The following is a 72,089-nucleotide window of genomic DNA, read 5'->3' as shown; positions in this document are numbered from 1 at the left end:
TCAATGTCTGAGGTCGAACCGAGACCTTTCGCCATATTCACCTTAACCATATATATATTATATATCTATATATATATATATCAGGGTCCTTGTATGATCTTGTTGACTTCAGAAGGTAGTAGAATAAAAATTGTATCAGACCATGGCTTAGGATATAAACTAGCAACCAGATTTATTGACATGAGTAAATAGCAAAGGTAAACAGCAGATTTGCAGTAATGCACAGAGCTTGGCTATTTTCTCCTCCAAAAATAGAACATAAATAAATAAAACAGTCATGAAGTTTGTTGTGTAACCTTTCACAGAGTCTTGTATTGCTTTTCTCCCTCATATTTTCTTTTCTTTGTGGAAGCATTGTTTTCACTCGGTGCCTCCTCACAGTGACGTACCTTAAATAAGGAACTCTCCAACTCGTATTATAGCAATTTGTGGTGCATCCCCTTGATCTGCAACTGTCATGGAAGTTTGTTAAAAATGAATGCACTGGACTTGCTGTGTGCGAGTTGGACATGAAAGACCTGATGTAGAATCTGGAATGATTTCCCATCCTTCGACTGATGAAAGCAACGTCAGAAGCAATTGCAGCAGCTAATTGATCAGATTACTCTTTGCTTTGATGAACGTAATTGTTAATTATCATCAACTTGTGCTGTTTACACTATCAATTTTTAATTTGTGTTTTCTGAGGATTTCTATATACCTGCACTGCTTTTACTGAAATACAGTATTAATCTGGGGTGAGGGGAAAGAGGCTGAAGAAATTGACTTGGTCAGGTTGCCCATTTGCATATGTTCTGAGAACCAGTCATGGCGTCTGGTCCTCTCCTTCCCTGGATGAAAGACATGGAAATCATTAGAAACAAAGAATGGATCAGAATGATTAAAACATAGCCCATTGCTTCAGGACCTGGCTGATTGAAGGGCCTGGACAGGGAGAAAGACGTTTTCTCACCTCTCTGACCTGCACCCATTTTAGTCAGCCGTTGCGAGATACCTGAGAGAAGCCTAGGGTCATTTTGTGAGGTAGCCATCAACTCCGTGGGTGAAGTGAGACAAATGATGGGAATTGCTGTTTCTCTTCCAACATATTTGGCGAGCAATTTTTGTTTTAGTTGGGTGCATATGAAGCATGCCAGAAGTGAACGTTTTAATTTAGATTTTCTTTCCCATACATTTTCATGTGAAACTGAACAAAGCTTGCTGAAAGTAAAACTACATTATAAGGATGTCCAAGGCTAACTGTATTAGTAATGCCCTAAAAAGTGTCAGATTTATCAGGCAGGATCTTCCATTTCCAAATCTTTGCTGGCTATTGACTTACGGCTGTTTTGGTATTCCTTTAGTTTAATTCTTCAAATACTTTCTGTTACCTATTGTTATGCAAAAAGACCAGTCCGATGTGTCCTTTTTACAGATAAGCATTACTTCCAGTTATTGCTTCCAATCCTGCAGAACTTTTCCAGTGCTCTTTGATTCTTCTGTGGCAATTGCTAGTACGCCTTAGATGAATTTCCAAGTCTCCTTTGATATCGTTGAATATGTACCATCTAGCCCAGCCATTAAGTATCTCTGACAAATCAATTTTAAAAATCCTCTAGAATGTTTGGTGAAGTGAAAATATTGGGTAGGAAGTTAACATAATTCTCAAAGAAAAACTTATTAAAAATACTCAAGTATTTCTCCTCATCTCAATCTTCGATTTCACCACCACCTGTATCCTACAACATATAATTTCCTCTCTAACTAGCCTTTTACAGTGTTATTAAATTAAAAATCGATATATATTGCTTAATAGTCATCTCTAGGGTCTTTTTTGCACATCTAACAACTTTTTAACCTGTAAGCATTTTTCTAAACTCATCCCAATCTTCTCCAATTTTATTTCTCTGTAGATATTGAATGGACTGTTTTTATTTATCTTGTAATTGCCCTAGTCATTCATTTAGAGCTGGAGTATCCAATCTTTTCTCTTGGTGGGTGTACAGTTTCATATATCGAAAGTTTAAATCCCTGTTCCCATTAATTTACTTGCATTGAAAGTGCCTATACTCAAAGTTCTTGGTATTGTGATTGAAGATTGATCCATCGATGATGCAACAGCACTAAGGATAGCCCTTTCCTAACTAGGTTCACAGACGACAAACCAGCAAAACAAATCTCAGTCAAAATGTCACTGAACTGCCTGAACTTCAAGGGCCTTGGGTATATACAGGGGATCTGGGACCTGTGTGAACAGGGCAAGCAACGGTGTGTCTCCTTAACCAATCAAATTGAAGATACATTACTGAGACACGCAGAGTCTAAACCAGGAAGTGTAAGTTGTTATAATGAATTCAATGTAAAATCAGGTACAGAAAGGGAAATAAGGAGAGGGAAAGAAAGATGGGATTAAGAGAGCGTGATAAAAGAGACAAATTTTCTTTAAAAAGTTACATTTTTAATTTTTTTAAATCTCCAACCGTAATTAAAATCTGAAGGAATGAGATTTCACACTTGTAAAAGTTAATTTTCAGTGCCATAGAGGTTGTTTGGTAGTAATTAAGACTTAGCACGCTGTTAAAAATTCACTTGTACTCAAATGGACAAGCCCTAATTTTTCTGGCATGTTTAGTGGGTAAGTACCGCAACTTCTGGCTCTTTATGTGTTCGAATGCCGAATCTCTCAGCGAGGGACCGGTGTAGCGAAGCTTGTGGGGGAGCAGGGCAACTTGGACAGCAACTTCCTGATTTCCACCTTTTAACTGTGAATGTGCGGTCACCGAAAGTTGCTGTCCGATTTACTCCATAGTAATGGTGAGCGCTGACCATCTCACCATTATTCTTACCGCAAAATCTGAGCCAATATCGGCGTGATTGTGAAGAAAAGTGTTTCAAAATGAATATCTGCTTCAGGCATTGCCGCTGACGTGAGTGTGCAGAATGACTTAGGATCATTTCGTAACAGTCAGAGAAAAGGAGAGGAAAATCTCAGCAGGTCAGGCAGCATCTGTGGAGAGAGAAACATGCCATAGATGCTGCCTGACCTGCTGAGTATTTCCAACATTTTCTGTTTTTATTTCAGATTTCCAGTGTCTGCGGTATTTTGCTTTTGAGCGAAGAAGAGAACCGGCAATGACAGTGTCACAGAAAATGGTGCCAGTGAGAAGTCTATGATCTGTTCATAGCTCAACCCCAGAGCTGCAGCAACGCTTCAGACCACCGTGTCATTTATAAGTTTCATGTAATCCTTCGGGGTTTCGATAAGGAAAGGAAGGGAGGTAGGGGCAGATAGTGAATGACTCAGTAAAGGTCTGTTATGAACACATTTTTCTGACTGTTGGCCCCATATCCTTCCATGCTAACTATAGTTTTCATTATTTAATCCTGGTGTCATTTGCATCAATTACCCTGAAAGCATATCAATGAACTTAAATCACCTGTAGGATAATCAGGATGAAGTTTTTCAGCAAATAGTCCTGGGTTATGGTGACTCATGTAGAGTTATGACATCCTGTGTGTTTTGTGGGAATTGTAGCGGGAGCACCTTGGAGAAACAAAAGTGTAAAGCTGACATTGTCAACATCCTCGCACTGTGATCCTTACTGTGAAGGTACGAATATTGGGGGGGGGGGGTTTCTCTCCCACTTCATTTGCCAGAGTTGGGCAGGAAAGCTAATTTGTCATTTATAGTTTATTAGCAGTCAGTAATTTTTTTTTAAGTATTGCTGTTTATTAACCACTTGATTTTTGAAAGAACTTTTCAGCATTAACCATCTGAATGTCTTTTTAATTACTTCTGAATAAAGTTTCTGTAGATAAAGTACAGTGGAATGTTGAATCCCAGAAACACACAACTTAAGAAATCTGGATTTGTAATCTCGGAATAAGAAAAGTCATGTGTTGCATTTATGATGTGCTTTTTTGGTAGTGGAAAGAGAAGCTAATTGGGTTAAAAAATTATGGTTTACTGTCACCAGTATAAACGAGGCCAAGTATAAGGTGTTAAATAATGTTCAAGGCTTCAATAAATATCTTGTCAAGAGCAGACTATGTGTGCAAGAGGGTTTTGGATGAAGGATGGGTTTAATCGAGAACGAAGGCTGCCTTGAGAGTTGAAACCAAGACCGCAATTCAGTCAGGTATTTCAAACGATGTCACAAACATTGAGCAATGCTCGAGATTTATGAACACAGAGAGAGCCTGAGTCTAGATTAAATGATAACCTTAAACTCACTGTGGGCTCTTGCTGAGCACAGTGAAGGCAGTAACGTGGCGATGGTGAGAAGGCACTGATACTCATTAGCTGACATTGGCCCTGAAGTTATATGGCGTCTTACAGCAGGTACTGTCGTACCAGTGAGTGTCTGCTTATTTTTTTCCTGGAATGTATTGACATTTTAAAAATTCTGTTCATGTCCAGATCAGCTGGGAGGATTTTTTTTTTGCTTTAAGTTTTATATTTGCAGACGTTGTTTCTACTGTCTTACCGGTTATGTGAGTATTATAAATATAGAATTAGAGAAATACATGGAAAGAAAATCAGTATGCATAAGTTTAAATGCAAACAGTTAATTCATGTGATTTTTGACATGCTTTAAAATCCTGACAAGGTGTTCCAGCAGAATCTTCTGATTGTCATTGTGGGAATATTTTCTGTGCTTTGTGTTCATCCTCCTGTCTGCACCACAGCAAGTCAAATAAAAGCCGTGAGCTCAGCCATTGAGCAGCTAACTTTAGCTCGGCCTGTAATCTAATTAGCCACTTCATGCTGCTAAGTACAGCCCTAAAGGATATTTTCTGAGCCATACCATAAACCAGTTTGTGCAGAACCAATTTATTGGAACAAGGAGAAGAGTTTTCATTTGCCTTCCGTTGCTTGTTGACTGCAAGCTGTGAACGTGCTCAGCTGAGAACTCTAGGCTGTTGGACCGCACTCTCATATCAAATGCATTAAAAGCTTCTCTTTCACTGTTGCATAGTAATGCAGTCTATAATGAGCCTTTCTGTTCTGCCTCCAGATATGGAAGCCCCTCACTTTAATCTTCCTTGTCAAGTACATCATAACAATCACTGCTTGCTGACTCCCCATTCACAGTTTGTCCCTAATGGAGAAAGGATACAAATTCCCTTGTCTGCATTACAGCTCTTGCTATTTTACTTTTTGTATGAAGTGGGGAAGATAAAGGAGGTCTATTTGTGTTACTGTAGTGCTTCAGTGAGAATGCTTTTACAGTGAATTCATACTCAAGTAAAGGGCCATCCATAATTTTCATACTAAGTCCCTGATAAATATGTATTCGATGTCCACTGAACATTAACCCTCATTGAGCCCCATTGCTCTGAAAGGTGTTGGACTCATGTGAGAATTATAATTAAACTCCAAATTCATGTTTACCCCAAATGATAGAACATTTTAAAACAAATTGAGCACCATGATCCCAGACTTTATTTCATTTTTTTAATTTGTTCTCAGGGTGTGGGTGATTCTGGCAAGGCCAGCGTTTATTGCTCACCAGTTGTTCCGAGAAGGTGGTGGTGAGCTGCCTTGTTGAACCTTGTGGTGATGCTGCTTCCATAATGCTGTTAGGTGTGGAATTCCAGGATATTAAGGCAGCCACAATGAAAGAATGGTGATCTATGTCCAAGTCAGGATGGTGTGTGACTTGGAGACGATGGAGTTCCCGTGATATTGCTGCTCTTGTAATTCTTGGTGATAGTTGTCTTAGGTGGTGGGAGGTGCTGTCAAGACAACTTTGGTGAGTTGTTGCAGAGCATACTGTAGCTATCGTGTACAGGTGCTGGAGGGGTTGGTACTGAATCCAGTTCAAGGGGCACTGATCAAGCAAATTGCGTTGTCCTGGATGGTGTTGACCTTCTTGAATGATATTTCAGCTGCAGCCATGAGTGGTGAGTATTTCATTACACACCTGACTTGAGCCTTGTCGATGGTGGGCAGGCATTGAGAGGTCAAGAAGTGAGCCACTCATCAGAGCACCCAGACTGAAGAGCAGGGCAAAGGCTGGGTACTCTTGGACAAGTGGCTCACCTCCTGATCCCTCAATGATATTTCTGGCCCCAGTTAAGCTTCTGGCCAATGGTGATCCCCCAGGATGTTGAAGATGGGGGACTCGGCAATTGTGGTGCTCTTGAAGCTCATGGGGAGATGGCTGGATTTTCACTTGTTAGAAATGGTTATGTGGCACAAATTTTACTTGCTGCTTGTCGGCCCATACTTGGATGTTATCCAGGTCCTGCTATAGGCTGGCATGGGCCCTTTTATTGTTGGAAGAGTTGTGAATGGAACTCAGCACTGTGGAATTGTCCGTGAACATCCCCACTCCTGATAGTTTGATAAAGGATGGCCACTGATGAAACAGGTGAAGATAGTTGGCCTGATGATGCATCCCTGAGGAATTCCTGCAGTGATGCCCTCGGGCTGCAATGACTAGCCTTCAACAAACACAAATATCTGGCTTTGTGTTGGATATGACTGCAGCCACCAAATGGCTTTACTTTTGACCTTTGCTGGGGCTGCTTTGTGCTCTACGTGGTCAAATACTGGCTTGATGTTGAAGGCAGCTATTTTTACCTCAGGTGATGGAAAGGCTTTGGGGAGTCAGAGGATGAGTCATTTGCCACAGAATTCCCAGTCTCTGACCTGCTCTTGTAGCCACAGTATTTATGTGGCTCGTCCAGTTAAGTTTCTGGTCAATGGTGACCCCCAGGGTGTTGATGTTGGGGGATTCGATGATGGTAATGCCATTGAACGTCAAGGGGTAGTGGTTAGACTGTCTCTTTTGTTGGCGATGGCCACTGCCTGGTACTTGAGTGGTGTGAATTTTACTTGCCACTTATCAACCGAAGCCTGAATGTTGTCCAGGTCTTGCTGCATGTGGGCACAGACTGCTTCATTATCTGAGAAATTACAAATAGAACAGAACACTGTGCAATCATAAGAAAACTTCCCCACTTCTGAGCTTATGATAGAGGGAAGGCCATTGCTGAAGCAGTTGAAGCAGGTTGGGCCTAGGATACTGTGTGGGAGTACCTTCAACACATGGACTGCAGCATTTCAAGAAGGTGGTTCATCACCACCTTCTCGAGCAATTAGGGATGGACAATAAATGCTGGCCTTCCCATCGACGCCCACATCCCATGAATGAATTAAAGAAAAAACTTAATTTCTAATGATTAGATAAGTCCTGTAATTTGGTGTAGAGAGTATCACTCGATTGAATACGTATATTAATGATGACTTTGAACAGTGGACTATGAGCTAGCAAGAAAAATAAAATCTAATGCAGATAAAACAGTTATCCAATAGAAGCATTAATAGTGATGACTCGTTTAATACTGTAATGACATTTCTACATCATAAATACAAGGTTGTCAATATCTAGATACTGAAAATGTAAGTGAATATTTTTCTCCTGGTTGTTTCTGGCAATGAAGCTGACGTGCTTTAATAACGCGAGTGAAGTGCACGTGTAAATGGCAAATTAATTTCAATGTAGGCAATTGTGAGGTGTTGTATTTTGGTAAGTGTTATAAGGAGGCCACATATTCCTCGAGAATAAGGGCACGATCTTGCCAGTCCTATGGGGGTGGGACTGCCGGGAAAATGGCAGAATTTGGGGGAAGGCGCACCGGGTCCCGTCTCCTTGGAGGCGGGAAGGGGATTACAGCCATTTAACTGCCTGTTAACAGGAACAGGCAGATAAGAGGATTATCCCCATTTTACCCTCACAAGTGCGGGCTTCCCGAAGGCTGTGAACCCCGCACCGAGGTGAGTAGTGGGTCTACGGGGGTCGGAGGGGTACAAAAGTGCGCTGTGAAGTTAAGTGAGGGGTGCAAGTGTGGAGAGGTGAGTATGTGAGGTAAGTGGAAAGTGTTAGAAAATGCTTACTTACCTTTGTTTCTTCCTGCAGGCTTCAAGAGTTGGGGATGCGGAGAGTCTCACACCTCCGCAGCAGAGATGACAGATGGCTGCTGCATTCTCCAATGCAACAACCATCTAATTTCTGCAAAAGAAAGAGGTTTGATGAGGTCTTGAATTCAAGAACTCATCAAACTACAGAGAACGTCAGTGTTTGACAGCTTCACAGAGCTGTCAAACGATGACAATTTTGACAGATGAAACGTCATAAGCTGACGTTCTCTGTCACCGGCTTTCCCTTAATTGGCCTGCTAAGCCCACTGGGGGGGCTTAACAAGGTCAATCAAGGGAAAATAGCGTGGGTTGGCCACAAATCGATGGAGGTGGGACATCGACCCGACAAGCAGCAGTCCCGCCTCCAAAGCGCCCCCATTGGCAAAATTGCCCCCCAAGAGTCTAACTGGGGTAGAGGAGCAAAGGGATCCAGGGGTACAGATTCACAGATCAGTAAAGGTAGCAACATAGGTTAACAAGGCCATAAAAAGTGCCAACAATGCACTGGGGGGTTTTCTGGAGGGATAGAATTGAAAAGCAGAGAGGTGATGTCAAACTTGTATCGAACCTTGTTTCAACCACACTTGGAGCAGTGTGCACAGTTCTGGTCTCCATGTTACAAAAATGGTATAGGGGGAGAAATTTGGTTGTTAGCGCCACCGATTAATGCCCAAAGAGGCCGAGAAGTGGGGCGCTAGCCAATTTCCGGGCGGGCGCAAGGCGCTTAGCGCCTCGCCCCATATTGAGCATGCATTTAGCGCCGGCGCTAAATCTTAGCGCCTGCTCATGGGCGCAGGCTGATTATGACGTCATTTGAGTGTGCAACGCCTTTTGGGCGCCCCGGACCGGAAATTCAGTGGCGCCCCCCTCCGTAGCGCCTGGCGCTAATAGTGACAGCTTACCTGGACCTTACCAACTCGCTCTCGGGCTGGAGGAGCATTATTTAAAGGGGACTGGTGTGGTTTAAAAGCGGCAGCCATTTTTGGAGCACAACTTCCTCGAGAGCTACAACGAGTTGCTGAGCTGCACACTGAGAGCCATTTGACCACTGAGCCAGCGCAGGCAGACGATCTTCAGCCTTCTGACCATCACCTTGCTGTTGGTGAGCCTTGACAACGGGGAACCTTCCTGTGGGCACCTATTATGGGGGCTGCATTGGAGGGGAACATCCTGCTGCTGAATCATCTGGAAAGGGCACTGAGATGCTGGGAGAGGGGGGCGGGCATGGCCAGACGGAGGAGGGCCAAAAGACGTTGCCACAGCAGACCTTACGCTGGCAGGGTTTTCCGACAGCAGTTTTCCTACATGAACATGCCGGAGGAGCAGTGTGTCAGAAGACTGCAATTTAGAAAGGAGGTGGTGACTGAGCTGTGCCAGCTGCTTCAGCCAGATCTGCAGCCTCAGATAAGATGCAGGACATCTCTGTCGGTGGCTGAGACGATGGCTGCTGGCCTGAACGTCTACGCGAGCGACTCTTCTCAGGCTGCGCGTCAGAGGCTGATCAGAAGTAGCTTCTAGGCCCCTCTCACGGAATGCTTGCTGCCATTCCAAGAACAGGAATGGAACCGGTCTGATACCCCCAAGCCTGTGAATGGCAAGATGCATGTAAATAGAAGGCATAGCCATTGTAAATGAAGCAAGTGTTTCATTACACAAAATGTGGTTCCTTCAAACATGAGAAAGCTATGGCAACAGAAAGCAAAACGAATACAGTGACACATAACTGACTCACACCCGGGAGACTGTCCAAAACATAAATCACATTCTGACCATCTTCCTTGGCCTTGATTCCACTGCACCAACCAAAGCATCCAATGCCCCATCAGTGAGGCGTTCCGCCCTCTGCCTCACCCTTTCCATGTCTTGCTAGGCTGGTGCACCAGAGGTAGGCTCCCACTGCTTTGAAGGCCTACAAGGCAGTGAGTGTGTCTGGTGATGCCAATTGACCTGCCCCTTTAAGAGCTGGCCGGCGCCAGTGTGTCTCAGGGAAAGTGATTATTGACAGCACCCTCGCTGCGCCCCGCCGCCACAAAATTGGTTTGCGCTGCCGGGTTAGCGCCTTAAGAGTAGCGTGCAGCGCCTGATTTTGCGCCGCAATCACCTTTAGGGGCGCTGCAACCCAATATCGCGCTAAATTGTGCCTGGCGCTAAACTTTGCGCATCGCCAGGACTAGCGCCACAAACGCGGCTATACCGAATTTCTAGGCCATAGAGTCACTGGAGAAGGTGCAACAAAGATGATACCAGAACTGAGAGGCTATAATTATCAGGACTGACTGAACCAGCTTGGGGCTCTTTTCTCTAGAAAAGAGAAGGCTTAGGGGAGACCTAATGGAGGTTTGTTTTAATTAGAAAGGGGTTTGAGAGGGTAGATGTACAGAAGATGTTACCGCTTGTGCAAGACTCCAAAACTAGAAGACTGAAATATAAGATAGTCACTAATAAATCCAGTCAGAAATTCTGGAGAAACTTCTTCATCTAGCGAGTAGTTAGAACTTGCAACCATATGGAGCAGTTGAGGCGAATAGCTTAGATGCATTTAAGGGGCAGCAAGATAAGTACAGGAGGGAGAAAGGAATAGTAGGATATGCGGATAGGGTGAGATGAAGTAAGGTGGGAGGAGGCTCGTGTGGAGCATAAACACTGGCATAGGCCAGTTGGGCCGAATGGCCTGTTTCTGTGCTGTAAATTCTTTGTAACTTTATGAATTATAGTCAGTCACAAACATAAACAAGATCAAAACACAGATTTCCATTCGGTATTACATTGCTGAAACTGATGTTCAGTGTTTTAGTGTTTGGTTGGTTGTGTTCTATGCTGGCAAGTAGAAGTAAACTTGCTAATGTCACTACTTCGTTATCATTCACAAGTGCTACTATGATTTATTTTTACAGTATTAAACCACACAAGTGTTTAGAATGTGTGTTGGAAATGATGTAAGGGTATCTGGATGGTCAGGTGCAGCTTATTCACAGTTGTAGACCTTAATCATATTCATCTTCAGAAAAGTAGCTCCACTCCACCAGTTTGACATTATCCCACTCTTTGCATACCACCTCATGCCCTGAGTAAGATCACAGAATCACAGAATCCCCACAGTGCAGATAGAGACCATTTCGGCCCATCGAGCCTGCACCGACACATATCCCACCCGATCCCCGTAACCCCACGTATTTAATCCCCCTAACACTAAGGGTCAATTTATCATAGCCAATCGTCCTAACCCGCACATCTTTGGACTGTGGGAGGAAACCGGAGCACCCGGAGGAAACCCACGCAAACACGGGGAGAATGTGCAAAAGATGGCCAGTTTAGTGTTGAGCTTGTGACAGATTCATACTTTGGGTGGATGCCTAATAGAAACTGGATTGAGACTCTCCAAACCCCTCTTAAAATAGGAGCCCAACAGACCAAGCAGATCTTATTCCATCAGTCTAACTGGATTTGAACCCAAATACTAGAGATGCATGGTCAGTGTGTAACACCCTGGACCATCCAGTTCCCCGCTGTGCTTATTTTTAAGGGCAATGTATGTCAAAACAGATTTTATTTCAACCAAAATTGATCACTGCTAATGAGCAAGTGGTGAGTACTTCATTAGACTCTTACAGCCGGAGCGGGGGTAATGTGCGTCATAAGCAGAGGCACTTCGTAAGGAAGGAATGAAATAAGTATTTTCTGACTTTATACATTGGTCTCTTGCTTTCATCCTAAATGTTCTCAAAATTAATTTTACGGATATTGCACAATAAAGTTCAGAAAGTCATAAAGAAGATTCATAACTCAAATAGTTAATCAGCACAGCAGTAATTAAGCTTTAAAACCTTTAAGTATCTCATTCACCTTAATTTAAATTGCATTTTATGGATAAAGCTACTGGAGTACTTGTAGGCGACTGCATTTTATAGAACTTGAGATAGATTTATCATAGAAATTACTTGGTTTCTCACTTGCCCTTCACACTCACTTGTTGAGCAGCAAGTGCAGGTCACTACTGAAGTACTTTGGCACTGTAATTGGAAAGTAGATGAGCCTCGCTAAAAGCCATCTTAAAAATTACATTTCAATTTTAAAATTGCCTTTCCTCCCATTTGATTAATGAACTTGCTCAACTTGATGAGTGTAGATTCGATTCCTCTTTAATATCACTTTAAGTTTGTCAATCCCAAAAAAGAATTTCAGTGACAGAGATCCACTCCCAAGATGTGGCAGTTTTCACTGCGGAAACGCTGAACATGCATTGTGTTGAAACCAAAGCGCTCTGATGCAAGTCTTGATTGGAGTAACTGGTGGTACATTTGGCTACAATTTTGATTGCAGCTCCCTCTAAATGGGCAATGCAAACACGACACTGGGCTGACCAATGCTAAGTTAATGAGCCACATGAGCAACCATGGGTTGTGTCCACTGCAAAACTGATTTGCCATTTCCTTTAGAATGTGTTGGTAATCCCAACATGTAATTTTAACACATTGGAGTTAGAGTTTCCGCTAGGCTGCATTGGGTTTTTCAGCACAATTTCCCCCAAAATCGTCCAAACCAGCGCAAAATCCTGGACGATATTCAGGCTTGGGCTGATAAGTGGCAGGTAACATTCGTGCCACACAAGTGCCAGGCAATGACTATCTCCAACAAGCGAGAATCTAACCACCGCCCCTTGACATTCAACGGCATTACCATCGCTGAATCCCCCAACATCAACATCCTGGGGGTCACCATTGACCAGAAACTTAACTGGACCAGCCACATAATTACTGTGGCAACAAGAGCAGGTCAGAGGCTGGGTATGCTGTGGCGAGTGTCTCACCTCCTGACTCCCCAAAGCCTTTCCACCATCTACAAGGCACAAGTCAGGAGTGTGATGGAATACTCTCCACTTGCCTAGCTGAGTGCAGCTCCAACAACACAAAAGAAGCTCAACACCATCCAGGACAAAGCAGCCTGCTTAATTGACATCCCAACAACCCCCTTAAACATTCACTCCCTCCACCACCGGCGTACCGTGGCTGCAGTGTGTACCATCTACAAGGTGCACGGGAGCAACTCGCCAAGGCTTCTTCGGCAGCACCTCCCAAACCTGCGACCTCTTCCACCTAGAAGGACAAGGGCAGCAGGCACATGGGAACACCATCACTTGCAGGTTCCCTTCCAAGTCACACACCATCCTGACTTAGAAGTATGTCGCTGATCCTTCATCGTCGCTGGGTCAAATTCCTGGAACTTCATTGTTCAAGAAGGCAGCTCACCACCACCTTCTCGAGGGCAATTAGGGATGGGCAATAAATGCTGGCCTTGCCAGCGACGCCCAAATCTCAAACAATTTTTTAAAAACAAGATTGCGGAATTTTAAGTGCACATTAAGTCCAGCGCAAATCGCGCTTCTGTGATCTTTTGTGCCAGTTTTAAAAAAATCACCCTGGAAGATGGCCCAGCCCACAAAATTGGCCGTGCCCCAGATGGAATGAATCACTATGGAGAGGTTCCGCTAATCATGCTAGTTTGCGGGCCTTTGAGGAGGCTCTTAAGATTAAGTTGTTTTTTTTAGGCGCAAGGACAGTAATTGTGTGGAGGATGCAAAGAATCTCCAAAGCGATATAGATAGGCTAAGCAAGTGGGCAAAAATCTAGCAGATGGAGTATAATGTGGGAAAATGTGAGGCTATCCACTTTGGTAGGAAAAATAAAAAAGCAAATTATTATTTAAATGGGGAGAGACTGCAAAATGCATAGGTACAGAGGGATCTGGGGGTCCTTGTACATGAATCACAAAAAGTTGGCATGCAGGTACAACAAGTAATTAGGAAGTCAAATGAAATGTTGGCCTTTATTGCAAAAGGAATGGAGTATAAAAGTAGGGAAGTCCTGTTCTAACTGTACAGGGCATTGGTGAGACCATACCTGGAGTACTGTGTACAGTTTTGGTCTCTGTATTTAAGTAAGGATATACTTGCCTTGGAGGCAGTTCAGAGAAGGTTCACGAGGTTGATTCCAGAGATGAAGGGGTTGTCTTATGAAGAAAGGTTGAGCAGGTTGGGCTTATACTCATTGGAGTTTAGAAGAATGAGAGGGGATCTTATTGAAACATATAAGATTCTGAAGGGGCTTGACAGGGTAGATGCAAAGAAAATGTTTCCGCTCGTGGTGGAATCTAGAACTAGGGGGCATAATTTCAGAATAAGGGGGCACCCATTTAAAAGGGAAATGAAGAGGAATTTCTTCTCTCAGAGGGTCGTGAATCTTAGGAATTCTCTTCCCCAGAGAGCTGTGAAGGCTGGGTCATTGAATATATTTAAGGTGGAGATAGACAGATTTTTGAATGGTAAGGGAGTCCAGGGTTATGGGGAGTGGGCAGGGAAATGGAGTTGAGGCCAAGATCAGATCCGCCATGATCTTATTGAATGGCGGAGCAGGCTCGAGGGGCCAAATGACCTACTCCTGTTCCTATGTCTTATGTTCTTATAGGCATCCTTTAAAAGGTTTTAAATATATTTTTATAATTTACTACAAAACTGAATACTGTACACCAATGTAACTAGTAAATGGTTCTGTCGAGGTTCTAAAATGTTATTTTCAGTGATTTAAAATCAGCTTGCTCACAGGTGCCAGACTAGACACTCTGATTAAAAATGCTTAATTTTTGTGTTAAACCCATTTTCAGCTGTATGAATCAAACTGCACCAGGTTACCACTCCTAAATATATCAAGGAATATTTTTAATGCAAAATTTTAAAATATATATATTTCTGAAGCGCTGCCCAATTACGTTGGTTCACAGAAGATTTTATGTTCGGTGATATGTAAATAAGTTTGAGCAGAAACTTGAGCAAAGAAAAAATTCTTAAAACTAGCGCAATTTGCACCCGGATCGCCAATTGCGACCAAAGTGGAAAATCTTGCCACTGTGTATTTTATACTTTTAAAGTTGATCTATATAGAGGTGACATTCTCTCTTTTTCTCTCATTTTCTCTGTCTCTAGCTCAGACTTTCTGTCTCTCCAGCTCCATCTATATCAGGCAGATGACTAATGATCTGTGGAGTTTATAGTTTAACAATTTTGGAGATGGAAGAGAATAGTGTAATGATCAATAACATGTCATTCTATAGTGGACAATAGGTGGAGCTGTAGAGCTGTGTAGAGCTGTATATAGCTGTATGTATAAGACTACACTACCCAGCTGTAGGTATATTAAGACTACATTACCCAGGAGGCACTAGGCTACCCACAAGGCAGCAGTCAAGATGGAAGCCTCTACAGATACTGTACCTATTCCACATGTGCTCAATAAAGGTGTCTAGCAAAAGCTAGCTGTGTTCATAATAAGAATGCCTATTTATTAATGAACATAAGAAATAGTTTATTTTCTGTAGTTTAAAAAAACCCACTTAAAACTGCTTAAAAAGACCTACTCATTGAACATTAGACTTAAAATCTAGTATTGAGTAAATGACCATTCCACAGATTTGTTACATACCTGAAGTGTTCCCGCAATTTGTTTTTCTCGAGAGTGGTTTTGGAATATAACAAATGGATGTTGTCACACATTGAGGATCTGCAGACATATTTGGTTTCTGGGAAAGGGAACACTGCCATGGTACTACTACATCGGATACTGCAACAAGTTAGCAACCTTTCTTGATCTGTTTGATATCATCATTTATCAAAGGGAAGATGATTGAAGCACATGCAGTGATCTTGCCACATTATTGATCTTGCTTTCATACCTTTCTTTTGGTCCAACGGATGAATTGAGGGCGTGTTAACTTGCATTGACATAGTGCTGTCAACATAGAAAAAACAGACGACAGTGAGCTACAGAGGTCAAGGTGGAGACCGAGCAAAAGTGGAGCAGTGAGCAAAGGTGTGGTGAATAGGTTGGCTTTGAGAGATGTTTAAAGGCAAGGGGAGGGGAAATGTAGAGTTTAAGGAGGAAGTTTAAAGAATGCGGATGAGACAACTAAGAGTCTTGCCACTGACTGTGGAACAGAGGGAAGGAGGTCAACAGGAGTTGAGAGTCGGAGCAATGAAGAATTCAAGTTCAGTCACAAATCGGGTGAGAATGAGAATTTTGAAATGAATGCACTGGGGGATAGGAAGCGAGTGTAGGCCTGTGGGGATCCGGTTGATGTGCAAGCAGGACTTTGTGCAGGACAAGATCTGGGTGGAATAAATGTTTGGACAAGTTGGAGGTTGAATCTTGGAACTTCAGTGAGGAACACATTCAAGAAATCAGAATGGTGACAAAAGCATGAACAAAGGTTTTAGTTGCTGTGGGAGTGAGTTGGACAATGATGCAGTGGTGAAAATAAATGGTTTTGATGGTGGCTGCAATATAGGGTTTGAAGCTGAATTCTGAGTCAGGCAGTACACAAAGGCTGTAAGCCATCTATACAGTCTGAGTGCACATTTTGGGAGCGAGATGGAAGCCGTGGCAACAGGAGAGTGATTTTGGTGGAGTTCAACTATAATGGCTTCTGTCTTCCCAACGATGGTTGCTAAGACATTCTAAGACATACATGATAGCTGTGGAATCATAGTAAGTGATGGAGTATTGCGATTGTCCATATGGAACAGATCACATTCCTATGGATCATGTCACTAGGCAGTAAAATAAATGAGGAAAAGGCAAGAACTAAGGATGGAACTTGACTATGTAGGACGGTCCATTGCTGGACTTGTAGGGCCATTTCCTACACTACAAAAGTGACGACATTTAACAAAAAGGTGTACTTAATTGACTGTAAAGTGCTTTGGGACACTCTGAGGTTGTAAAAGGCACTGCATAACTGCAAGTCTTTCTTTTGGAGATGCACTAGTTGCATTGGGAAAGAACTGAGAGTGGAACCATAAAAAGCAGTTCCAAGGGGGATTGGCACTGCACTGGAATTGTATTCCATATGGTGTTAAACACAAGTCGGTGTGTGTGTCTGCCTCCGCTGGGAGGTTTTGTACTGCTTCATTCCATCATTTTTGTATTAATATGCCCTGTAGAAACCAGCTGAAGGTGGAGCAAGACAAAATTGCCTGTGATATATATTAAGTCATTAAAAGTAGTTCCACAATGCAAGGCATTGATTTACCAAGCCAGTTACACAGAGTTCAGCAATTTGGTATAATTCATTCTATGGAAGAACTGACATTCCTCCTTGTCATCGGTTCTGCAGATAGATTAGGATATTAGAAATGGAATGAAAGCAGCAAATACGATTCTCGGCCAGTGCTGTATGCGCTTGTATTGCCTAATAATAGGAGTGTGAGATGGTGATGAAATTGGTTTCAGACAGGTAGGCTAATTTTAGCCTGCCCACTCTGAGACTATAGTTATCAGTGGGAATGGAAAGGGATGAGTTTCATCCTCTTCCACTTCATCATATAAATGAGTTCTGCATTTGACAGGGCCTATGCCACTTGATATAAAATGAAATTGTAGTCTATATAAAACAAATATGATGTGCCACGAAGCTGTACAAGATGGGTTTGTGCTAATAGTTCCCTGCAGCATCAATTTATAGTCTCAGGAAGGCCCAAAAGATTGCCACAGAGAGGCGGGAAAAGACTTCTAGAGGGTCACCGTGCCACTTCTGTACACTTTCTCACAGCAGGGTCAAGTGTCGCATCGATGGGGATGGTGGATCAGATGAATCTATTGCCTTGTGGGTTGAGGAATAAGAACATAAGAACATAAGAAATAGGAGCAGGAGTAGGCCAATCGGCCCCTCGAGCCTGCTCCGCCATTCAATAAGATCATGGCTGATCTGATCCTAACTGCCAATCCACTATCACAGATAGTGGAATACAGCATGGAATAGGGTCACATCAAAAGAGAGAAAGGTAACGAGAAAGTTTAATAAGGCTGATGACATGGATCCAAGCACCAATAACTAGATTTAAATAACAAATATGAAACGATGAGGAAGTGTCTACAAAGTCTGCGCCAAGCTGGATGTGACTCATGCCAATAGATAAAGAGGAATTGCAACATTTTCAAGATATTGACAAAACTGTCCCATTGATTTTCATTTAAGTCTAAGAATATTTACAGTTTATTTTCTTCCAGCAGCTTTAAATCCAGACGAAAGTTATTTATTCAGCACCTCTTAGACAAGGGGGTACAAACAGTAGCAGGACTGGAGAAAGTGGCACATGCACAAAGGGACGGGCCACTGCACTTTGTTTATATTCGGAGATCACCAGGAACGTTAAAGTGCACCAGCCTGGAGTGGATGAGTCTCTGGGAAGCACACTGAAGATTCTTCATAATACAAGCAGATTCCCTCCTCGCATAGCTCACAGTGACCATGATGTGGAGATGCCGGTGTTGGACTGGGGTGGACAAATGTGAGAAGTCACACAACACCAGGTTATAGTCCAACAGCTTTATTTGAGATCACAAGCTTTCGGAGCGCTGCTCCTTCGTCAGCTCCTTCACCTGACGAAGGAGCAGCGCTCTGAAAGCTTGTGATCTCAAATAAAGCTGTTGGACTATAACCTGGTGTTGTGTGACTTCTCACATTAGCTCACAGTGAGTCAGAGGTTACTCTGTTTAGCTAAACCCATGACCACATAAAATGGTCCCCCTGTAGCAAATCTTTTTGTGGCATGTGTGTGACTGAAAAATAAGTTGAAGAAACTTACAGACTGTTATATTAGCGAAGTAAAAACAAAGCGGGTTTCAGTTTGCTAGGGCACTTAGTTAATGCTACGTTTGTACAGAATAATCAGCTAAAGCAGAAGGTGCCTCCCTCCAGCAGATATTGTTGCCCACATTGATGTGAAATAGTAACTTAGAAAACTAAATGCTTCTTCAGTATTTGAGCTCAACAAGGCTGTTAGTTTGCTGAGGCACTGTTTGAAATCTTGTACAGGATTCCCATTTAAAATAGTGAAGTACTCTTTGTACATCTACAGGAAGTTGTGAGGCTTTATTTACTTATTAGCAGGCACACTACTCCATAATAATAATTTGAACTAGTACTCTGTGCTATGTGTTCACCTGAGCAGGACTCTATGGCCAAATGTGGACCAGTTCTATATTACTCTGAACCACTTTACCATTTAGTTTTCAGAAACAGGCACTACAACAGTTTTAAGACTGTAAGTTCCAGTTTAGCTTGAATTGGCCATTTTACAATGGAATCCTGTGGGGAAAATTAATATAGCTTTTAAAAATGAGAGGAACAAAGAACTTGCATTTATATAACTTGCAATTATATAATGTGTTATATAAATGCTACTTCCTTATTCCTTTCATTTATCATGTCATTGAAATGTCCCAAAGCACTTCGCTACCAATAAATTATGTGGAAGTGTTTGTTTTTTTTTTAGGCAAACATAGCAGCCAATTTTGCACACAGCAAGATCCTACACACAAGAAAATAAATAATCATCTAATCTATTTCTGTGATGTTGGTTCAAGGAAAAATGTTAGCCAGAATACCAGGAGAAACTCCACTGCTCTTTTTCAAATAGTGCCATGGGATCTTTTACGTCCACCTGAACAGACTGATTGGGCATCAGTTTAATGTCTCATCCACAAAAATGACATGACTGACAAAGGAGCACTCTCTCAGTGAACTCCCACTGCATTCAAGCATCGCCCTAGATTATGTGATCAAGTCTCTGGAATGGAATTGGACTCTCAACCTTCTGACTGAGAAGCGAGTGCGACCACTGAACCAAGCTGGCACTTCAAGAAGTCGTAATTGTGTGATCCACATGTTCTTCTTTTCTGCATGCTCGCTGTGTTGAAATGTGGCGTTAGCACGACTTCGCTGAAGCTCAAAACTGCGATTGCCTCAGAGTCCCCTTCCTCCTACTATCCAAAGGCACTTTTAAAATCCAGTCACCTAATCCTTTTTCTTCATGTATCCAGTATATTTAGGGAATGGCACCTTAGTGGTTTTGTTACTGGGCTAGTAATCCAGAGGCCTGGACTAATGATCCAGAGACTGTGAGTTCAAATCCCACCACGGCAGCTGGGAAATTTAAATGCCGTTAATTAAATAAATCTGGAGTAATGAAACTATCGGATTGTCGTAAAACTGCATCTGGTTCACTAGTGTCCTTTAGGGAAGGAAACCTGCCATCCTTATCTGGCTTATATGTGATTCCAGACCCACAGCAATGTGGTTGACTCTTAACTGCCCTCTGAAATAGTCGAGCAAGCCACTCAGTTGTAACAAACCGCTACGGAACACAATAATAAGAATAAAACTGGACGGACCACCCGGCACCGGCTACGGACACGGCAACGACACACCCAGCCCAATCAACCCTGCAAAGTCCTCCTCACCAACATCTGGGACTTGTGCCAAAATTGGGAGAGCTGTCCCACAGACTAGTCAAGCAAAAGCCTGACATAGTCATACTCACAGGATCATACCTTTCAGCCAATGTCCCAACCTCCTCCATCACCATCCCTGGGTATGTCCTGTCCCACCGGCAGGACAGATCCACCAGGGTGGCAGCACAGTGGTATACAGTCGGAAAGGAGTGGTCCTGGGAGTCCTCAACATTAACTCTGGACCCCATGAAGTCTCATGGCTTCAAGTCAAGCATGGGCAAGGAAACCTCCTGCTGATTACCACCTATCGCCCTCGCTCAGCTGATGAATCAGTACTCCTCCATGTTGAACACCACTTGGAAGAAGCACTGAGAGTAGCAAGGGCACAGAATGTACTCTGGGTGGGGGACTTCAATGTCCATCACGAAGAATGACTCGGTAACTCCACTACTGACTGAGCTGGCCGAGTCCTGAAGGATATAGCTGCCAATCTGGACCTGTGACAGGTGATGAGAGAACCAACACGAGGGAAAAACCTACTTGACCTCGTCCACCAATCTACCTGCCACAGATTCATCAGTCCATGACAGTATTGGTAGCAGTGACCACCACACAGTCATTGTGGAGACGAAGTCCTGTCTTCACACTGAGTACACCTTCCATCGTGTTGTGTGGCACTACCACCATGCTAAATGGGATAGATTCAGAACAGATCTAGACATCCAAAACTGGGCATCCATGAGGCACTGTGGGGCAGCAGCAGAATTGTATTCCACCACAATCTGTAACCTCATAGCCCGGCATATCCCTCACTCTACTATTACCATCAAGTCAGGGGACCAACCCTGGTTCAATAAGCAGTGTAGAAGAGCATACCAGGAGCAGCACCAGGCATACCTAAAAATGAGGTGCCAAACTGGGGAAGCTGCAACACAGGACTACATGCATGCTAAAAAGCTGATGGAGCACGCTATAGACAGGGCTAAGCGATCCCACAATCAACAGATCAGATCAAAGCTCTGCAGTCCTGCCACATCCAGTCATGAATGGTGGTGGACCATTAAACAACTAACGGGAGGAGCAGGCTCCATGAATATCCCCAACCTCAATGATGGTGTATCCCAGCACCTGAGTGCAAAAGACAAAGCTGAAGCGTTTGCAACCACCTTCAGCCAGAAGTGCCAAGTGGATGATCCATATCGGCATCCTCTTGAGGTCCCCGCCATTACAGAAGCCAGTCTTCAGCCAATTCGATTCACTCCACGTGATATCAAGAAACGGCTGAGCACACTGGATACAGCAAAGGCTATGGGCCGCGACAACATCCCGGCTATTGTGCTAAAGACGTGTGCTCCATAACTAGCCGCACCTCTAGCCAAGCTGTTCCAGTACAGCTACAACACTGACATCTATCCGACAATGTGGAAAACTGCACAGGTATGTCCTGTCCACAAAAAGCAGGACAAATCCAATCCGCCCAATTGCTGCCCCATCAGTCTACTCTCAATCATCAGCAAAGTGATGGAAGGTGTCATCGACAGTACTATTAAGCGGCACTTACTGCTCACTGATGCCCAGTTTGGGTTCCACCAAAACAACTCAGCTCCCGACCTCATTATAGCTTTGATCCAAGCATGGACAAAGGAGCTGAATTCCAGAGGTGAGGTGAGAGTGGCTGCCCTTGACATCAAGGCAGCATTTGACCAAGTGTTTCATCAAGAAGCCCGAGTAAAACTGAAGTCAATGGGAATTGGGGAGATAACTCTCCACTGACTGGAGTCATAGCTAGCACAAAGGAAGATGGTTGTGGTGGTTGACAGTCAATCATCACAGCTCCAGGACATCATGGTAGGAGTTCCTCAGGGCATTGTCCTAGGCCCACCATCTTCAGCTGCTTCATCAGTGACCTTCCCTCCAACATAAGTTCAGAAATGTGGGTGTTCGCTGATGACTGCACAGTGTTCAGTGCCATTTACAACGCCTCAGATAATGAAGCAGTCCATGCCCGCATGCAACAAGACCTGGATGACGTTCAGGCTTGGGCTGATAAGTGGCACAAGTGCCAGGCAATGACTATCTCCAAAAAGTGAATGTCTAACCACTGCCTTTGACATTCAATGACATTACCATCGCCGAATCCCCCACCATCAACATCCTGGGGGTCACCGTTGACCAGAAACTTAACTGGACCAGCTACATAAATACTGTGGCAACAAGAGCAGGTCAGAGGCTAGCTATTCTGCGGCGAGTGTCTCACCTCCTGACTCCACAAAGTCTTTCCACCATCTACAAGGCACAAGTAAGGAGTGTGATAGAATAATCTCCACTTGCCTGGATGACTGCAGCTCCAACACACTCAAGAAGCTCAACACCATCCAGGACAAAGTAGCCCGCTTAATTGGCGCACCCCATTCACCACCTTAAACATTCATTCCCTCCACCACCGGTGTACCGTGGCTGCAGTGTGTACCATCTACAAGATGCACTGCAGCAACTCACCAAGGCTTCTTCGACAGCACCTCCCAAACCCACGACCTTTACCGCCTAGAAAGACCAGGGCAGCAGGCGCATGGGAACACCACAACTCCAAGTCACACACCATCCTGACTTAGAAGTATATCACTGATCCTTTATCGTCACTGGATCAAAATCCTGGAACTCCCTCCCCAACAGCACTGTGGGAGTACCTTCACTACACGGACTGTAGATAGATTATGAAAGTAAATTAGCAAAAAATATAAAAACAGACAGCAAAAGTTTCTATAGTTATATAAAAAGAAAAAGGGTGGCTAAAGTAAATGTTGGTCCCTTAGAGGATGAGACCGGGAAATTAATGGTGGGAAACATGGAAATGGCAAAAACGCTGAACAATTATTTTGTATCAGTCTTTACGGTAGAGGACACTAAGAATATCCCAACACTGGACAAACAGGGGGCTCTGGGGGGAGGAGCTAAATACGATTAAAATCACTAAGGAAGTGGTACTTGGTAAAATAATGGGACTCAAGGCGGATAAATCCCCTGGACCTGATGGCTTGCATCCTAGGGTCTTGAGGGAAGTGGCGGTAGGGATTGTGGATGCATTGGTAATAATTTTCCAAAACTCCCTGGACTCAGCAAAGGTCCCGGCAGATTGGAAAACTGCTAATGTAACACCCTTATTTAAAAAGGGTAGTAGGCAGAAGGCTGGAAACTATAGACCTGTTAGCCTAACATCTGTGGTTGGTAAAATGTTAGAGTCCATTATTAAGGAGACAGTAACGGGACATTTGGATAAACATAATTTAATAGGACAAACTCAGCATGGTTTCATGAAGGGGAAGTCATGTTTGACAAATTTGCTTGAGTTTTTTGAGGAAGTAACATACAGGGTGGATAAAGGGGAACCAGTGGATGTAGTGTATGTAGACTTCCAAAAGGCATTTGACAAGGTGCCACACAAAAGATTATTGCTCAAGATAAAAAATCACGGGATTGGGGGTAATATTCTGGCGTGGGTGGAGGATTGGCTCTCTAACAGAAAGCAGAGAGTTGGGATAAATGGTTCATTCTCAGACTGGCAACCAGTAACTAGTGGTGTTCCGCAGGGGTCAGTGCTGGGTCCCCAACTCTTTACAATCTATATTAACAATTTGGAGGAGGGGACCGAGTGTAACACATCAAAGTTTGCAGATGATACAAAGATGGGACGGAAAGTAGTGAGTGAGGAGGACATAAAAAACCTGCAAAGGGACATCGACAGGCTGGGTAAGTGGGCAGAGATTTGGCAGATGGAATACAATACTGGTAAGTGTGAGGTTATGCACTTTGGCAGGAAAAATCATAGAGCAAGTTATTACCTTAATGGCAAGAAACTGGAAAGTACTGAAGTACAAAGGGATCTGGGGGTCCTGGTGCACGAAACTCAAAAAGTTAGTATGCAGGTGCAGCAAGTGATCAAGAAGGCCAATGGAATGTTGGCTTTTATTGCTAGGGGGATAGAATATAAAAACAGGGAGGTATTGCTGCAGTTGTACAAGGTATTGGTGAGACCGCACCTGGAATACTGCATACAGTTTTGGTGTCCAAACTTAAGAAAAGACATACTTGCTCTCGAGTCAGTACAAAGAAGGTTCACTCGGTTAATCCCGGGGATGAGGGGGTGGTCATATGAGGAGAGGTTGAGTAGATTGGGACTCTACTCATTGGAGTTCAGAAGAATGAGAGGCGATCTTATTGAAACATATAAGATTGTGAAGGGGCTTGATCGGGTGGATGCGGTGAGGATGTTCCCAATGATGGGTGAAACTAGAACTAGGGGGTATAATCTTAGAATAAGGGGTTGCTCTTTCAAAACTGAGATGAGGAGAAACTTCTTCACTCAGAGGGTGGTAGGTTTGTGGAATTTGCTGCCCCAGAAAGCTGTGGAAGCTACATCATTAAATAAATTTAAAACAGAAATAGATAGTTTCCGAGAAGTAAAGGGAATTAAGGGTTACGGGGAGCGGGCAGGAAATTGGACATGAGTCTAGGTTCAGAATGGTCATGGCCCTGTGGGTAGTGGAGTGGGCCCAGGGGCCGTGTAGCCTGGTTCTGCTCCTACTGTGTTCTAATTCTATGTTAGATTTCAGGAGATGGTTTTATTCCTGTTCCTGGCTGGGGTGGAGATCGCCTTTACAGAAGGTAAGTACTGTAGAAAATATAGGGACAGAGTGATCTCCTGGGCGAGTTTCGATCGCCTAGATGGTTCGGAGAGGAATTTCCCAGATTTTTTTCTCCCAAATTGGCCATTGGGTCTTTATCTGGTTTTTCGCCTCTCCCGGGAGATCACATGGGCTCGGGTGGATGGAGAGTGATAGTAGATTGGCGGTTAGGATCAGATCAGCCATGATCTTATTGAATGGTGGAGCAGGCTCGAGGGGCCGATTGGCCTACTCCTGCTCCTATTTCTTATGTTCTTATGACTGCAGCGGTTCAAGGCGGCGGCTCACCACCACCTTCTCAAGGGCAATTAGGGATGGGCAATAAATGCTGGCCTTGGCAGCGACGCCCACATCCCATAAATGAGTTAAAAAATATTCTCATACTCTTTATTTGCAGCCTTGATTATGGGCCTTGGTTTCTCAATTTTAAAAATACCAGGCAGCACAACAGACTCTGACTGCAGGTAGATAAATGTTGACATTCCCGCTTTTGGGTTCTACAGTGGCTTCACCACTTGAACAGAAATCAATACCACAGGAAAAGAAAATTGAAAAACTCATTTCAGAGGCCAGTTGGATCCTTCAGTGATGAACGGAAAAGTGGTTTGGATATAAATTACTAATGTTCAACTCAAGAACATTGATCAGCTAATTTGCCTCACTTGAACCCATGGGGGTAAAAACCTAAAATTGCTGAGAGTTGAACTGGTGGTGGAAGGAATATAATGCAAGTTGGTTTCATGCACTTAAATTGTGTCAAGAGAAGACATTTAGGATGTGAACGATGGTCTGCAACCATGTCTCGGCAGGCAATATTGCTGTAGCTGGGGTGAGGTGATCTCGGCCCAGCAATTGAGCAATCATCCTTGCTGATTTTATGTTGACATTTGGCCGCTGTGATGATGAGAATATAAACAACAGTGCAAGCGGGAGAAGCGGTTTGAAAGCTTTAATCCCACAACAATTAAAAGATGACCTTCATTGTTTGTCATCCAGCAGCAGTTGAGAAAGCGAGAGGATTTCCCAATCACATTTCAATTTAAATATCTGAGTTAATGACTCAAAAATGAATTTGTTATTGGAGCAGATTTTGTTGGTTTTCCGTATCTTTTTCAACCAGTCTTTTTTCTGCTTTGATCTCCTATTACAGATAGGAGAAAAACGTAACTCTGTGAAAATCAAAACTTGTAACTTCAGATTTAGAGAATATCGGTGACTCAATTAAATATTATTGTCAATCGATTAGAAAACACATTTTGGTCAAAAAAATGGAAAAATCTATAAAAATACATTTTTACTAAATGCACGTATCCAAACTGACCTCACTAAACATTTCTGCCATTAATTGATGGTTTTAAATTTTGCTTCTATTCGGAGGAGTTCATTGAAACTTTTATTAGTGAAAGTTCTTAAACATTACAAATAATTCCTGAATTAGCAACTAGTTACTTTGTTTTGTTTCACGGTTTAATATACTTCTTAAATGGTATGAATGTACATACTGGACTGTTAAGGGTTCAAGATGCATACTTTGTTCGATTATAGTAAGTTGAACTGAAATTTATATTCCGTGTGCAGAATCTAACGTTGGTACAAGTTTCAGAAGCTAGAAAAATACATTGGGAATTGTCTTAGCTTGTGTGGTGAACTGATGGCAGTTGATGGGAGCCAGGAATTGATCTTTTCTGAAGAAGAGGAAAAAAGTCCCATTCCTGTTTGCTATTCAGTGATTGTTGCTGGAAAGTGCACATGTGGATCAGGGTTGGTTCTGACGTCCACTCTCCAGCCAGTAAATTAGCCTGAAATAACAACAGAAAATGCTGGAAACACTCAGCAGGCCAGGCAGCATCTGTGCAGAGAGAAACGGAGATAATGGGCTAGAATTTCCCAGGGCCGTGGAGGCGGGAATGGAGGCGTGTGGGGCGTTAAAATTGCGAAATCGGGGGACACGAACCCATCCCGCCCCCAACCCACCTCCATGCCCGTTTCCCAGGAGGCGGGTACCCGACCTGCGCTGGGAGCCGCCTCCCCGAGGCAGGAAGGGGATTAGTGCCAATTAACTGCCTGTTAGCAGGTAGTTAACAGGCAGTTTTTAGCCTAATCACTATTTTTATCCCTGAAGTGTGGGCTGCCCGACGGCTCCAAACCACGCCAAGTTAGCAAGGCGGACCGTCGGGCTGAAGGACTTGGAGGGTTCGAGATGTCCGGTGTTCAGATGAGTGATGGGTGCATGAGTGCAGAGGTAAGTGTGTTTGGTGTGTGTAAAGTGTTTAAATAAGTTTTACTTACTTTTACTTACTAATGCAGGCTTTCTTCCTTCAGGTCTCGGGAGTCCCTCAGCCCACCGGCACAGAAAGCAGAATGGCCGCGAGCTGTCAAAAGCTGCAGCCTCTGCTTTCTGTTCTGGAGAGATCTCTAAATCAGCCTGAAAGGAAGGAATTAACTTAGAATACAGATTGTCAGTGTTTGACGGCTTCAAAGAGCTGTCAAACGCTGATATTTCATCTGTCAAAATCTCTTGACAGATGAAATGTCTCTGACGTCACTTGTTGCTGGGTGGCCTTTAATTGGCCTGCTGAGCCCGCTGGGTGGGCTAAATAAGGTCAATCAAGGGAAAATCGAGTGGGTTGCCCACAACTCGATGGAGGCGGGACTACAACCCCAAAAGTGGGAGTTCCGCCTCCTACTCGCCTCTATTGATAAAATCCAGCCCAATGTTTCAGGTCTGTGACCCTTCGTCAGTAAATTAACCTTCTGTCTTGATTCACATCCGAGGAATTGTCACTTGGGCAAGGCATTGGAGGGTGGCTGACTCCCATGGAACTGTATTTGCTGCCATCGGGAAAGATGATGAGAAAATTGGAAGGTATATTTGTATTAAATTGCCTTAAATTCAAGGTGTGAGGAAAATGTGTTGCCTTGTTATTTGTGTGCTATCCAGTGCAGGTGAAAGACAAACAATTTTAAATGTAGTTGAGGATAATAATTAGGCAAATAATAACTTCAGTTTTTAGATTATAATTGTTAAACTTTTTTTTCTGAGTCCTTTGGGTTAGAGAAGCCTTTTAGTTGACCATAATGTCTTCAGCCTTAGTTGTACTTGTTTTGTTTAGCTGGTAGGTCAGTAAGTGTCCATGGGGGAAAAAATGCGCCCCGAAAAAATTAGCGCCCCTGCGGCCGAAATTCATCGGTAGCGCCCCAAGTGGGAAGCAGGGCGCTACTGGAAGCGTCACACCTCCCTCTTGGGGCACTGCAAGGGAATATCATGGCGCTACATGCCACAGCGCCACGCTCTGCGGCACGTCGCGCTGCGGTATTGCAGGCCTTCCTCCCCTTCTTAAAGGAGGGGAGGGGCCTTGTGCAGCGCAACCCAAGGCCCAGCTGGGCCATTGGGATCGGAGTGCTGGCAAAAGAGCCTTGCATTCAAGCGAAGTGCCGGGCTCATGGAGCATAGCCAGCACTCTACGGGGGTGGGGGTTGCTCAGGAGGCTAGGGACGGCAACGGAGGTGGGTGCTGGCAGGCGGCCAGCAACAAAAATGGCCACCCGGCACCTCGCCTTTAATTAACACTGGCCTGGGCCAGCCACGTAAATGCTGTTGGAATTCTGCTGTGAGATCTCGCGTCCTGACTACCCAAAGCCTCTCCACTACCTACAAGGCAGGTCAGGATGGAATACTTTCTACTTGCCTGGATGTGTGCAGCTGCAACAGCACTCAAGAAGCTCTACACCACCCAGCACAAAATACTCCACTTGATCGACACTCCATCCACTACCTTTAACATCCACTCACTCTACCACCTGCGCACCATAGCTGCTGTGCATAATAAGAACGTAAGGCATAAGATGTAGGAGCAGGAGTAGGTCATTTGGCCCCCCCGAGCTTGCTCCGCCATTCAATAAGATCATGGCTGATCTGATCTTGGCCTCAACTCCACTTCCCTGCCCGCTCCCCATAACCCTTGACTTCCTTATCTTTCAAAAATCTGTCTCTCTCCACCTTAAATATATTCAATGACCTATCTACAGGATTCACTGCAGCAAGTTGGTGAGGCTTCTTCAGCAGCACTTCCCAAACCCGGAACCTCCACCATGTAGAATTGCAAGGGCTGTAGGTGCATGGGAACACCACCTTCACGTTCCCCTCCGAGTCACACGCCATCCTGATTGGGACACACATTGCCATTGCGTCATTGTTACTGGCTCAAAAGCCTGGAACTCTTTGCCTATCATCATTGTGGGGGTACCTTCACCACACAGAATGTAGCAGTTCATGAGCAAGGCTCACCACCACTTTCTCAATGACAGTGAAATCCACAGCCCAAGAATCATTTACATATATAAAAGAATCCCTGACAAATGCTCTCTGAAGTACTGATTTATAAAAATAAACTTGCCAAATAGCTCAAATACTAAGGGACAACCAAATATTCGTTTCTTCAATAATTCAACTTACATAATGGACTCCCTAAAGGATGTTTTCTTCAATTCCAAACCCACTGCTGGATAAATATTAAAATTTTGTCAAACACAGAGTGCAAGTTTAAGATCAGGTAAATGTTGCTCTGAGTAAATATTAGATTATTTCCAGATGTATTTGAGTTTAATTGTAATTAACGTTTAAGGTAGACGATCGTGGACTAAGTGAAATTTCACACATCCTTTTCTTTCATCACAGGGAACAATGTTGCTGCTGATGGCTTCCTGTTTTTTTTTAAACTGTGATGGTGTAAACTGGCAGCAGTTAACACTCTTGAACAGAGTGCTACTTGTTCTTCCATTTTTTTTTGAAACATTCAAAAGTGGTTGCTTTTGATTAATAGGAAATGGTTGCCATGGTAAAAATCATGACGTGAAGAGACATTTTGATACCAAGTACCCATTCGGGTCAGAGGAAAAGACACAAAAACAAACTGTTTTTCTCTCTCTCAGTTACATGACAAAAGGTCTCCCTTGGCTTTTAAATAAGGCATTTGCACTACAGATGTCAGCAACCGAACACTTGATTCATGCATTTTGCAATTTAGTGGAAACCTGGACTCTGTAATGGTTTTCATGTTTGATAAATTTCCTCAAGTATAACTCTCTTATGATTCAGGCACACATTAAATTCTGGTCTCTCAAGCTGTGATAAGTGCCACTACCTGGTCGTACTGCAGTAAGCTGGATTTGGCTCCAGTGAATTTGTGGTGCCTGGCCATTGAGGATTCGATGGGCATTGTTCCTCTGACTAATTTTGAGATATTGCTTTGTGGCAAGGATCAATTTTATTGACATCTTGGTGGAGCTTTTGGTTGTGCACAGAATGTGTCTCATATTTAAAACTGCATGACTTTTTCTTTTAAAAAGTGTTATCATTTACCCATACTGTTGTACAGGTGGTACCTCAGCAACCAAGAAAAGAAATGGGTTGACATATTGGCCCAGAAATTTGGGTCGGGGGCTTCCCGCGGGTGCAAGCCCCCGACCTGCACTTACCTACCACGCTGGCCGTTGAGCTGTGGGCCCGCGTGGGATTCCAATCCTGGGCCTCCTCCAGCTGCCGGCGCGTAGTGCTTGCGTATCCCAGGGGTGCAGTTAGTTCGATGCGTCCCCTGGGATCACGTGGGCCATGGAGAGCCAATGGTAGCAGGGAATGCTTCATTCATAAGTTTGACAGGAAGAGCTGTCAAACCTATAAATACTATAAGCCCCAAAACATCACTAAAACTTCAAATAAATTTTTTTTAATCACATTTTTAGAATAAGTATAAATTACATGAAATAACTATTTTAAACAATAATTTAAATTTTTGAAAAAATTAATTACATTTTCTAACAGGGCTAAAAATAAACTTACCTTTCTTTAAAGTATTTAAAAATAATAAACCTGTGGAAAAAATGTTTTAATTTTAATTAATTCACCACTTACCTTGTTAAAAGCAGGCCTTGCGCCTGCTTTTTAAAAGTGTAACTCGTGGAGATTTACCCTCCCGGAAAAACCTGGGAAAAAAACGTAAGTTCAATGCGCACGCGCTGCCTCTCCTGCGCATGCGTTCCACCTCTCAACCCCTTCTTTCAGGGGAACGGAAGTGCCGGTTTCCCGCGCACGCACAGTGCATGCACGAAACCGGCACTTCCATTGGGCTTACAGGTGAGTACCCCATGCATACTCACCCGTGGAGACCTGAATTTCTGGGCCATTACCATGCCAAATTGAATTAAGGTCACCTTTGTGCAAAAAATAAATCCTAAGGTTTTTGGGAGAGTTTCAAGTTTTCACCAAGCAGCATTTTCCAACAAAGTCAACTGGACAGATCCACGTTTTTGTGAGCAGCTTTTAGTCTGAATTCAAGGATGGTCTTCTGCTTAACGATGTGAGATGGCTGAACAGGAGAAAACTGCAACAAAAAATAGACATTGAATGATGAAATGCATATTTTTTTCTTTGGGAAAGCCTTTTCTCCTGTCCAGAGAATGCTCTGGATGTAATGCCGAGGGTCTGGAATGATGATTAATGTATTTTTGGATGATGTGAAGCATTAAAATCATCTGGATTTACGTCAACAGAAAGAAACCTTTCAGTTCCTGGTCTCATTACATCGGTACGAAGTTGTTTATAGAAATCTAGAGGCTCGAAATTCAAGATGGGGGTGAGAGGTTGATAGTTTCATCCTATAATTTTATTCAGTGATGCCTTAAATTAGTCTGAACTGTCAAGAAGACAATGTTCCAATTTCTAAACTGGTCTACATGGGAACTCATTGTGGACTAAAAATGTAGGGGAAAAATTGAGTCACGCCCCCTTTGGGCGGCCCGAAAAAGTTAGTGCCCCGCTCCTGAAATTCACCGGTAGCGCCCCAAGAGGGAGGCGGGGCGCTACTGGAAGCGCCCCTTCTCCCTCTTGGGGCGCTGTGAGTGAATATCGCGGTGCTACGTGCCGTAGCGCCGCGGGACTGCAGGCCTTCTTCCCCTTATTAAAGGGGAGGGGCCTAGTGCAGCGCAACCGGGGCCCAGCTGGGCCACCAGGGATCGGAGTGCTGGCAAAAGAGACTGGCACTCAAGAGAAGTGCCAGGCTCACGGGGCGCAGCCGACACTCTGCAGGGGGGGGGCTTCACAGAAGGCCGGGGTCGGCCAAGCGGGCAGGTGCTGGCAGGCAGCCAGCAACAAAAATGGCTGCCTGGCACCTTCCCTTTAATTTGCGCCGCCCCGGCCGCAGGTAGGCCCCCCTGACCCTGTTGGACATGGCGTCCGGTGGTAAGTCAGGGTGCGCTACCGAAGATCGTGGCCGGGGCGCTGCGCATGGCGATGACATCATCGCCGGCGGCGCAACGCCACGGGGTGCTAATGGTTACCGCCACCGCTAACCTGCTGCTGAATTTCACGGGCGGCGTTAGCGGCGCTGCGCCCAGGCACTAATTGCTTTGTGCCCCAGGGAAATAACGGGAGGCGCAAATCAACCGAATCTTTCCCCCGGAATCTTTTTTTGATTCCAAAGCTTTCTTATCTCAAATTTTCCTACATCATGACCATTTCTAAGTTGAATGCATGGTACAGGCATCTTCATTTCAGGCCTCTACCAATTCAGCTCTGCAACTAGCCCCCAGGATGGTATTGAATGAATCGCTGATTGTATTCGTAAATTTAATCTATCGTGTAAAAGGAAAATGCCTCACCAGTACTTGTCACATCTGCTGACAGTATGGCTGAGATTGTGAGCTCACTGTTTAGACAAACCTGTCTTCTGTTACTTCGACACTAATGGTTAGTCCACAGTTGGTTATAGTAATGTCCCAGATTTGCTGATTCTCAAGGGAGTTCATGCAAAAGTATTTTTGATTTGTTTGCAAATACATCGCACAAAAATATGAATCAAAGCTTTTCTTGCCACTGCCTCTTCAATATTCATCACAATGAATCGGTATTTGTTTTTGCACCTTATTTGAGAGGCTGATTGGAGCATGATGCCCAGATCTTCTCGGGCCTGACGGTCACTGAATTGCAAATGCAGGTAATTATTATTATGTATTTTTTTTTTAAACAAAACTTTCTTTTTTTTCCTAATTTTCACTCCTGGAGTTTTCTCAATGAAGAGCAGTTGCAATTGGACTCCCAACTCTCTTTAATGACACTGCATTGCAAGCTGCTGAAAAGAGGCAACTGGGAACTATATTTCAAGTTCGTCCCTTCAATCCTGTTTTTTTGAGAAGTTTCTACCCTCTTCCACTTTGCATCTTTCTTGGTCCCAGGTACCATAACAAACTGGCTTTAACTGGCGGTAACTTTGAAGACCTGTTTGCTACACAACTGCCTTTTGCAGATATTGGGAACACGGAGAAATGTGGGGAATTTGTTTGAGGAAAGGTCACATTCCTTCAAGGTACTATAGTCTACTGTAAGCTCCAGCACTCGGGCTGAGATTGACAACTTGCTACAGGGGAGAAAGCAATTTCCTACCAATGGCCTGAGGCTATAAAACATGCTACAAAACACAAATGTTTCTTCTGCATTTGAGGAACAAAATGAATACTGACACCACTATGTCAATGAGTTGAAGGCGGGTGGGACTTATTGCATGACTTAAAGCAAACAGTCCATTTCACAGGAAACAGAGTCTATTTAAAAGGAGACACTACAAACTACAGCAAACGGAGCTCATGACCGAAACTACAACAAAGGGGGCGATTTTGCCAGCCCTGGGGAGGCGGGGTTGGAGGCGGGACTGCCGGGAAAATGACAGAATTTGGGGGCGGGTGCCGAACCTGCCCCCAACCTGCCTCCGTGCCACCTTCCCAGGAGGCGGGTAGCCGTCCCACGCCGGGTCCCGTCTCCTGGGAGGCGGGAAGGGATTAAAGCCTATTAACTGCCTGTTAACAGATAGTTAACAGGCAGAACATATGGTTTATCCCCTTTTTGCCCTCACAAGTGCGGGCTTCCCGAAGGCTCTGAAACCCGCCAGCTCAGCGAGGCGAGTAGTGGGTCTGCGGGGGTCAGGAGGGTGCAAAAGTGTGGTGTGAAGATAAGTGATGGGTGCAAGAGTGGAGAGGTGAGTATCTGAGGTAAGTCCTAAGTGTTATTAAAAGTGCACTCACCTTTGTTTCTTCCTGCAGGCTTCAGTCGGTTTGTATGCGGAGAGCCTCGGACCTCCGTGTTGCAGATGAGAGATGGCCTTTGCATTCTCAGATGCAACAAACATCTCATTTCTGTAAAAGAAAGAAGGTTGATGAGGTCTATTATGCAAGACCTCATCAAACTGCAGAGATTGTCACTATTTGGCAGCTTCACAGAGCTGTCAAACGATGTCAAATCATCTGTCAATTGAAACATCGTATGTTGACGTGCTCTGCAACCGGCTTTCCCTTAATTGGCCTGCTAAGCCCGCTGGGCAGGCTTAACAAGGTCAATCAAGAGAAAATAGCATGGGTTGGCCACAAGTCGATGGATGCGGGACATCGACCCGACAAGCAGCAGTCCTGCCTCCAACGCGCCCCCAGTCACAAAATCACCCCCAAAGTCTCCCGATAAAAGCAGAATTATTTCTCCAGCAAAATGCAGTGAATGGATGATTTTTTTAAATGTATTTGTTCTTGGGATGTGGGCGTCGCTGGCAAGGCCGGCATTTATTGCCCATCCCTAGTTGCCCTTGAGAAGCTGGTGGTTATCCACCTTCTTGAACCACAGAGGCCAGTTAAGAGTCAACCACATTGCTATGGATCCGGAGTCACATAAAGGCCAGACTGGGTAAGGACGGCAGATTTCCTTCCCTAAAGGACATTAATGAACCAGATGGGTATTTATGACAATCCACATGGTCATCATTACTGATACGAGCTTTTTAATTCCAGATTTATTTAATTAACCAAATTTAAATTCCCGAGCTGCCATGGTGGGATATGAACTCATGTCTCTGGATCATTAGTCCAGGGCCTCTGGTCCAGTAACATAGCCACTATGCTACCGTACCCCTAAATATGGTTACATAATACAAATTATGTGCATAAAATCAATCCCAGGCACAGTAGTGTGGCCTCCAGACATGATTGACGAGGTAATTACCCAATCAGCTCCATTCTAGCTGGGTCTGGTGGTGTCATTATATGCAGCCTTAAAAAGAAAGTGATCACCTTGAGGAACTGGTTTCAGTACTATGGACAGTGCCATTTTTGATCAAATGCAGTGGTCTACTGCAATGACTGAAAATTCTCTGATTCAAGGACGCCCTCCAAAGGCTGCCCTTTGAGCTAAATTCCAAAAGGCTGCATCATTGACCCAAAGTGTTCTCATTGCAGAAACATGTTTTATTGATATACACCAACAGAAATAAAGAATTAGTAGTTTAACAAAAACAGAAATCTGTTGGATGGTAATCTATTCAAATTGCAGATGCTCGGAGATTCTCTTGTGGATTATTTCATTTCCGGAGACCAGTTTAAAACATGGATTGTAGTTTAATCAAGGCAGATAATGTTAATTTCTGTCATTTCCCTGACTAAGGCATGTTTTGCTGGTTTTTGCTGTGTAGGGGGTGAACAATCAGGACTTGGGTGGATTCATCTGGTCTATTCCCAAGTAGCTGAAAATAGTATGGAATTAGAATCATGGAATCATACAGCACAGAAGGAGGCCATTCAGCCCATCATGCCTGGACAGGCTCTGTTTAAAAAATCCCACTTCCCTGCTCTTTCCCCATAGCCATGCAATTTTTTCCTTTTTAAGTTTATATCCAAATCCCTTTTGAAAGTTACGACTGAATCTGTTTCCACCATCCTTTTAAGCAATATCGATAAAGCAATGGAATAGGCAGATGGGACCTCGGTTCAATGTCCATCTGAAACGCAGAACATTCGATAGTGCAGCACATTCCCAGTAATGCACTGAAATGTCCGCCTAGTTTGTGTGCTCGAAGTATGAATCCACAGCCTTCTGACTCGGACTTGAGAGTGCTACCAACTGTATCAAGCTGACGCTTTCTTGCCGTAATGTGGTAGGAATTCTCAGTGGGCCCATCCACTAATCTGAGGCAGTCATGTCCAGGTTTCGAAGGCATTCTTGCTGATTGTGCTGTGGGACCTGGAAGCACCCCACTCACCCGATGGTGCGTGATGCTTCAGGAGGTCTCATAGAATTGATTTGCTTTCTGTTAGCATGTTTGAAATCAGTCAACTCCTAGATGATTGATGGTGAAAACTCACAACGTACCACTCTGATGCAGTAAAGTACAACACCTTCCTGAGTGTAAACGTCTCTTATCTTTCCCAACAATCCACTCCCTTTTGCTTTGAGAGAGTGTTGGTGTTGATACATCATGCATCTTTTCTTCAAATTACAACTTGTTAACAGCACAATAGGCAACTCAAAACAGTGGGGAGAACGGTTTTTCTTTCATATTAATTGTAGTTATTGTTGAAGAATCATCATGCTGACAATTATTCGGGGACCCGCTCGACTGTTAATGCGACAGACAAGTACACCGCCATGAACTTGTATTGGTAAATTGAAAGTGACAACAGGAAATTGCAAAATGCTTGATCGCATCATCTACTTAATACTGCAAGAGTCTAAACTGAAATCCTTTTGACTGTCAAATCTTGCTATTTCTTCCAGTATTTTCAAGAGACCTAGCCAGATCAGTTTAACTTTTTTGTGCATTATCATTGGGCCTGCAGATTGATTCCCAGTCACTCATTTGCATATTTCATATAATTTTATCTTGCTGTCTAATTAATGCAATGAAAATGTTTCCTGATGGGACGAGGAGGGTACGTCGTTATGTGAACGAAAATGTCAAAACTCTAATAATTTTAGATGAAAGTAAAAATGCTTCACTATTCAATATATTTTGCTGGCTGTTTAATGTTCCTTGGAGAAAAATTCACAACACAAAATGTAATTGCTTGTATAAGAGGGTTGCAGTGTAACACTGATCTTCCATTCATTTCAATTGAGACTCTAAGTATGTAAGTCGGAAGTCCCCCAACGATATATAATGATGGTTAAGTACTCTACATTTATGTGTGTGCATGCAGTAGCTTTTCAGATATCTCCCTAACTTCAGTCACTTTTGAAGATCAAATCATTCAGGCTCTTTCTCAAAATTTACGAGATCTTCATTAATCTGCACATTTGATTTATTTTACTATCAGATCAATTGTGGCTTTGCTTTTGATGTCCATGGATGTTATCTGACCCAACAATATGGGTGTTATGCCATCCACATGTACTGTTGGGGCTACTGACTTTGCTACTTGCTTTCCTTCTTTTGACCCATACATTCCCAACCTCTTCAATTCTGAGCCAATTGACAAAGTCTGACAGCTGACTTGTGATTAGGGTAAGTTTGATACTTACAGGAAGTCAGTGGTGAAGACTTGGGGAAAGTGCAAGGTGCCTGCAAGGCTTAATAACCTTGCACCTGGTAAGTGAGAAGATATGGGGCTAAAAATTGAGTAGCGCCCCCTTAACAATTAGTGCCCCCACGACGGAAATTGAGTGGTAGCGCCCCAAGAGGGAAGCGGGGCGCTACTGGAAGCATCCCGCCTCCCTCTTGGGTGCTGCGAGGGAATATTGCGGCGCTATGTGCCGCGGTATTGCAGGCCTTCCTCCCCTTGAAGGGGAGGGGCCTTGCGCAGCACGACCTGGGACCCAGCTGGGCCTCCGGGGATTGGGAGTGCCGGCAAAAGAGCCCGGCACACAAGAAGTGCCGGGCTCATGGAGCGCAGCCGGCACTCCGCGGGGCGGGGGCGCGTAAGGAGGCCGGGGACGGGAGCGGAGGCAGGTGCTGGCAGGCGGCCAACAACAAAAATGGACGGCCCGCATCTCGCCTTTAAATAGCGTCTCCCCGGCCGCAGGTAGGCCCCCCCCCCTGACCCCGTCGGACATCGCGTCCGGCGGTAAGTCAGGGGACACGCCCGAAGATCGCGAGCGGGGCGCTGCGATGACGTCTTCACTGGGGGTGCAGTGCCGCAGGGCGCTACTGGTTACCACCTCTAGCTGAATTTTGCGGGAGGCGTTGGCGGCGCCACGCCTGGACACTAGTTGCTTTGCGCCCCATTAGGGCACTAACTGGAGGCGCAAAGCAACCAAATTTTCCTCCATGATGTCTTTGAACAATAGAGATATTATGCCACACAATGGACAATATATTACCAGGGCCATTGATCTATAGTGATGAAATATATGAAATTCTGTCTTGATGTGTGATATCTGGGACTTACAGCAGTGTTTTGGAGATCAAATTTGGCAACTCTGGCCATTTTCTCATGAAAACTGGTCAAGATTATTGTGTGTTCTTCAACTTTATTATTATTTAATGTTCATCTTTCAACTCTTTTAAAGCCTAGGTCAATTAGAAAATGGTGGGAAGATGTTTGCATTTCTACGTAGGCAGGAGGCATATCTATGCCAGGATACAAAGTTTGTCCTGAGGTGTGGGAGAAGTACAGTGGGTCTATGGGAACAGTGAATAGTGGGGCATGCTTTGAGGATGTGGGAGCATTAGGAAGGGAGTTACGGGATATTTCTCGTCTTCTGCTTTCCGCCTCACTCAATTTCTTTTTCTCTCTTTACTTGTTTCTTTCTCTTTGTCTTTCTTCCTCTTTCTGACTTTCTTTATCTTTCTTTCTCTCGCTTTCTCTCTCTCATCACCTCTGTTCCCCCACCCCCAGGAGGGACACTGCAACTGGGCCATGGCAGAAAGCCCGAAATCTCCAGTTTGCAACGGCCTCTGCAATGCTAATAAGGAGCCATATTTTAGAATGGAACAAAAACTACTCATCTCCTTCCAAAAGTGTGACAGAAAAGAGGGAGACAGGGCAACAGTTAAAGTCACTAAGATAATTGCACTTTAACAAGGTGCAAAAAGCTGATTGAATGTGCTTGATGACTTGATTTTTGCCTGAAATCAGCAGGAAATACAGGGGAGTAACGAGCTGCAAAGAACTTATTGAGCTGACCGAAATAGTACAATAATACATTATAAGCGACGCCTTGGTAATTGACTCTTGTGGTAGTGACAAATGGTTAGCACTATTTGCCTGATGTAGGCGGCTGCCTGTGATAAGCAATGCTGCGCAAATGTCTCCTCTGCGCCACTGTGATCCATTAATTAACTTGGCTTACAGTACCTCAAGCTAAAGCCCCTTAAGAGTTGCCTCCTTGCCAGAGTTTTGCCTTACTTGATTTTCTGCTCACCAGCAAAGTGTGCTTCAGGCCAAGTTCTCTGGACGAGTTTTTCTCAAGTTAGTAGGCAATCCAAGTTAAAAGGGAAGGACGCCCACGTTAAAATTTGGAGTAGTCCACCTCTTAAGCTGTGACCATTTGTGCCAGAAAATCACTGCTTCATTGTTGCTCTGGAACAGATGATCAACAGTTGATGTGGGAGGGAAGTCAATGATAGATTAATCATACAGAGACATGTAGAAAGGGACAGGCTTGCTGAGCTGAATGGCCCTTTACCCTTCTAGATTCCCTTGTGTCCTGATATTTGCGAGCGTTTCTGTTTGCTGCCCTGCTGTGTTTCAACACAATGGAAACAAGTTGAATATTGAATGTAACGCTTTCCGAGCCCAGTATATCCAATCCAAGTGAATTGCCTGACTCTGCCAAATTGAAATTACATTAGAAACAAGTTAAATGCAAGTAAGCCAATGCAATATGTGCTACCAGCTGCCATTGCAGCACTTTTGTAAGACTGTACTACAGATACAATAAGTGAACCTGGCAGCAGCAGAACCTCTCGCTTAGATTTGAAGTATCCCATCTGACAATTGGATTTTCAGTTCTAACCATTATATTAGATTGCATCTCTGTTAAATGTCCAAATTGTGACATCTGCTACCAGGTTACCTTATTGTCGCGTTTGGTTTATTTAGTACGCTGCTGCCATTTAGTGGTAGCAAAAGGGTATTTCATTAACTTAATCAGATGAATGAATCCTTATTTTTTATGGTTATCAAGGTGAGAAATGTTAGCGTTTGGAATAGGAGGCTTTTTCTATATTGGCAACCAATATCCGCATCAGTCACCACCAATGCGAGGAATTTCACTTTGTTCTGTCTCAACATTGTGCCTTGACCCTAAATTTGAAGGTACATCTCCTATTTCACCCGTGTAAGTGTTTCCAACGTTCACACTGGTCCTCCCATGGCTTCTCTGAGATTGCCCATTTTAGCTTGCACCCACTGAAAAGTAGACCGAGACTGCTGAAACTCAGTTGATGTGGGACCAAGCGAGCTGATGGAGAGATGAGTGTTCCTTTTAGAGCCCTCGGACAGGGAGCTACAGAAATGGCTGCTGTCAGAACAATCTCAGTCTAGAACCGGGCTTGGTTGTTAAACACTTAGAAAAAGTGTTTCATTGCCTTTGGAGTAATTCAAAATGGAACTGCAATGATTCTCATAACTTCCTCCAATACCTTCACCCTATTAGATGCCAACAGGCAGGATATCTTTATGCTGGCGGAAAGAGCAGATATTATAGAGCAACACACAAAGCCCCTGGTTGTTTGAATGTCACCTACATAGCCAAGGATAATATTGTATTTGCCGATACGAGACTCCCAAAACAAGCGCTCTATTCGGAGCTCCGACATGGCAAGAGAGCCCCAGGTGGACAGAGGAAACGCTTCAAGGACACCCTTAAAACCTCCTTGAAAAAGTGTAACATCCCCACCAACACCTGGGAATCCCTGGCCCAAGACCGCACAAAGTGGAGGAGAAGCATCCGGGAAGGCGCCGAACACCTCGAGTCTCTTCGCCGGGAGCAAGCGGAAGCCAAGCGCAGGCAGCGCAAGGAGCGCACATCAACCCAAGCACCCCACCCACCCGCCCCTTCAACCACCGTCTGCTCCACCTGTGACCGAAACTGTAGGTCCCGCATTGGCCTCATCAGTCACCTGAGAACTCATTTTTAATGTGGAAGCAAGTCATCCTCGGTTCCGAGGGACTGCCTAAGAAGGATTTGCTGTGGTTGAAACTATCATGATGTCTAAATAACCCTCAACTATAATGGCACACAGCAATAGCGCCAAGAACACAACTGTTGAAAAAAAAAAAATGTAAAAAATTGCATTTATACAGTGCTAAGTAGGTCACTCAGGATGTCTCAAGTCATTTCTAGCCAATTAATTGCGCGTTGAGTTACTGTTGTTACTTCGGCAAATGCAGCAGGTATTTTGCACATCGCAAAATTCTTCCAGCGACAATGAGGCAAAATAGCAATTAATCTGTTTTTGGTCGTGGTGCTTGAGGAATTATTATTGACATAGGGAGAACTCCCTGCTGTTTGGAATTGTGCCATGGAGTCTTTTATGTCCTCCTCAGCCATCGGACCAAGCAGGTAGAGCCCAGGTTCAATGTTTACTCCAATGGCAAGTGCCACTGGCAATGCAGCACTCCGCCCATGTGTTGCCCTGGATAATATGTTCGGTTCCAGGAGCAGCTTGTGACTCAGAGGAGACGAGCTAAAGCTAAGCTGACACTGAAATCTTTTTAAAATGCAATATTTCAGCCACCTTTACATATCAGCAAATATATTTAGATAAGGAGACCAGAACTGTGCACAGTACTCCAGGTGTGGTCTCACCAAAGCCCTGTACAATTTGTAGCAAGACTTCCTTACTCATGTACTCCAACCCTTTTGGGGTTGGGGGTAATATATTAGCATGGATAGAGGACAGAAAACAGATAAACGGGTCATTTTCCGGTTGGCGAGCTGTAACGAGCGGGCTGCCGCAAGGATCAGTGCTTGGGCTTCAGCTATTTTCAATCTATATTAATGACTTAGATGAAGGGACCGAGTGCAATGTATCCAATTTTGCTGATGATACAAAGCTAGGTGGGAAAGTAAGCTATGAGGAGAACACAAAGAGCCTGCAAAGGGATATAGACAGCTTAAGTGAGTGGGCAATAAGGTGGCAGATGGAGTATAATGCGAGGTTATTCACTTTGGCAGGGAGATTAGAAAAAGATAATAGTATCTCACCATTTAAAAAATATTAAATGTTGGCGTTCAGTGAGATTTAGCTGTCTTCGTACAGGAAACACAAAGTTAGCATGCAGGTACAGCAAGCAATTAGGAAGGCAAATGACATGTTGGCTTTTATTGCAAGGGGGTTGGAGTATAAGAGTAAGGAAGTCTTGCTGCAATTGTACAGGGCTCTGGTGAGACCACACCTGGAGTACTGGGCACAGTTTTGGTTTCCGTATCTGAGAAAGGACATACTTGTCTTAGAGGCGGTGCAACGAAGGTTCACCAGATTGATTCCTGGGATGAGAGGGTTGTCCTATGAGGACAGATTGAGTAGATTGAGCCGATACTCTCTGGAGTTTAGAAGAATGAGAGGTGATCTCATTGAAACATATGAGATTCTGAGGGGGATTGATAGGGTAGATGCTGAGGCATTGTTTCCCCTGGCTAGAGAGTCTAGAACTAGGGGGCATAGTCTCAGGATAAGGGGTCGGCCATTTAAGACTGAGGTGAGGGGGAATTTCTTCACTCGGAGGGTTGTGAATCTTTGGAATTCTCTACCCCTGTGGATGCTGAAGACTGAGATCGATAGATTTTTGGACTCATGGGGAATCAAGGGATATGGAGATCGGGCGGGAACGTGGAGTTGAGGTCGAAGATCAGCCATAATCTTATTGAATGGCGCAGCAGGCTCGAAGGGCCGTATGACGACCTACTGCTGCTATTTCTCATATTATTAGAGCTTCATCCAGCTCAGTATGCACGTGACAACTCTGTCAGCTTGGCATTTACTGCTGGTGGAAAATCCAGTTCTGGAACTATGTTCATGAACAACACCTGGAATGTTGAGATATTTATTTGTCAGTTAATTTCCTGTCTTGGACATGAGTTTGCTTTTGAGTGAACTGATAACTATTTCAACCCTATGATTTCTGCATTTAATACCGTTGTTTCACGGTTCTTCAACTAAACTAAGGTTAACACGTGCTCTAAGCTTTGGCTCAGAAGTAAATAAATTTGTCAAACCGAGTAATGGTTCTTTGTATGGTAGCACCTTTAGGTCAATCTCATCACTAAATGTAGATTGATGAATTGGGCAGCAGAATGTAGCTCCTTGTGCTCGTTCCTAGTTGGACAGCAACCACCAGAGAAATTTAGATTTCAGTCTGCTGCTGCTTTTGGCACTTTACGAATCAGATGTCAGAGAATCTCTTCTGAAGCTGTCGGCAAGGCAACTTTCTGGAGTGACTTTCATATTTCACCAAACAATATCTTCATCTGACAGCTCAAAATAAGGAACATTTTGAGATTCCAGTAAATAGTGAAGTCTTCAGAGACTCATTGCTAGTATGTGTGCTACTTTGGTATGGTCCTGAAAGCATGTAGAACAAGTAAGAAACACTGTTGGATTACAATGGTCTTCCTTGTTCTTCAACAGACATCCAATTATCCGCATAAATCTGATTTGTCTCTCAGTTCTCTCTTTGGTGCTTAGAATAACCAGCTTTAATAGTGTTTGTGTTTCATGGTTTCTTGTTAGTCAAGGGTCACTGCTGCTTCCTTCAGTTTGGGGTAAGAGCACATCTTGTACAGAGTGAAGGAACAATGCAAGGCTGCAAATTTCTTTAGTGGATAGTGTCTTCGTCCCATGAAGGCATTTACTGTTGCTGGGGAATCATTTGAAAAACACCAGTAGCCATCACCTAAGTGATTATTCTTCAGGCATGAGGCTTGACAAATGATGGCAGGCTAATCATCCACAGGGAGCATTGCACCCTAACCCTAACCGTAAACCTTACCCAATTCTGTCCACACATACACTTCCAGCAGAGGTCACTGGATAACCATCAGAAGGGGCTCGTGACCACCTTGGCCTGCATGGTTTAGTGACTTACTGGCTAAACTGCCTGAACCAATGAGCAAACCAGAAATATAAGGTGTGTGTACTTTGAGCAAAAAGTGCGGTTGAATTAAGCAGAGAACATCAATAATAAGGCTCACCGAGACACGCAGCAAATTTCAGTTTCCCTTTTTATGCTCAATGGTAAATCTGTGACTGCAGATATAGATTGTAATTTTACATTCCCAGGGACCACAAATCTAGCAATTACAACCAGTTGCATAAAACATTATTAAAATGTTTTTCAATAGCTGCACTTAGTGTAAAAGCCTAAAATGTATTTGTGGCATCATTCAATTAAGAACATAAGAAATAGGAGCTGGAGTATGCCATACGGCCCTTCGAGCCTGCTCCGCCATTCAGTAAGGTCATGGCTACCTCATCTCCACTTTCCTGCACTATCCCCATATCCCTTGATTCCCTTAATATCCAAAATCTATCGATCTCTGTCTTGAATATACTCAACAACTGAGCCTCCACAGCCCTCTGGGATAGAGAATTCCAAAGATTCACCACCCTCTGAGTGAAGAAATTTCTCCTCATCTCAGTCCTAAATGGCCGACCCCTTATTGAGACTGTGACCCCTGGTTCTAGACTCCTCAGCCAGGGGAAACATCCTCCCTGCATCTACCCTGTCAAGCCCTGTAAGAATTTTGTATGTTTCAATGAGATCACCTCTCATTCTTCTAGAGAATATAGGCCTAGTCTACTCAATCTCTCCTCAGGACAATCCCCCCCATCCCAGGAACCAGTCTGCTGAACCTTCGTTGCACTCCCTCTATGGCTAGTATATCTTTCCTAAAGTAAGGAGACCAAAACTGTACACAATACTCCAGGTGTGGTCTCACCAGGGCCATATATAATTGTAGTAAGACATCTTTACTCTTATACTCAAATCCTCTTGTAATAAAGGCCAACTTACCATTTGCTTTCCTAATTGCTTGCTGTACCTGCATGTTAACTTTCAGTGATTTGTGTACAAGGACACCTCTGAACACCAACATTTCGCAATCTCTCACCATTTAAAAAATACTCTGCTTTTCTATTTTTCCTACCAAAGTGGATAACTTCACATTTCTCCACATTATATTCCATTTGCCATGTTCTTGCCCACTCACTTAGCCTGTCTATATCCCCTTGAAACCTCCTTGCATCCTCCTCACAATTTACATTCCTACCCAGCTTTGTATCATCAACAAACTTGGATATATTACATTTGGCCCCCTCATCCAAATCATTGATATAGATTGTGAATAGCTGAGGCCCATGCATTGATCCTTGCGGAACCCCACTAGTTACAGCCTGCCAACCTGAAAATGACCTGTTTATTCCTACTCTCTGTTTTCTGTCCGTTAACCAATCCTCAAATCCATGCTGGTATATTACCCCCAATCTCATGAGCCCTAATTTTGTTTAATAACCTCTTGTGTGGCACCTTATCGAATGCTTTCTGAAAATCCAAATACACCACATCCACTTGTTCCCCCTTATCTATTCTGCCAGTTACAACCTCAAAAAACTCTAACAGATTCATCAAACATGATTTTCCTTTCATAAATCCGTGTTGACCCTGCCCAATCCTATTATTATTTTCTAAGTGCCCTGTTACCACGTCCTTGATAATAGATTCTAGCACTGATGTCAGGCTAACTGCTCTGTAGTTCCCAGTATTCTCTCTCCCTCCTTTCTTAAATAGTGGGGTTACATTTGCTACCATCCAATCCGCATGAACCGTTCTAGAATCTATGGAATTTTGGAAAATGACAACCACTGCATTCACTATCTCTATAGCCACCTCTTTCAAAACCCTAGAATGTAGGCCATCAGGTCCAGGGGATTTATCAGTTTTCAGTCCCATTAATTTCTTCAGCATTTCTTCTAGCATTGCCTTCCATCCTAATAATCTAGATAAAGCAGATATTTTAATAATCTTGATTAATTACAATTATGTATAAAACCTCAGTTTGCAAGTTAACATCAGCAGATCTAACAAAAGGCTTAAGATATTCAGCATCAAATGATGGGCCAGCAATAAGGGAATGAAGTTATGTTGAGGTGTATGTATGTGTATGTACTGCTGGCTATGTTGAGAGGAGATTTGATAGAGGTGTTCAAATTCATGAGGGGTCTGGACAGAGTAGATGGAGAGAAACTGTTCCCATTGGCGGAAGGGTTGAGAACCAGAGGACACAGATTCAAGGTGATTGGCAAAAGAACCAAAGGCAACATGAGGGGAAAACTTTTTTATGCAGCGAGTAGTTAGGATCTGGAATGCACTGCTTGAAAGGGTGCTGGAGACGGACTCAATCGTGGTTTTCAAAAGGGAATTGGATAAGTACCTGAAGGGGAAAAAATGCAGGGCTATGGGGAAAGGGAGGGGGAGTGGGACTAGCTGAAGTGCACTTGCAGCGAGCAGGCACGGACTTGACTGGCCGAATGGCCTACTTTTGTGCTGTAACCATTCTATGTATGTATGTATGTATGCATACGTGTAGAATGGCATAATTTTTAAAACAATCGCCTGTATTTCTCCTCAAAAAAAGCTAGCACATCCCTTGCCCCTCAAAAATAAAACTGACCAATTGCAAACCTCTGCTGAGGACAGCTCAAGCATCAGTCAGTGGCAGATTCAAGCATACAACAGTTGCTTACATGCAGAGTGTAATTGTAGACGAGCACAGATCTGTCACTTACAATTTGATCTTGTCCCTCTTTCAAAGGCGGGGTACTTCAGAAAGTGACAGATGTACAGCTTTGTTTGGACCACTCGTGACCGTAAATGGAGTTGAGATGCCGCACCACAAAAACCTTTTCTTTGGTTAATCAATACTAAAAGCTTTTAGCTGAATACCACTGCCTTTGGAATTGCGAACGTGTGGAAATCTTTGTTGGGACTGGCTGCGGAATGCCTGATACAAAAACTGAGGTTGTGTTCCTGAGTGGCTGCAGCCCTCGCAACGGGAACGATACAGCAGGGCCGAGACTGGTAAAGTTCTGAGGGAATAAATCAAAACAAAACAGCAATAAATACACTCGGACATTATCCTGGATCAATGAAAGCTGAGCAAATGGGGCAAAGGGTCAATCTTTCATGGTAGCAGCTTAGTGTCTAGCTCATGTAGAATTTATAACTTACCAGCATCTATGATTGTTTTCTCTTTTCCTTATCTTCTGGCCGCACAGATGGAAGTGAATGAGAGGTCAGGTCCCTGCCATTGATGCTGCTCAATTGGGCGGTAGGAGGTTGGCAAGACTAGGCTGTGGTGACAACCTGTTTTTTCTTTTCCTCAGAAAATGCCTGAATTATGTTCTTCCCCCTCCCCCACCAGCCTGTGGGATGATGGGACCAAACCTGCTGCTGTGCAGGTGCATTTTTCATCACTCTTCACCGGTACACTAAAGATTGTTGATATTTGTAACTTTTACAGACCTCTCGAGTGTAATTCATCTCCGTGACGGTAGGATCTGCTGTGCGTGCGGTAAAACCTGAAGCATAAACTGCAGTCTGGTTGCTGTTTGGCAGGTCTATCGTTTTGATGCGTAGTTTATATGACAGCCTCTATCACCCCTAACTTCAACCTAACGTGCAACTTTGAGGATTTCTCTTCAACCTCCATCAAGCTGTTTGGAGGGTGGAGAAAAGACTCAGAACATGACTAATTGATGGAGAATTCATCAATTAGGAATGTACTTGTAGATGACTATTTTTGAAACGAAGTGTGCCTTTTCACGCAGAAGCTGGAGAGGAATAGCTGCTGGTACCAATTGCATTTTTGTATTAAAAAATTATGAAGAATTTAATTTATTAATGCAAGCCAATTTTATATATTTATGAATAGTTAAGATTTGAATTTTCCATGTTCAGGGACTTTAACTGTAAAGGTGTCTTTCACCATTGATCAGTTGCGACAGTGAGTCTGTGGGGAATCTAAAATCTTCAACCTGATGGAAAGCATTGCCCACAAATTTAAAAGGGCACGATCATAATTTCAATCTTTTCTACAGTGATGAGAGAAGAAATTATCTCTGTTGTTAGTCATATTGATATCCAAGTATTTTAGATTTGGATGAAAGTCTGCAGTATGAACAACACAAAGCTGTTTTTGTTTTGAAGGGAATTATCAGATGTGGTTCCCAGCTTTCCCAGTCAATAAATCCATCTAAACACTCCCCACCCCTGACTCTCACCTCCAATTTTTCCTTTGCTCTTCTCCAAGCACCAACTCTTGCTTTAGGGTAGTTATGCTAGTGCCAGCTACCCCATCATTAGCCCATCTTTATGTTAATGCAAATGCAAGTAGCTGGTCTAGATAGCAGGCCAAGCACCCCTGGAGACCACCCCAGCCAAACTGAAGCCCGCTTTCCAGCAAGGGTGACTGGAAAGCCAGCTGGACCAGAAAGCCTTGTGTTTTTAGTTTTCTCTCCCTTCCTCTTGGCTAAGGGGACTCTGAGCAATTGCACTGCCCAACTGTTGCTTTAACTGAGATCAGCTCAGTCAGCGCAGGCCACAAATTGAACATACAGCCTTCTGGCCTGAATGACTTAATGCGACTGTGCTTTTTATCCACTTCACTGTCGGAATCTTCAAAGGAAACCATGTAGCTGTGTTGAATTTCCCCAGTGATTCTTTTATTAGTTTTTATGCGCTAAAACTGATGGATAATAGCTTTGGAGGGCGGGGAGGGGGGGAACACTTTTTCACATAAAGGAGGGGGAATTTTGAAAAGCCCTTGTTTTTGACCTGGAGCTTCACGAGGAATGAGCTCATTAGTCAAAAAAGGACCAATTTTCTAATCCACGCTCGCTGCTAGACCGACTCCACAATTAAAGCATAACTAACAATATAAAGCACTCCGATACTGGGCATTACAAAAGTTAGATGAACGGTCACTTTAACTTGCTCCAACAACGTGCCTGAACATTTACCTCCGGAGATTACCGCGACGACCCCACTGTGACAATTCATTTACCCACACCAGTCATCCCCATGTCCCATCGGTAGTGGGGGAAATGCTAGAGTCCATTATAAAAGATGTAATAGCAGAGCACTTGGAAAACAGTGACAGGATCAGACAAAGTCAACATGGATTCACAAAAGGTAAATCGTGCTTGACTAATCTACTGGAATTTTTTGAGGATGTAACTGGTAAAATAGATAAGGGAGAACCAGTGGATGTGGTGTATTTGGACTTTCAGAAGGCTTTCGATAAGGTCCTGCATAAGAGATTAGCATGCAAAGTTAAAGCACACGGGACTGGGGGTAAGGTACTGTCTTGGATAGAGAACTGGTTGGCAGACAGGAAGCAAAGAGTTGGAATAAACGGGTGGCAGGCAGTGACTAGTGGGGTACCCCAGGGATTGGTGCTAGGACCCCAGCTGTTCACAATATATATAAATGATCTAGATGAGGGAACTAGATGTAATATCTCCAAGTTTGCAGATGACACAAAGCTGGGTGGGCATGTGTGCTGTGAGGAGGATGCAGAGAAACTCCAGTATGATTTGGACAGGTTGGGTGATTGGGCAGATGCATGGCAAATGCAGTATAATGTGGATAAATGCGAGGTTATCCACTTCGGTGGCAAAAACAGGAAGACAGATTATTATCTGAACGGCAATAGATTGGGAAAAGGGGAAGTGCAACAAGACGTGGGTGTCCTTGTGCACCAGTCACTGAAGGTAAGCATGCAGGTGCAGCAGGTGGTTAAGAAGGCAAATGGTATGTTGGCCTTCATAGCGAGAGGATTCGAGTACAGGAGCAAGGATGTCTTGCTGCAGTTGTACAGGGCCTTGGTGAGACCACACCTTGAGTATTGTGTGCAGTTTTGGTAACCTTATCTGAGGAAGGATGTTCTTGCCATGGAGGGAGTGCAGCGAAGATTCACCAGACTGATACCTGGGATGGCTGGAATGACGTATGAGGAGAGATTGGGTCAATTAGGCTTATATTAACTAGAGTTTAGAAGAATGAGAGGGGATCGCATTGAAACGTATAAAATTCTAACAGGACTAGATGCAGGAAGGATGTTCCCGATGGCGGGGGAATCCAGTACCAGGGGTCACAGTGTAAGGATAAGGGGTAAGCCATTTAGGACTGAGATGAGGAGGAATTTCTTCACCCAGAGAGTGGTGAACCTGTGGAATTCTCTACCACAGAAGGCAGTTGAGGCCAACTTATTAATATATTCAAGAAGGAGTTAGATATATTTCTTAAGGCTAAAGTGATCAAGGGATATGGGGAGAAAGCAGGGACAGGGTACTGAATTTGGATGATCGGCCATGATCTCATTAAATGGCGGAACAGGCTCGAGAGGCTGAACGGCCTCTTTTACTTCTTTTGTTTCTTTTATTCTTTTGTCCGATCGCAGCCTACCCTTCGATCTAGTTTCTTTTATTTCCAGTTTTGAAGAAGGGTTCAACCCGAAACATCAACTCAAATTTCTCTCCACGGATGTTGCCTGACCTGCTGAGTTTTTCCAGCATTTTCTGTTGTTATTTCGGATTTCCAACATCTGCAGTATTTTGCTATCCTACTCCTACCTTCTATGTATTTATGAGTGAGCCTGTCAATTAGCGCTGCATTTATTATAGGCTGTTTTGTGCTTGTGTTCATACTCATGAGGAACTAGGCTGTGAATGCTCAAACTCCCTTCACTCCCAGCCAGCGCCGAGTCAGATCTCGCCCCATTTGGAGTGTATTCATTTTTGATCAGCTTGTGCACAAATTACAGGAAACTTTGGTTTATCCGGAAGTTAACTGTCCGGAATGCTCGAGCCACCGGCAAAAATCAGGAGCCGTTTCATTAGGTTTTTTTTCTTCTCATTGCTTTTTTTTCACCAGTCAGGCTCTGCAAGGTCTCGCTGAAGCTGTTGCTAAGCTACAGAGACGCTTGCAAGGTACGGCCGACTGTTTAGAAGCAGCAACAGGGTTTGTTACCAGATACGGAGCTCAAAGTCTCCGTATGTTTCAACATTAGCGCTGGTTTGTCCGGCAGTTTTGATGGGATGGCAACAGCTCGGTCCCGTCGGTGCCGGATATCACAAAGTTTCCTGTATAATGTATTCTGCTGCTAAAGCAATAACAAAAAAACATGGTCCCTAAAGCAGATTGCTCAGTTTCACAGAATCACAGAAATCACAGAAACCCCACAGTGCAGATAGAGGCCATTTCGGCCCATCGAGCCTGCACCGACACATATCCCACCCGATCCCCGTAACCCCTACACCAACACATATCCCACCCTATCCCCGTAACCCCACGTATTTAATCCCCCTAACACTAAGGGTCAATTTATCATAGCCAATCAAACTAACCCGCACATCTTTGGACTCATATTGTATGTGAGGCTTCCTTAGCTATTTTGTTTTCTCATTCCATTCACCACCATGTTTCTGAGCAATATTAACTGACCCATGATCTTGGTAATAGAACTTGTTCTGAATTAATGTGCTTGATTTTCATGAATGTGGCGTTTCCTACTTTGAAAATAAATTAAATGCATGAAAATTTAGTTTATTCATATTTCTGAGCAACAAGAATATCTGGTGTCATTTTAATTGAATGTAAAAACCTTGGATAATGATTTACTAATTTTAATACAAATACAGATTTTCTCTATTTCATTACAGCTACTGTTGCAGTAAATCATGAATATCTTCATACATATGATCTAGACCAAGAAACAGAGACAGTAAAAAATCTGATGTGATTGATTTAACTTCAGTTTTCTACGCATCAATTGTTGAGGTCCATTTAATGTAGTATAGGGCATTAGTTGCTTCAGTCACCACTTCAATTATTTCCCAAACTAGGTACTCTTAACTTGTTTTTCGTCTACTGGCATTGCCATCATGCCTTCAAAGTCTGCCTGGAGGAAACTGGTGGTTGGACCTAGCTTAATCTCTTGGAACCCTGGTGAGATCTTCTCCTCCTTCTTTCTTTCTTGGCATACATGCGGTTTGTGCAAAGATCATAAGCTGCTTCAAAGAAGATGCTTAATTAGCCAGGCTTTCCAGGTTGCAGAAGTTTAAAGAGGCGTGTGAATGCTCAGTAGCATTTTCATTTCTCGTTCAATGTTCTATTGATTGAACTGTAGACCAGCAATTTTTTTTCTTAAAAAGCAACTCCGGAGAGTGAAGTGCTGCTATGACGCGAGTCATGTAGAAACTTGACCTGACCAGAGTTGCGCCAGTTTTCCCCTTGAAATGGATTCTGTACATAATCATAGAATCATACAGCACTGAATGGGGACCATTCGGCCCATCATGCCTGTACCGGCTCTTTGTAAACACTATCCAATTCGTCCCACTCCCATGCTCTTCCCCTGTAGCTTTGAAATTTTTTCAATTTGGGGAAAAAAAACATTATCAATGTGACTTGTTTGTGTTTGAGCTTTCGCTTACAACAGTGGAATCCATTGGCTTAATTTACTATTCATCGATTCTGCTATTGGTAGAATTTTCATAAGAATTATGGCTTGGATATTAACAGGAGTGGGTTACGTAGGCGGGGGTGCAGAGTTGTGCATGGGAAACCTGGAAGATTTCCTCGCATGCTGTGGAGTTTTAACACCACAGTGTGCGTCTTTTGTCATTGGCAGGTTCCCCGCCCGGGATTCAGTCTGATTGACACACTTGGCTTGCAGTCGGGTGGGGAAGCTGCAGGAGCAGATAGGTCCGATCCACAACCCCCCTGGGGGAAGGGGTCTGATCGGCAACCCTGAGGGGGGCATCTGATCCCTGATGGTGGGAGAGTTCCGATCCTCTACCCATTTGCCGTTGGGGGGTGCGGGGGGGGGGTTATCCAATTCAGTTGGGGAGAGGGGGATCAGATTCAGGGGGTCTTTGTATGGTGGGTGTCTGATGGGGGGTGGAGATGGGGGGCTGGGGAGTGGGTGAAGCACTCCTACTCCTTCTGGCCCACAAGCTGTGCTGTAAAGGCACTTACCTTCTCCCCGAAGCTGTCCTCACCTCCCTTCAGCTTTCGGGTTTCCTGAGGCCTGGGAAGCCCGGCCGCCCACTGTTAAAATCTGCAAAGCAGGTTAAATCAGAGGCTGCCAGACTCATTATAATATTTAAATTGACAGCCCGCCTCCGAGGAGCGGGTTGGCTGCCCGCCCCCTGTCCTGCCTCCATTAAACCCGGAAGTGGGCAAGTTGGAGGCGGGTTCAGGTCGGGTTTGAGATTTTAAAAATGTTAACATCTGTCCCGACACCAACCCACCCGTTTTTGGCTGTTGAAATTCAACCCTATGAGTTACAAGGTGACCCTGGTAATTGTAACATATTTATGTATTGAGCGAGGTTTGATACCTGCACCTTCATGAGATGAGTTGTCATGCAAAGTTCTACACGTGTCATTAACCATTCCATTCATCCACCTATTTTTTTGAATCAGTAATGTATATACCTTTAAGGGGGGAACTATGTTTTACAGCTCATGTATACTGCAGTACCGGCAGTGAACACACCTGTATATAGCACTGTGTAGTAATCTGTACAGATCAGTTGCAGTGTGAGCCACGTTGAGTAAACACCTGTTGTACCGTACTCCGTAGTCTGTGCCTTATTATACACGGACGCAACATTGGCGACGAGGCAGGTTCGAACCTACCTGCAACTCTGCATCACCTCCCGGGGATTCGTTCCTGGAGATCAGTGGATTGGAGGTCAAGGCCAGAGACTCGGGCGTTGACCACGGGCAACTGCCCAGTCATCCAGCAGAGACTCGAAAATTGCGGGGGAGGCTGTCGAGAGCCAGGCTTGGCTTTCCAGTCGAGGAGGTCCAGCGAAACGGGCTGGCAACAGGTAGTGCACAGACCCTTCCCAGACAGCGGCGGGCTAGAGCCCGACCGAGCGGCACAGCAAAGGGCCGAGCAGCGTCGACGGGGGAGAGAGAGAGAGAGGGCAGAGCGCATAGGGCGCAGCCGGTGTTCAGGGGCCGAGCAGCGTCGGAGAGAGGGAGAGAGAGACGTGCAGAAACCCGCGAGGCACCGCCATTGCCACGAGGAGCGCCGAGAGCGGCGTTGGCAGCAGCGCAGGAGAAGCGCGCGAAACCTACAGGGCGCCGCCATTGCCACGAGAACCACCGGGAGCGGCGTTGGCAGCAGCGGGGGAGGAAGGAAAGCGCAGGAGACGCCATTTTAAGCCATTGGGAGATGCCATTTTAAACCACACCCAAAATGCCGAAGAGTGGCAGTATCACCGCATTTGACAATGAAGTCGAAGATTGGACTACATATGTCGAACGAATAGAGGTGTACTGCAAGGCAAATGAGGTGTCAGATGACAAGAAAGCGTCGGTATTGTTAAATTTAATGGGTGCAAAGACGAATGGTTTATTACGAAATCTAGTAACCCCAATGAAGCCAATGGAAAAGAGTTTTGAAGACATAGTAACGATACTACATGAACATTTAAACCCCACACCGCTGCTGATAGCAGAAAGATTCAAGTTTCACAAACGGAACCAGCATAAGGATGAAAGCAATGCTGATTATTTAACAGAACTGCGCAAACTATCGAAACACTGCCAGTTTGGAGCGGGACTGGCAGATACCTTAAGGGACAAGTTTGTGTGTGGGCTTCAAAGTGAAGGAACCCAGAAACGGCTTTTATCTGAAAAGGACCTTACGCTGGAAAAGGCTTTCAGCATTGCGGTAGCATATGAAGCAGCAGCACGGGGCACTGCAGAGATACAACAGAGACCGCAAGAATATGGCACAAACAAAATGTCATTTCGAACAGAGAAGTGCTATCGCTGCGGCAGAACAACACACGACCAGAATGATTGCTGGTTCAAAGACAAAGTGTGCAGACAGTGTGGAAAAGTAGGACACATAGCACGAGACTGCAGGTCGGGAAAGAAAACCAGCAATAAGAAACCTACCAAAGGAAAGTACAAGAAGGTACATAAGATGATGGAGAATAGTTCAGACGAACAAAAGAGTGATAACGACTCCGAAAGCAGGGAACTGAGTTGTCTGAAACTACATAATGTGATCACAACGGAGGATCACCGAACCATTTGGGTCACTCTCAAGTTAGCAGGAGCCCAGGTAAAGATGGAATTGGACACAGGATCAGCCCTAACAGCCATAAACCGATGGGACTATGAGCAGCTATTCTCACACATACCCTTGAGAGACACAAAAATTATTTTGAAGACGTACACGGGGCAAAAAGTCTACCCCAAAGGAAAAATAAGGATGACCGTTATATATAACGGTAAGGAAACCCCAAAACTAGACCTGTATGTATTGCAAGATGGAGGACCACCATTACTGGGACGTGAATGGATCCAGAAAATACAATTGGATTGGCATTCCATACAGGCACTGACTGTGGCTGACAAAAAGGATGACAACGTCACACCTTGACGACTGTCAAAGATCCTAACTGACGCGAAAGAAGTGTTCCAGCAAGGACTCGAAACACTGAAAGGCATGACAGCGATGATTAAAATTGAAGAAAACGCAAGCCCAAAATTTTTTAAGGCCAGACCGGTACCTTATGCGATCCGCCCAGTCGTTGAAGCAGAGCTGGAGAGTCTGGAACATTCAGGTGTACTGTCCAAGGTAGACTGGAGCGAGTGGGCTACACCCATCATCCCTGTGATGAAAAAGTCGTTGAGCAGCACGCCTGGGGAACCAAGGAAGGTTCGCATCTGTGGGGACTTTAAGGTAACAGTGAACCCGGTCCTTCACACCGTACAATATCCACTTCTGCGGATTGAAGATATTTTCACCTCGCTATCTGGAGGGAAACGCTTCACTAAGACTGATCTGGGCCAGGCGTATCTGCAAATGGAGGTAGAAGAAGCATCAAAAAAATACCTCACAATCAACACCCATAAAGGTCTCTACCAATACAACCGGCTGGTATTCGGGGTAGCATCAGCTCTGGCTATTTGGCAGAGGGCAATGGAACAAGTCCTGCAAGGGATCCCAGGGACCCAGTGTTATTTGGACGACATCCTGGTCACGGGCGAAAATGACAGTGATCACCTTGCCAACCTGGAGCAGGTGCTCACTAGATTGCAGGAATATGGGCTCCGAGCTAACCGCCCCAAATGCGAGTTTTTTAGAAAACAGATCTCGTATTGTGGCCACGTTATCGATAAAGAGGGGTTACATAAGTCCCCAGAGAAGATTGAGGCAGTAGTCAAGGCTTCAGCACCAGAAAATGTGTCACAACTGAGGTCCTTCCTCGGGCTGATAAACTACTACCATAAGTTCTTGCAAAATTTGTCTACAATACTACACCCACTGAACACCCTACTGCAAACTGGGGTGCCATGGAAGTGGAGTGATGAATGTAGACGAGCTTTCCAGAAGAGCAAAACACTAATCACATCGAAAGAGGTATTGGCCCATTACAACCCGGCATTACCAATTCGGTTGGCATGTGATGCGTCACCCTACGGCATTGGAGCGGTGCTGTCGCACAAATTCTCAGACGGCTCAGAGAGGCCAATAGCCTTTGCGTCACGATCACTAACCTCAGCCAAGCGTAACTACGCCCAGATTGACAGGGAGGCCCTCAGCCTAGTATGGGGAGTGAAAAAGTTCAATCACTATCTGCACGGGCAGAAATTCACTTTGCTGACTGATCACCAGCCTCTTGTCTCCATTTTTAATCTGAAGAAGGGCGTTCCGGTGATGACTGCGCAACGACTACAAAGATGGTCACTTTTTCTAGGGGCGCACCACTATGAGATTGAATATAAGGGCACGAAACAGCATGGAAATGCTAATGGGCTATCACGCCTGCCACTGCCTACTGCTGAGGAAGCACCAGCAGTGGATCCTGTTGAAATATTCCATTCGACTATAGTTGAATACCTACCGGTAACTAACGCTTGTATTGAAAAGGAAACCCGAAATGACCCGACACTGTCTCGGGTATATGATTTGACGGTGAATGGATGGCCAGCACATGTCGAGAATGCTGGCAACAGTGAGTCGCCAAGGAGAGAATAGCTGTCAGTGTGCCGGGGGACCTTGATGTGTGGATCCCGAGTGGTAATTCCACCCAAGTTAAGGGATAGAGTGCTCAATGAGCTTCATGAGGGTCATCTGGGAGGGGTAAAAATGAAAAGCCTAGCCAGGGCTTATGTGTGGTGGCTGGGAATCGATAAACAAATTGAGAACCTGACCAAGAGCTGCTCAGGATGCCAGAAAGTCCAAAATGCACCACCACAGGCCCCTCTACACCCATGGGAGTGGCCCTCATCTCCATGGCAACGGGTGCATATTGATTTTGCTGGTCCATTCATGGACTCAATGTTTTTAATAGCCGTGGATGCGCACTCGAAATGGCCTGAGGTCATCAAAATGTCCTCCACCACCACGGAGAAAACTATTGCAGTCTTACGGACCATTTTTGCCAGGAATGGCTTGCCAGAACAGATTTGCTCCGACAACGGACCACAGTTTGTGTCCGAAGAGTTCCGGAGGTTCTTGAAAAAGAATGGGGTAAGGCATTACATATCCGCCCTGTATCATCCAGCCACAAATGGATTGGCTGAGAGGTTCGTACAAACCTTTAAGAAGGCAATAAAGGCTATGTACAATGACAATGACAACACTCCGCTGCAGCACAAGGTGGACAATTTCCTGTTCGCCTACCGGAATGCGACACATGCAGTCACCAACCAGGCCCCAGCCATGATGTTCTTTAACTGAAGGTTAAGATCTCGCCTGGATTTGCTCAGACCAAACGTACGAAGAGATGTTGAGAGTAAGCAATTCCAGCACATCCATGAGAAGCCAACAAGGAGCTTCAATGAGGGCAACCAGTCTTGGCCCGCGACTACCGAACAGAAAAATGGCAGCCAGGAACGATATGCACACGGCAGGGCCCACTAATGTACACAGTGGACGTTGGGGAGAGCATCGTGAGATGCCATGCTGACCAGATCCTAGAGTCACAGGAACAAGTCAACCCCATGCCTCGCCCATACGTACCTGGTGATGAACCCGATGTACAGGTAGCATCTACCCCAGAAACAGTAGCATCGGAAGCTGATGAACCAACCGACGACAGGGGGCCAGAATCGCCTCCGCACCAAGAGCAAGACACTCAGGAAAGGCGCTATCCAGAAAGGATCAGGAAGCCTCCCCAAAGACTGAATATATAAATAGACTATTTTCAGCTAATATTGCATGTTAAAAGTGTTAATTGTAATTAGTTTGATATTTAATTGTTAAATGAGTGTTATGGTACTGTTAATCTAAAAGGGGAGGAATTGTAATGTATATACCTTTAAGGGGGGAACTATGTTTTACAGCTCATGTATACTGCAGTACCGGCAGTGACAACACCTGTATACAGCACTGAGTAGTAATCTGTACAGATCAGTTGCAGTGTGAGCCACGTTGAGTAAACACCTGTTGTACCGTTCTCCGCAGTCTGTGTCTTATTATACACGGATGCAACAGAATCCAAGAGCAGTCTTGGTTATTTATTGGAATGGTAGTTGCCATGGATTTAATGTGCATGGTATTTTTTCCCCCTCATTTTTCCTTTGCTCCTTCAATCCTGATGTCTGTATCTCGTGTGGCGATAACTGTTCAGTCGATGCCAGCAATTCTTTAGCGCTTTGCTAAAATGGCCACTTTCTGTGGTGTATGCAAATGAGGTATTCATCTTTGAGCACATGGCAATCTACCGAGATTATATTTCTACCTGCTCCGATGTCTACACACGTCTCCTTAATAGTAGGGATCACTGGATAGTTATCAGTGGTGTATTTTTTTTCCCCTTACTTAGCCTAAGCTGACTTATGTACTCCAATACTACTCTGGTTGGCATTGGTTAAACCAGCTCAGCATCAAATCTGGGAGTTTGCTATTCTGTTACGGGTACATGGTGAATTTACTCATAGAGTAAACAGCGAAGCTCTTGTGTGTTGCTTTTGGATGATTTTCTGCTTCAATTATACATTGACGTGCCTTGGACCGGCTTGATTAAGAACCGTTTTTGGAAAGAATAGCTGATCAAGTCCCTTTGGTGAAGGAAAGCTTTAAATTTTATTACTACTGCTTCCTTTATCGAGATGATTAGGATTCCTCCAGACTTTGCGAATGGTGAGACGTGTTTTGAAAACAATAACGGGCCGTATTTTCCGATTGGAGGCTTCCTGCGTGCGGAGGCCTCCGATCTTGATAAAAATCTACAAACTTACCTGAGGGCTCCCGAGGTCCGGACACTTCTGCTCCTGGGCCTCTCCAACTGGAAATGCGCAGGGCCCACGTATCCCAGAGGCGCAGGCGGTTCGCAAGTGTCCCTGGGATCATGTGGGCCATGGGGAGCCAATCAAAGAAGGGAATCTCCCTTCATACACTTGACAGATAGACCTGTCAAATATATGAATGGAGATCACCACAAAAACACTGTAAAACATTAAATACATTTTTTTAGCACATTTTTAAAATTAGTTGAAATTACAATAAATTAAATATTTTAAACAAATTAAATTTTTTGAAAAAAATAATTAAAGTTTTTTGTGGGGCTAAAAATAAACTTACCTTTTTAAAGTATTTTTAAATGATAAACGAGTGAGTGAAAATTTTTTTTTTTTTACTTTTTTCAAATCTTATGCTGATAAAAGCAGGCCTTGCGTTGCTTTTACCAGGCGTAAGATTTCTAAGTGATTTCAGCAGGCGGAGGTTCTGCAGAAAGCGGAACTCTTCCCCCCTGCAGAGGCCCTTCTCCAGGGCAGGCCTCTGATCTGTCAAGAGCATTCTTGACAGATCGGAAATGCCGGCTTTCAGAGCATGCCCTTCGCATACCTGAAACCGGTATTTCCGATGTCCCTACGGGTGTGTACACAGCTCGTACCCACCCGTAGGCATTGGAATATCCGGCCCAAAATCTATTACTTGTTCTTGGTGGAACTCGTCAGAAGGAAAACAAAATGCTTTTAGGTTTTATTCTCTGCAGGTAGATATGTTAGTTCAAATTGCAACTGAGAACATGGGTGCTGATCCCTTCTTAATGTGCAACCTTTTTAAAAAGATATATTTGACAACAGATTTTTTTTGTCATTCTTAGTCATGCATGCTACAACATTTTCACAATTTGCTGCGTGATAAATTTGCTTGTCAAAAATATCACTTACGTTATTTACTGCAAATCGGATGGAAACTGCCACAGGCTGTGGGAAACAGATATGGCAGTTCCACAAACCTGTTTGGGAGGAACAAATAAGAGTCCTTTTTTTTGTTGGTTATTTATCTTCCTCTCGTTCTTTTGCATAATTTATCAGCCAAGAGGCTGCTACCAATGTCCTTTGCAATGGGGTTGCTGAGAGGTATGAGCGGATGGCTCTCCCTCCAAATCATCATCATCTCCTTTCCTGCGGAGAGGCACCTAGTCATTGCCCCAAACTCCTCTCATCTCATCAGCAACAGCAAGATTCAGATGAGATCAGGAGCAACTTCTTTGGGGCATTAAGGCCACAATTGTAAGGAAAAGAAGTCTGTTGATCAGGGATATTATGAGGTCCAGCTTCTGCCAAAGCTTTGAATTAAAATGGTGCAAAGCAGACAAAGGCTGATTCACTCTGCCAGCGCATTTCACACTTCATCTCGAGCCATTGTTTGTTTCTTTACCTGTCCTATTACCATCTCGTCTCCCCTTGAATATCTCTTAATGTCTCTTCTTTCATCCCCTCCCCCATTTCCCAGCCCCCAAACTACCTTTTAATCTGTTTCATTTCCTGCCTTTTTTTCTCGGTTCTGAAGAAGGGTTTCGACCCGAAACGTTGACTCTATTTCTCTCTCCACGGATGTTGCCTGGCCTGCTGAGTTTTTCCAGCATTTTCTGTTGTTATTTCTGATTTTTTTTAAATTTGTTAACCAACTGAACAAGTTGTTAACATTTATATTTGACAATGAAACAGTAACAAAGGTAAATGCTTCCCCACATACTTCAGACCAGAATGTAATAGGCCCTGCAGCACTGTGAAGGTGCTGAGGGAGGGCTTGACCAGTAGCAGGCTGGCTGATAGATTTGCTTCTGTGCAGAACAGTAAAGCACATATCTCCCACTTACAAACCTTGGAGTGGGTATTTTAATCTCCTCTGCCAGGTTTCATTTCAATTGCAAGATAGAAATTACCATATCCCTCCTCTACAAAAAGTCTGTGCCAATGAAACAACTCTGCTACACTGGTCCAGAACATTTTGGCTGGAACTGGTATTATAGAGAACACACTTAGAATGGCACTTACTTCCTACAGGAAGGAAGGGGGGAACTCTATTAGTGGTGCACCTGGTGCTCTGCAATGTGTACACAAAATATTTCAAACCAAAACAGGATTGCATTGTCCCAGCCTTAACTGCTCTGTTACTGTAAAAGCCACGCAGTATACTGGTAAAACTCTAAACCACAACTTTCTAAGTCATGGGTGATGCAGTAAATCGACAGAGCAGGGTGAATTAACTCAACCTTACACAACTGTGCTACAATTTCTTGGCACAGTCTAGTGTATCTGTCTCTTTTTCCCAAGCATCATGTACACAATTAAATGTTTGCATCTCATTAGTCAAATGAGCTGCTATCAATATTTGGTAAATGCATTCATGCTTTTAACCCTGAACCCATGACTGTCAATGGAAGAACTTACTCAATGCTGTAATTTCTGGAAATGAAATGGGCCCCACATGTTGGGGATGGCATGCGATCCCTTTTTAGAACTTCTGTCACCTGTTCAAATGCATTGGAGTGTCGCTGGCACAGGAGAAAAAGCAGTTGTGTTTTTTCACATGGTTATAAAACACTTTTCACTAATATAATGATGAATATTGCCCATCAAGTTGTTTCACCACTGTATTATTCCTCAAGTAAATTCAACGAGAAATTTGAAATAAAAACAAAGTGCTGGAATTACTCAGCAGGTCAGGCAGCATCTGTAGAGACAGAAACAGAGTTAACGTTTCAGGTCGATGACCCTTCGTCAGAACTGGAAAAAGTTAGAGATGTAACAGATTTTTAAACAAGGGAAGGGGCAGGGGGAGGGGAGGAAAGAACAACAGGGAACGTCTGTGATGGGCTGGAAGGCAGGAGAGATTAAAAGACAAAAGGGGTGATGGTGCAAGGCAAAAGGAGATGGTAATGGGACAAGTTAAGAAACAAAAGATGACTTTAGATGAGGTGTAAATGGGAATGGCAGAATCATCAACAGCTGCCAGGTGAGAGAAAATAAAAAATAGGGGCAGAGGTTATGGTTTGAAATTGTTGAACTCGATGCTGAGTCCAGAAGGCTGTAAAGTGCCTAATCGAAAGATGAGGTGCTGTTCCTCGAGCTTACGTTGAGCTTCGTTGGAACAGTGTAAGAGGCCGAGGTCAGAGTGGGAGTGGAGCGGACAATTAAAGTCACAGGCGACCAGAAGCTCGGGGTCATGCTTATGGACTGAATGGAGGTGTTCCGCAAAGCTGCATTTGATCTACCCAATGTAGAGGAGGCCGCATCGTGAGCAGCGAATACAGTATGTGACCAGCCACACACATACTGTGGCTACAAGAGCAGGTCAGAGGCTAGGTATTCTGCGGCGAGTGTCTCACCTCCTGACTCCCTAAAGCCTTTTCACCATCTACAAGGCACAAGTAAGGAGCGTGATGGAATACTCTCCACTTGCCTGGATGAGTGCAGCTCCAACAACACTCAAGAAGCGCGACACCATCCAGGACAAAGCAGCCTGCTTGATTGGCACCCCATCCACCGCCTTAAACAGTCACTCCCTCCACCACCGGCGTACCGTTGCTGCAATGTGTACCATCTACAAGATGCACTGCAGCAACTCACCAAGGCTGCTTCGGCAGCACCTCCCAAACCCGCGACCTCTTCCACCTAGAAGGACAAGGGCAGCAGGTGCATGGGAACACCACCACCTCCAAGTTCCCCTCCAAGTCACACACCATCCTGACTTAGAAGTATATCGCCGATCCTTCATCGTCGCTGGGTCAAAATCCTGGAACTCCCTCCCTAACAGCACTGTCGGCGTACTTTCACCACATGGACTGCAGCGGTTCAAGAAGGCAGCTCACCACCAGCTTCTCAAGGGCAATGAGGGATGGGCAATAAATGCTGGCCTTGCCAGCAACACCCACATCCCATTAAAAACAAATTTTAGAAAAGTATACTAAATTGCAAGAAGTACAAGGAAATCACTGTTTCACCTGGTATTTCAGCATTTTCTGTTTTTATTTCAGATTTCCAGCATCTGCAGTATTTTGCATTTGTATCAACGAGAACGTTCTTCAATTTGCATGGTTCAAGAATTTAATAGCCAGTGTTTTATTTATATGATGGATATATGGGACATGACATCTATGTGGTTCATTACAATAGTCCGCCCATTGTAAACTGAATTTTGCCATAATAAGCAATCTTTCCTGTTGTGTAGTGCTGAGTAATGTGTCGAATTGCAGCTGGATATTTCATGCTTTGGGTAATTGTCTTGGAGGTGCTAAAAATTCCCATACACATTGATATCTTCTGCCACGCTACACAGTTCACAGTTTCAGTGAATTGTTGCAATGTCTTTGAATATTTCTGTGCACTACTGGAATCTCTGATACGTACTTTGGTTCCTTGGAAGGGATTATTCATACACAATTTTAAATGGTCATATGGTGGCCAAGAATGGTTTCCTGAAGTTAATATTTTACACACTTTTTATTAAGTGTACCTGATGGCCATTCCTTTCGCTGTCTCGGCCCTAAGGTCTGGAATTCCCTCCCTAAACATCTCCGTCTCTCTACCACTCCTCCTTTAGGATACTCCTTAAAATCTATCTCTTTGACCAACCTTTTGGCCTTGAGTCCTAATACCTCCTAGGCGGCATATAAATGCAAGTTGTTGTTGTAGACATGGCCGAGGTAAGCTTTGTATTCCCAGTGACAAAATAAAATTGAATGTGACCAGTGTGGAAGGAACATGGAGTCACAAGTCTGGGGCCACTTATTTTAAATACTTTGGATAACTGGCTGACTGCCTTCCCCATAGTTTTGGCTCAGGTTGTCACAAATAGCTATTTTACTAATTACTTTTCACAGTCAAAATGGAAAAGAATCTCTATAGATTCTGTGTTCCCAAGTCTGGGAGAAAAACTAGGTAAGTCTGAGTAAACCACAAACTGCAAATAACAAATTTCATGAAAATTTCAGTTGCTTTGACCAGGTTTTACAAATTCAGCATAAACTTGATCCTCTCCCTTTCCCCGCTCCCCAAAGTTGAATAAAATCTACCAGTATACGTGCATGGGATATGGTAGCATATTGGTTATGTTACTGGACTAATAATCCAGAGGCCTGGATATCCACCACGGCAGCTGGGGAATTTAAATTCAGTTAATTAAATAAATCTGGAATAAAAAGCTAGTGTCAGTAATGGTGACCATGAAACTACTGGATTGTCATAAAAACCCATCTGGTTCAATAATGTCCTTTAGGGAAGGAAATCTGCCGTCCTTACCTGGTCCGGCCTATATGTGACTCCAGACCCACAGCAATGTGGTTGACTCTTAAATGCCTCCTGAAATGGCGGGGCAAGCCACTCAGTTGTAACAAACCGCTACAAAGACTGCAGTGGTTCAAGAAGGCGGCTCACCACCACCTTCTCAAGGGCAATTAGGGAAGGGCAATAAATGCTGGCCGTGCCAGCGACGCCCAGATCCTGGTGAATAAATTTTTTTTTAAAAATCCATTCCGCTGGATATTCACAGGGTTCATTTGTTTAAATTCACAATGTGAGCCATAACTAATCCATTCCATGTTAGGTTCAAAGACTGAGGTGGCAATTCCCAACCGCATCGGAATAACTCAATAGTATTGATGGCTCGTGTGCTGGAAAACCGGCCCTAATAGAAGGATCTGGACTTCAAAAAAACTCAACCGATGTCTGCATAAAAGGCAAATTGAAGTTGCAACTTGATCTCTTGGACAGATTACCATCTGAGGAGATTATGCTGGAGATATACAGAAACATGATGAACAGAAAATACTGGTGGAGTAGTTGAAGCCTCCTGATCAGTTTCATGGAATGCATGTGGACAGAAAAGAAACTTCTATCTACAGTAAAAGGTTTCTTGGGAAGTGGATGTGTAAACCTCTATCTTTCACAGTGAATTAAAACGCAAGCCTCTACTCTTTCGTATCATTGCTGCCCTCAACAATTTTCTTGCTCACAGAGTGCTGTGCCTCAGAATCTGGTGATTGAGTGAGTCGGACTTGAAATGTGGGCCTTGATATTAACTCCCTCATGACGGATGGGTGAGGGTCCGGGGGTGGGGGGTGTTTACAAAGGAAAAATGACCTCCAAACAACTGCGTACGCGACCACTGCCATTTTTATGGTGGTGGATTTTGAGGCGTCCGCGTTGTCCCGCCGTGGAGAGGCGGGATACTTCTTTAACATATTTAAATCAGGCTCTCTCTCAGTGCAATTGGGAGCTCAATTTAAATGTTACCGTTGCTGTGCAGGTTTCCCAGGGATTGGTAAACCCAGCAGGGAAAGGGAGCCGAACGATGCTGGCTCCACAAGGTAAGTGCCTTTTACTGCACACTTTGTAGACCAGAAGGAGCGGGAGTGATTCCTCCCCAGCCCCTCAAATAAGCATTCAGTCTCTCCCACCGCCAATCATGGCCCCTCTCTCTTTCTCTCTCTCTCGCCACAATTACAGACCTTTCCGACCCCCCTCCCCCGATCGTGCCTCCAAGCCACAATCGCGGCCGGCCGCCCCTCCTCTCCTCCATCACCCTCCCAACCTTGCCCAAGCCCCCGATGGCCCACCTTCCCCTGCACTCGCTGATTGCCAAGTGTCCCAGGCTGCGGCCTCCTGCCGCTGGTTTTCTAGGCAAGCCTGTCAATTTGGCCTGCTGGCGAGCGGGAAACGGAAGAAAAAAAATGTTGATGAGGTCATGCCATTAAATTCGGCAGGACCTCCGCGTCCCTGGTTTCGCCAGGTTCTGTGGCCGCTTTCCCCTGCCCCCCACCTTGTCATCCTGCCCGACTCCCCGTGATTATTGGGCCTATGGTCTCTGATCTGAATTCTGGCACTACTCAGCAGTTTTTCAGTGGAATTTTTCACTTGTGCAAAGAGTAATATTTAATTCATTACTCGATTAAAGCAGTGGAGACAGGGAGACAGAGAGTGTTCACAAATCAACCTTTGAGAGGAAAACTACCTATTTATATGTGTGCATTTCAATTACTTTGTAAGGATATTCAGTTGAATTATGCTGGGGCTGGAAATTGCTGCTCTTTCTATGTATATATGTTGTCTCAGCCATATATAAATTGACTTTCGTGATCTGTCGGGTGGAAAAAATCAATAAATTCTTTATTTGAGATAATATTGAAGAACAGCCTATTCTTCAGTTAATAACCTTTACCCACATCATTTTTCACATTTTATTCAAGGAATCAAGATCAAATAGTATTATATTTTAATGTTAATGAAATATTCCACAATTTTTTCAACTTACTTTACATTACAAGATAAATAAAATCCGAAGCCCATTGTGCAAGGCAGGTAATTGCTTAATTAGGCCAAAAATATCACAGTAAAATCTCCTCATTGCAAACTATTATAATGAGCATCCCTGGTCCCAGCCAAAGCACCATCATATTCAGTAGCAGAAATAAAACCTCAGCAAACAAATTCATGATGAGAAGAAATACATTGATACCACCAAAAAAGGCAACTACATTCAACATTTAAATGATGAAAAATGTCTTTAGTTTGGTGATCGTGCTGCTGGTGCCAAGGGCCAACTGGTTTATCTCATGGACAAGCTTCTTGGGTTTCCACACTTAAAAACATATTGGCCCGTATTGGCCTATATTTTCCGATCGAAGGCTTCCTGCGTGTGGAGGCCTCCGATCCGGAAAAAATCTACGCCCTTACCTGAGGGCTCCCGAGGTCTGGACATTTCCGATCCTAGGCCTCTCCACGACGAAATGCGCAGGGCCCACGTATCCCAGGGGCGCAGGCGGTTCGCAAGCGTCCCTGGGATCACGTGGGCCATGGGAAGCCAATAGGAGAAGGGAATCTCTCTTCATATTTTTGACATAGACCTGTCAAAAGTATTAATGGAGATCACTCCAAAAACACATCAAAACATTAAGTAATTTTTTTTTTAATCACCTTTTTAAAATTAGTTAAAATGACATTAAATTAAATATTTTAAGCAAAAACCAGGGCTAAAATTAAACTTAACTTTTTAAAAAGTATTTTAAAATTATAAATGAGTGAAAAAACATTTTTTTTTACTTTTTAAAACTCTTATGCTAGGAAAAGCAGGCCTTACGTTGCTTTTACCAGGCGTAAGATTTTTAAGGGATTTCAGCGGGCGGAGGTTCTGCAGAAAGCGGAACACTCCACCTGCAGAGGCCTTTCTCCAGGGCAGGTGACTGATCTGTTAAGAGGATTCTTGACAGATCGGAAATGCCGGTTTTCAGCGCATGCACTTCACATTCCTGAAACCGGCATTTGCGAGGTCTCTACGGGTGTGTACACAGCTCGTACACACCCGTAGGCATCAGAAAATACGGGCCAATACTAGAAAAATCATATTACAGTACAGGAAACTTTGGTTTATCCGGAGGTTGTATGTCCGGAAACCTCGATCTACCGGCAGAAATCAGGAGCCATTTAGTTAGGTTTTTTTTCTTCTCGTGGCTTTGTTTTCAACAGTCGGGCTCTGGAAAGTCTCTGAAGCTGTTGCTAAGCTACAGAGACGCTTCCAAGGTACGGGCCGACTGTTTACAAACTGTTGCTAAGCAACAGTGTTTGTTGTCAGATACGGAGATGAAAACCTCCGTATGCTTCAACATTAACTTTGTATGTCCGGCAGTTTTGATAGATCGGCGATAGATCGGCAACAGCTCGGTCCCGTCGGTGCCGGATATAACAAAGTTTCCTGTACTAGATTAGTTGGTCATGTCCAACGTTCCCTCCAACTTTTTTTTTTTGGTGCGCGGTCCCTTTACAGTTGCTGTGCGCATGTGTGTTATCTTTTCCAGCGGCAGGAGCTGGTGAGTGGCCTGCGCGGGACATCCCGATTGGTGCGCGGCCGCGCACTTTAGGGTAACATTGGTCATGTCCATGACACAATAATGTCAAATGTTGGACTAAAATTAAAAAAAATACCCCTTGCTTTTACAAACTTGCATCTTTTTTTCAATATGTGTCCACCTCCAAAATGGACAGAACAACCAGGTGGTGGAGGAAAAGGTTAAGTAAACAGTTTTTTTTCCCCCTCAGAAGTGCAGAGGAGATTAACTAGAATGATAGCAGACATGAGTGACTTTAGTTATTCTGGGGAAGCAGGGATTGTTCTCCTTAGATGGTTAAGTGGAGATTTAGTCGAGTTGTTTAAATTTACGAGGTGTTTTGATGGAGTAAATAAGAAGAAACTGTTTCCACTGGCAGGAAAGTAGATACCAGAGGCTGTATATTTAAGATAATTGGCAAAAAAAACAGAAAGGAGATGAGGAGATTTTTTTTACGCTGCCACTCATGATGATCTTTACTTGGCCTGAAAGGGTGGTGGAAGCGGATTCAATAGTAAGTTTCAAAAGGAAATTGTATATATACTTTAAAAGGAAAGAAAATGCCGGGTGATAGGGAAAGGAAGTGGGACTAATTGGATAGTGCTTTCAAAGAGGTACAATGGGCTGAATGGGCTCCTTCTGTGCTGTAAGATTCTATGATTCTACAATTGATGTAATAGAATATATCAATTGGAAATAAAGCTAGACATGGAGAGGAGAGGAGAGGATAGGAAAGAGGACAAAATAGTTCAGGCAAAAAAGGAACAGTACATCTCAAGTGAGGGGGGTGATTTTGCCAATGGGGGTGCGTTGGAGGCAGGACTGCTGCTTGTCGGGTTTTAGTCCCGCCTCCATCGACTTGTGGCCAACCCATGCTATTTTCCCTTGATTGACCTTGTTAAGCCCGCCTAGCGGGCTTAGCAGGCCAATTAAAGGGAAGCTGGTTACAGAGAACGTCAGCATATGACGTCTCATCATTTTTGACAGATGAATTGTTGTCATTTGACAGCTTTGAGAAGCTGTCAAACACTGACGTTCTCTGTTGTTTGGTGAGTTCTTGTACTCGAGGCTCACCAAACCTATTTTCTGAGCAGAAAGCAGATGGCTGTTGCATTGGAGAATGCAGCAGCCATTCTGTCATCTCTGACATTGAGATGCTGGAGCCTCTGGTTCCCCAACGATTGAAGCCTGCAGGAAGAAACAAAGGTAAGGAAACTTTTTCTATCACTTTTCACTCACCAAACATACTCAACTCTCCACACTTGCACCCATCACTCACCTTCACAGCGCACTTTTGGACCCCTCTCACCCCCGCAGACCCACTGCTCGCCTCGGTGACTCTGGCGGGGTTTCCTGACATCGGGAAGCCCGCACCCCTGCTGGAAAAATGGGAATAATCCTCTTCCTGCCTCCAGGAGATGGGACCCGGCACGGGTCTGGTATCCGCACCCTGGGAAGATGGCACAGAGGTGGGTTGGGGGCAGGATGGGTACCTGCCCCCAGATTCTGCCATTTTCCTGGCAGTCCCGCCTTCCCAGGGCTGGCAAGACCGCCCCGAGGTGTTTAGAATTTATTTGGAATTGTTTGTTTGAAATGGGGTAATATTGCATTCCTCCTGACATCCAAACCAGTTCATTATAATAATGATGTGTTTCAGTGTCGATTTGCAATGCGAAAAAAACTTGTAAAACTGGCTGGACCAGGTTGCCTGAAATCTCTTGGAGTGGCTGGTGGGGTTTTCTGCTTCGAATGTATATGAATAGAAATAATGCAGCAAGAAATGGATTGTCATTTTTACTTTCTCATCCCTTACAGGTCTTGGGTATCGCAGAATGGTAGAACGCAGGCTGAAGTCTGTGGTTCCCTCCATAATAAGTGAAATCTAGTAATTCTTCATAGCAATCAGAGAAAACAACCACCACAGGTCACCTGCACATCATTTTCAGAATGGCACTGATTTGAGGTCTGTGTGTAGGGCATCCAACAAGGGATGGTGTAGCGTAATGACACTTAATGCTCTCTGAAGTGGCCTAGCAAGCTGTGCAGTTGTACAAGCTTCTTAGGACAATTAGAGATGGACAATAACGGCGGCTTGCCTTCAGCACCTACAAACAGAGAACAAAACAAAAATTGGACTGTGTAATTTACAAGCCAATTTTGCACAACTCTTCACTGAATATGGGGAATAGCTGGGCTATCGATAGAAAATATTGTTCCAACCTCACAGCATTTCGTTTGTAGATGGGAAGGTTCACCTACACGGAGGCTGAAAGTATCTAATAGCAGTGTTGCTTGACAAGACAGATGGATGCAATTATCTCTTGTACAGGAGTCACTGTTTGAAAAATGGTGAAATGCTATGACATGGAGGGTTGTATTGCAATAATGTTGTAGAGGACAGTGCTATGGTAAGAGGGGACTGCAAGACAAGGATATAGCTGGCAATTCCAGGACCAATGAGAAGTTTAATAACTACTTGATTGACCTCACCAACTGAGCATGAAGATTGTTGTTCCCACTGTGGTCACATGGAGATAGGCCTTAAAAGGTTGTGTTCCCAAAGGTACAGGGAGAGAGAAACTCGCACCAAAACAGAGACGAACTGAATCACAAGGAAACCGAAGCTTAGAGCATCATGATCTGTGCCCCTTGTTGTTTTCTGCTCAAGGTGAGATGTTTGTCCTAGAGAATGGAGCATTTTCTTCACACAGTGTTAGCCTCACATAGTCCAGATTCACATGTAGCACGGGCTAGATGTTGAATAAAACTCCCCGCACTTTACTCCAACTTTAATTACAATCACAGAGTACTCCAACTTTAATTACATTCAGAGAGCACGCTTAGATGAAGAAGAATAACATGCTGACACTTTGGTTCATCCAGTTCCACCACCCCTTTTAAAAGCCAAAGCCAAGTGCGATAAACATGTGTTTTTGCTCTTGTCCTTTTGAAGATGCCTAGAGTCAATGCTGATGAGCTCAGTGGATTGGGTGGGGGAATTACAGGGCCACAGTGGTATACGAAAAAAGTATGAACATGTTCATGACCTCGGCGATACAAAGATAATGGGCTCGATTTTCATTGAGCCATGCAGTCGGGCTTGGAGGCATGCGAGGGGTTAAAATCACAAAAACTGGCGGGCGGGACCCCCCCACCCGCCTGGTTCCCGCCTCCGAGCAATTTTAACTCGGGCGTGTCTGATGGTCCCGACTCCGTCCCACATCCAACAGATGGGACTGGTCTTTAAGGTCCTTAATTACCACTAAATGGCCTCTATAATCCGATTTTAAAAGGCCCTTGCAAATATAACCCTTTTCCCACGTAAAACACGCCTGGTGGGAAACACGAATGTGAAACCTGACGGGAGCACGATTGGATTGCTGACTGTCAACTGCAGGTCAACCATTAAAGAGGAGATTTGATCAGCCATCATTTGCAGGTGGCAGGACTTAGTGGTCTCAGGTCTGGGGCTACTTTTAGAAGGCTTAACCACACCTGTGGAAGGTTGGAGCCTCACACCCATCTCCAGTGTGGCCTCCTGGGAAACCCCACTCGCCACCTTCACTCAGCGCTTCCTCAACGGAGGCATATACCAGAAGCATGGGAGCCATTTATTTCCTTCCCATCTCGGCAATAGAGGAGCTTGAGCATCAGCCGCAGCAGCAGCAGAACCAGGAACAACAGCAGCAGGAGCGCCAGGCTGCTGCTCGCCCACCTGAGGCTGCACAGGCCAGAAGGGGCCAGCACCTGGAAGCCCATCGGCGCAGGAGATACCCCCCAAACAGGATGTACAGACGCAGGGTCACCTATCTCAACATGTCTGAGCAACAGTGCCAAAGGCGGCTCTGACTTTCGCGAGAGGTGGTGACTGACATCTGCGCAATGCTACAGCAAGACCTGCTGCCCAGAGGACCAGGTGGACAAGCATTACCAGTGGCCGTCAAAGCCACCACCGCACTCAACTTTTTTGCCTCAGGCACATTCCACGGATCAGCAGCAGACATCAGCGGCATCTCCCAGGCGGCCACACACACTGGCATCACGCAGGTAACCGATGCCCTCTTTGCCCTCGCGCACAATCACATCCATTTCGCCAAGGATTGAGCAAGTGTCAAGGCACGAGCGGTTGGATTAGTTCATCTGGTAGGCTTTCCAAAGGTGCAAGGCGCCGTTGACTGCTCACATGTGGCCCTTCGGGCACCCCATCGCAATCCAGGTATTTTTGTCAACCACAAGGGTTTCCATTCCCTCAACGTTCAGCTGGTGTGTGACCACAAGAAGGAAATTTTGCATGTTTGTACCATGTACCCT

Source organism: Somniosus microcephalus, chromosome 26 (genome assembly GCF_052327205.1).
Source record: "Somniosus microcephalus isolate GS21.2 chromosome 26, FLI_Smic_1.0, whole genome shotgun sequence".
Lineage (NCBI taxonomy): Eukaryota > Metazoa > Chordata > Chondrichthyes > Squaliformes > Somniosidae > Somniosus > Somniosus microcephalus.
Note: the sequence above shows the minus strand (reverse complement) of the source record.